Source organism: Aphelocoma coerulescens, chromosome 5, assembly GCF_041296385.1.
Source record: "Aphelocoma coerulescens isolate FSJ_1873_10779 chromosome 5, UR_Acoe_1.0, whole genome shotgun sequence".
Taxonomy (NCBI): domain Eukaryota; kingdom Metazoa; phylum Chordata; class Aves; order Passeriformes; family Corvidae; genus Aphelocoma; species Aphelocoma coerulescens.
This window is the reverse complement of record NC_091019.1, coordinates 24,271,658-24,343,746: the sequence shown is the minus strand read 5'-3', so window position 1 is coordinate 24,343,746 and position 72,089 is coordinate 24,271,658.

Sequence of the window (72,089 nt, the reverse complement as noted above, 5' to 3'; positions counted from 1 at the left end):
CCATCAGCTTTTTTTTCATCAGCTCTGCATTTTATAAAGAAGAGGTATATGAAAATCATAATATGATAATGAATACATCCAGTATATGTAGAAATTCAAATGCAGTTTCTGATTTATGGGATAAAACATTTTAAAACTCTGCTAATGGCCCAGGGGTAAAATGTACGGGGTGATCCTAATACTCTGGGACGACTACTTGCAATGTTTTGTCACTTAAGTCACAATCACAAAACTATTAGCCTCATTTATAAGAAATAGTGTAGTCTTTAATTCTAAAATTCAGAGGAATTTTATTTTCCCAAGAAGCACAGATTGAAGGGTTTATTTTATCTTGCAAAAGATGCTAAATATAATTTTTGGGGGAGAAAACAAAAGGGGAAAATAGAAGAGAAAAAAGAACTTCAAAAATACAGTTAGAACCTCAGTCTGAGAATATATAGCAATTGCCAATTGAAGGGCTTTCAGCTTTTCAGAGAATTCTCTGTAATGTTGCCTGCTCTCCAGGGTTTGGTTGTTTTCTATAATCTTGCCTTTTCCTATCTCTCACACACATCCCTTTCTTGCTTATGCCCTGGTTAATGTTTTCCTTCTTTCCCTCAGTACTTCATGTAACTTATTCTGTCCTAAGTAAAAACAAAGACATAAACAGCTATTTCTTGGCACCAGTTTTCCACTGCCCCTCTTACATATTCGTATGGGAATAAATAAATAAATAAATGCCTAGACCAGAGCAGCCGATTTTAGGATCCTGAGAGAAATGGGCATATAATACAGAACCGTTTCTGAAATGACAGAGATGTTTGCAAAGCCTAATGTCTTTTCACTCATTACCTTTTCCTTTAGTTGTTATAGAAAACTGACTAAATGCTGAAACAGGAGTTGAGATATTAAAAATTCAACCTCACTTGTAAGTGCTGAACTTTTAAATTCTCTTCCTGCTCTTTCAAAACTTTCCAGTTCCTGGAGGTTCATGTAGTTACCATATGTTAGACTGCCCCTCCAAATCCCTGATGTGATTTCATCTCTAGAACTTAGCTACGAATCTTGTTTATATTCATATTAATACTTCTTTTGTATTACAGTTTATGTTTTATAAATGCTAGGTATTTAAAAACAAATGCAGAAAGCCCTTGAGGGCTTCAGGAGGTGAAACAACAGAATAAATACAGTCTTTTCAGCAGCACCAGCAGTAACAAAGCACTGACTGTTGTTACCCAAAACCAATTCAAAGTGCATCTACATTTCTCTCGAAGCAAGAAATAAAATTGTGTCTGACATTAAGGTCTCTGTAGAAGAAATTTACATTGAAACAGCAGAAAATAACTCTTTAATATGAAACTTTGTGTAGAGCCTTGGTCATTTAACATAATGTAGGAGAGTTTTTAAAGAATATTTATTTACTGTTAAGTATTACAAAGCATAACATTCAGAAGACAGATTTAGTTAACATTTAAATTGGGCTGTAGGAGAGAGACTGTAGGATAGAACCCACACATTCCAGTTCCACACAACTCAGCAACAGATTATCTCCCATGACTGGAGCAAGCTGAGACATTATTAGTGAGATCCAATGCTGCAATGAAAAATCAGGTAACACAAAAATTAGACAACATATTTTTTCATTAATTATAATCCCCAAAAGTAAGAAAATGTCTTTAAAAATCTCCCTGCATACAGACACATGGCAAAGTTTGAATTAATTGTGAGCTACTTATAATTAATATTTACAATGACAACCTCCTCTTTTCCATCCTGCTCATAAAAACCTCAAGACACGATAATGAAGAAAAGAAATGAGATTTCTCACTGACTTGTTTTTCACTATATATAGTAATAATTATTTAATATCAAATATTTATAAATATTTGGCACCTTTTCAGGAAAATAATAACCATAGACATATATACATGTGTATTCATAGAAGTGCATACAGATCTATATATCTATATGCAGAATTTGCCAGCTGCCTCATCTGTCCTTTTAATCTTCTGATAAGGATAGGTTTTGTTCTTCAGATAAACCCAAAGGAAAACACATTTTTACATGTAGGCAAAATCAGAACAAATTTAAATAATTTTCACTTGATGAAAATTGTTCAGTTTACATTTCAAAATAAAATGGATGGTTTCTCTTTTCTGACAGGACCCGAGGGAATGGCCTGAAGTTGTGTCAGGGGAGGTTGAGGTTGATAGATGGTATTCAAAAGATGAACTTTGCTTCATTAACTCAAATATATATATTACTTTTCATGTCCCTCCCTATGCTAATGACTAACGTTACTCTAACTCCACTGAAATATGAAATTTAGAAACACCAGGAAAGTAAATAAAAATTATGAACACTCTTCAGTATCGAGGTGCTGATGGGGAGGCAATTTTGAAAGAACTAAATCTTAATCATTTTATGAATGTCATATCTAGAGAAGACACCACAATTTTGGCATAAAAACTTAGGATTCCAGAACAGCTACCTACTTTTTGAACATGTAGGATGAAATACTAATTATTGACTTTAGCTTGTTCAAGAAAAATTAGCTATAGGTGACAGTACAAAGAGTTTACTGAGACAGCAATCTCTACTTTTCCCACACAGGTTGGTTAATGGCATGAAACCCCCCAGAATTATGTATTGGACTATACTGTAAAAAAAAAAAAAAGGATTTAATCTTCCAGGCTACTGGGAGATAGCTAAAATAATGGACATCTGTGGATTCCAGCAGCAATTGAAAGAGATAAAATGGAGGTTGAGCAAGTGATTGTTCCAAAATGTAAGATAGGAACCTTCCTTGAAAAAAAGAGGGTTTTCTTGCCTTTGTCTGCAACTAGTAATGACTTTTTATTTTCTTCATAATTTCAATGGCCCAGCCACCCATGAATGGAAATATTTTTGGAACCATTGAACCTAAGGAAAATATGATAAGTCAGTTCTATCACATTTGCAATTCCACTGATTGCTATATTGAGCCTATCAAGCCTTTTAATTTTATGGTGTTTATTTCCACTAAGTTCCACTTGCACCACTTAGGTGCAAGACCTAAGAATATATAATGGTAAAAGAGCAAGTGGAGGGAACACTTGTTACTAAAACACAGAATAAAGTAAACAAAACATGCATTTCAGGAGAGTTTGGGGAAATATAGGATCTGTAGTTATCACAAATTTAAAGTAAGTTGGTTTTTTTCAACTTTTAATTTCTCTTTTGAACAAAAGAACTGTGCTCACAGACTGTAAGATTTACAGCTACTATTTTTTGCTACTACTGTTTTGTATCCTTTCCCTATATGTCATTTGCAGATTATGTTCTTGTCCTTTTCCTCGTAAAAAGAAGCAATACAGGAGATATAGGGATGAAACATGCTTTATAAATCATGTGTGAGATCATCATTACTCTGGAGAACTTGCTTACATTAATATCACACTTTAATACTGATGTTGAATATTTTCCTTCTCACCCTCTGCACCCACTTCAGCACTCCCACAGATGAGACGGTGGAAAGGGGCAAGCCTCTTTCTTTTGTTTATTATTTTATCATTTTGTTTATCCCTTTATCTTTTTTTTTATCAGCAGTTTCTCATCCTAACACAAAGTCATGATTATTTTATTTGGATTTTCAGTATAATGGGGAAATATTTTTGTTCTACAATGTATAAATGCATACATTTTAATAAAACTCCCTTTTTGAATCAACACCAAAGCAAAAAAGTCAAAAGAATCTTTGATCTTCTGAAGAAACTTTTCCTTCAAGAAAACAAGCACATTTTTTCAAAATATTTCTAGTTACCCCTTTACACTAGCCTAAAATGAGGGGAGTTACGCCCAAAATCTTTGCCCTTTGTCACCAAAATTATTCATCTGCTGCATAAGGAATTATGATTACTCAAATTTCTGGCTGCTCCTATGTACTGTGCTATTCAGATGGCTGATGGTATTTTAACTCATCAGCAGTGATCTGAGCAGAAGCCTCGCAAAAACACAAATACACCAATGATACTCACTGATTATTTGGTTCCACTGACACTTCTCTGAGTATAAAAAAAGAGGCGAAAAAAGATGTCTTGAGAATAAATGGCAGGTGGTGACATCTCAAAAAAAAAAAGATCTTTTGGTGAATGCAATGAAATGTAAACATTTATAGGACTTGGCCAAACAGACTATATCATAACCAAATTATCAGATTTCCAGAGAGAATAGAGATTTTTTTTTTCCTGTTTTAATTTAATAGTATGAATCATCACTGCAAAACATTCCAGGAATTTGCAGCATTTAATAAGGCAACACAGAGAACATAATTTAATATTCACCCTTATAATTTAAAGTGACTTCTAAAGAAAGAATCAGCAGCATGGGAAGACTGTATATGCACTGTATATGTACTGGCTCTGATTTCACATATTTAATAATATTACATATGTTGACAAAAGGAGAAATATTCCCAAACATACTGTAAGTCATTACCTTCAAAATTTAGTGCTAAATTTCACCTGTGATATAGTGGTCAATAAAAGCCTGAACTCTTATGAGGGAAATCAGTGGATAGTTCTACAAATTGCTTTCTTGGTGATAGTTCTGTCTCAAAGAATTCTGTTTTGCCTGCCCCAGATATTTATTTCTAGCCCTATGTTAGCTTTAAAGGTGAGCCAGCACAGGAGTTTGTAATTCCATGATATTGCACACCAGTGAAACACCAGAGTGTAAAACAAGGAAACAGACCTGTTTGGATGAAACACTCCTGTCATTACTCAAACACGAGCAGCAGATACACAGAAGGTGGAAGCAGGGACAGGCAACTTGGAATGAACATAGAGATGTTTTCAAAGTAGAAATAAGAAAAACAAAGACTCATTTGGAATCAAATCTGGCCAAGGCTGTGAAGGGTAGCCAGAAGGGCTTCTTCCTATACACCAGTATCAAAAGGAAAACTAAGGATAATTAATAAATGAAGAGGGACCTGGTGTCGGTGGGTGCAGGTAAGGAAGAGTTACTGAGCACCTTCTTTGCATTAGTTTCATTGGCAAGACCTGCCCCCATGACTCTCTGACCCAGGAGAGCAGAGTAAAGGAATGAGAAAGAGGGGACCAGGGCTTTGGGCTACAGTTTGTGTCTGGTCTAGCTATTCACCAGTGACTATCCTGTACTTTCTGCAAGACATCACTGGCATTAAGATTCTCTTTGGAGAGAACAGATTTTATTTGTTTCTCTCCAGCATCATGCATTTGTCCAACCACCTCTCCTAAAATTTGGTGCCAATGTAATCCTAGGCAGGCAGAAGACTAAATTTTGAAATTAGTTACTGAGAAAGTATCTTTTTTTAAGTTATGAGTTTTACAGAGGAACATGAATAGATCCTTTCTACATACTTTTTAACTGAGACTCTTCCTTATGTTTTTTTGCAAAACAGTGACAACATCTGTTCCTCAGGCTTCTTTTATTAAGTGGGTGGGTTTTCAAGGGATTTTTTTGGAACGCATACACTATATTCTAAATTTTAAAAGGAATTAATAGTTTCTGTAGGTCACTTGATCTCTCTGTATTTTTTCCCAACAATAAAACTAGTTGATACTCTTTATCTGCTTCACAAAAATGGGTTGTGTAAGATATAATTTCAGTCCACTGAAGCAGAAATCACAAATCTCTTATGTACTTTTTTGAATAGTCCAACATTTCTAATCCTGTGATGGCAGAACACAAATGAAGTTTTTTACAGATGAAGAAATGGCAAATTTACAAAAGATATTAATGTGGTCCTTTCCCGGCAGAAGACATGAATGAGAAAAACCATGCAATCTCTCTATGTCTTGTAGCCATTGAATCCTCAATAATATGTATTTAGGAAAATATAGGAAGTATATCTCACACATGTGTGCATAAGAAAGTTAATAAACCATTTGCATGGAAAATTCTTTAGATATTGCTGCTATGTAATTTGTACAGCTATAAAACATATGTAGTTGAATTAGTTTTGGAAATATTGTGTCTTGCAAGTTTCTGCCTTAGAATAGTCTCCAAAATCTCCCTTTCTTCTGAGTTGGGGGAGAGAAATGTTTATGATGTCATGAAAAGAAGTGATCTGCTTCAATAGAGTTAATAATAATTCTATTATAATTCCAGTACCTTTTATGCCACAAATCTTCAATGAAGTATTATTAGAAATTATATCAGATTCTACATAATCTGTGTTTCAATAGACTACATTATCACCATGGTCTGGGTTTATAATACTTAACTTTCCCAAGTAACAACAAATAGTATCTTAAACAACCCTGTTTGAGATTCCAGAGAAGACAGGTAAGAACCTGGTTCTTGCAGGAATTAGTTCAGCATCTATTGGTTTTAACAATAGAAAAAGAGAATGTTTACTTCACATAGATATGTTTCTTTCCCTTTCACAAAACACAGAAAAAGAGAGTAAAACAAAACCATGAAGCAGTGAGCAGAAATTATAGTTGATAGGAAAACTGATGTTTTGTTTGATACAGAAAGCCCTTTATTTTCTCAAACTGGAAGGGAGTATTTATTATAATGACCAAAAAATATCAAGAGTTTGCACAAAAGATTTTCTCTTTGTTACATAACCAGTCACACATGTAAATTTGGTGGGTATAATTTTTTGGCTAGTCTCTAATTCTACTAATATTTTTGTCACCTTTGTTCAAAATCAATGAGCACTATGGATGCATTAAAAAGTTAAATTGTCTATACAGAAACATTGAATCTCTTCAGATAAATAATATCAGCATATCACTGTTTTCAGGAGTATTTGGGTGACTGAGACATTTATTACCTACAAATACACTGCTCGTTTAAATCACAACAGCTTGTACTGCAGGTACCCACAGTCTTTCATTTCAGGCCACTTACACTACATGAATAGGCAAAATGGCTTAGTGTATTTTAAAGCAGCTAAAAATCCTCTTTTACATTTTACATGAATAAATATAAACTTTATAAGGCCTAAAGGGGCAAAAAACCTGCCAATCACTGGATAAATGTTTAAAGCTCATCTTATTGTTTTGCAGCTGTTGCCCTTCGCTGAAGGATATTTCCTGTGCTGCAGACACTGAATAACAGCATTTCATTTTAAGAATGTAATTAGAAACACATCTGTTGTTCTAGAACCTTTAGATTGAGCAAGTCCTCTGTAAACCAGACAGGAATATTCTTTAAAAAGCATTTTCAGCATACTCAATCGCTCTGCTTTGCACCACCCTGTTACATTAACAAAAAACCAAAACAAAACAATTAAATATCCAGATTTCTGTTTTGATCCCACAACATGTATGGCCTAGCAACCAGTGTTTGATTCATGTCACTGAGTTCTGGAAACAAACAAGCAAATTCTTTTTTAGATTGTTTATTACTCTAGGCCCTCAAAAAAACAAGAAACTTATTGTCTAGATGGTAGTTATAGAATCATGTCCTTCACCTTCTTGGAATTTCAAATTAATGGTAGAAAAACAATGTGCATCTTGAATTTTAACCCAGGAAGTCTCAAGTTTTGACAATCTCTTCACAGGCAAGTGCAAACTTTAGCCAAGACTGGAGTTTATTTCAGAGCTAGTCTCATCTTTTATTCTGTCACTGGATAGAAAAGTTTAACTCTATCAGTTAAACGACAATTATTAGCAAATAGAGCATGAGTATCAACAGCTTCCTAACATCTCAGCTGCTGTATTTGCCATGCAGCATATACCTAATTTAGTGGACACAACTCTGATTCAGTTTAATGACACAAACTAGCTTTCAAAGGCTTGACTGGCAGAAGAAGATGTATGACTGAAACTTGGGCACTGTTCTGTACAGAAGGTGGGCACCGCAAGACAAATTGCAAGGTAGAAAGAATGTAAGTGATCTGAGCCTTCCTAATCTAACATCTTCAGTTTAATGCACCACTACATGTACTAGTGTATCTTTGATTTCTCTTTGTGTTGGTGCCCTTTAAAAACCATAACATTGGTAATGAAAATGAACAAACATGGAAATCTGTCACAGACTGCGTGGCTTGTCGGAGCCGGAGCGCGAGGTGCCGCGACTTTCCTAAAAGCATCTCCTTAGCGAGTACACACACACACACACACGTGCATTCACACACAGCTCCAGGAATGGATCAACGACAAAGAGCCAGGAAGGGTCCTCCTATGGGCTTCCACAGACGAGGTTTATTGCAGCCACATGCGTGAAGGGTTCCAGGCACAAAGATAAAGAACAATGGAGGGCTCAGGTTTAAGTATGGGAGCGGATCGAGCATCAGGGACCAATGATCTGAGGGCACGGGGGTGGTACATAGGCGGGACTAGTATAGGAACTAATAGGGAAATGCTGGGGGAGTGGAGATGGGGCAAAGGCCAATGGGGGAATAGGGAGTGGAGAACCTTCTAGGGCAGGGACATATAAGGTACAAAGGGGTGGGGAGGCCAACAGCCAACCCGGGAAGCAGAACTGGGGTACATTAAGGTACCAAAGCAGAGCACCCTGGGGGGAAGCTTTTTCTGTTCACCCTAACCTGGGGAGGATCTTTTGGTACTAGAGACTGTCCCACCAGTGGACTCTTTGTCCCTTGATACCACAGGCCCACCGGCCACCACAGAAATCTATGTTATTTTCACTTTGTAGCCATTAATTATGTTAATTCCACAGACTCTTCAGGTACTCTCCAGGTAAACAATGATAAGAATCCAGTTTAAGAACTTAAACTTATCTTAAGAGATAAGAAACTAGAGATAAGAAGCAAGTTTATTTCTCAACACACTCATGAGCTTAGTGGTTCCTCTTTTCAACAATGTACTAGTTAAAACGATCTCACTAAAACCTTATTTTTTGTTTTAAATTCAATGCCTAAAAATCCACCATTACCAAAATTTGTCTTGGAAAGTAAGGGTCCTGCTACAGCTGATTAATGATCCCGATTTAGGAAAGGATATCTATGAAACAAGAAAAACTGTCTTAGAAAATTAACATGCTGTCTAGACATAACTAAAAAAAAAATAGCCTTTGGGTTGTGACAAATCCTTTGTTTCCACTGTTTAAGATGCCAGTTAGTCCACAAGTAGCTAAAAATTCTCTTGTTGACTAAAAGTACCAGTATAGTGCTTTAGGTATTAGGGGCTTACTCGCAGATATTGTCAGACAGTTTTTTAAACTCTGAAGTCCTCCAAATGTATGTGACCTAGGATCGATAGACACAGAATTATTTTTCATAGAGTTATATGTCAATGAAGGCTCTCTATACTTTCTTTATTATATTTGATTGAAACGTAGCTAAAAAAAAAAATCTAAATAAGTAACAAATAGCTTGCAAAGAGTTTAAAAATATTATTTTTCTGTTATTAAAAAAAATCAATCTTAATGTAATATCTGATCAAGATTTTTTTTTTTTTTTAAGTCAAACTACTTAGCCATGAGCACATAAGCTTTTTTCTACACTATTTTAACTAGTATTTCAGGTCCCACTGATATTTCTCCAAGATGATGCGTTTATATACTCCTCAAAATTTATAGATTAAACAAAGGTATTTTGAAATAGTTTGGTGAGAGATTTTTCTTAAGAAAATCCATAGAAATCTGCAGTCTATTCACTATTAATATCACTTCAGCGTGGAAGGGAATAGCCAGCCAACAGATGAAAACATGTATTAGTTGCAGTATAAATATTGCAATACATAACAAAGTGTTCATGATTTTTCATGTAGGTGCTGACATTCAAATACTTCAGATACTGCTTACTATTTTGTCCACCACCTTTTCAGGCTTTTCTCCTGACAGTTGCACTGTTGGCATTCTGTTTTCATACAATTTGGTGTTTCTAATATGTCTTTAACATGGGTCTACTTTTTTTCAGTGACTTCAAATACAGTACCATTATCCAATTTGATTCTTGGCCTGTGGGTTCCAAAGATGAAAGAAGCTAACTAAATGGTCCTTTTGTAAATATCAATGTCTCTTTTGTAAGATTTGGTCTCTTTAAGTGCTTAAATGAGAGAATGTGAGTAACCAGAGGACAATGATTCATGACTATAGGCTACAGTAACTCCTCTATGGTATTACAAAGACATCTGGCTATCCTGCAGATTGGGGTGTAAGAGATAACCCTGAACATTACAAAAGTACTTGGCTGAGCATCTATTCACTCCCCAAAACACTCTCATGAGCAATGTTACCTAAGTGCACAGCTCTTTAGACCACATAAGGTTTAGGTAAACAAATATGCACTTTTCCTTTCAAATCATACACACAGACTCTAAAATCTACAAGAAATATGCTTACTAATTCCTTATGGTTTATCTACTGAAAATTAAAGAAGAAAATAAGAAAGAGCAGTATTGAATAACTTCTTAATAACTCAAGTAATTTTGCCATTTGCTGAGCATGAAAGGAACATTTCTATAGAGTCAGTGTAAATAGATATTTTCTATTCTTCCAAGTGCAAACTTTACAACATTGTGTGCTAGATAAGGCATTAATCCACAATTTTATGCACATGTCACCAGCAGGGATGAGCTGATGTTCTAGGAATCCTAGGAATCCATCCCTGGAGATCAGACAATATACATGGCTCACTGTCCCTTCAGACATCTTACTATTTTTTGCCGGTGCTGTGTAATTTATCAGTGTTTACTATTGTTGCATTGTAGGGAAATTAAGGGTCCATCTGTGCTTTAAAACATGCATTAGGTCAAAGGGAAGATATTTGCTTCCTGTAGTCACTATCTTATGAGGTTATAGAACAAATGAAAAGATAAAAAAGGTTGTTTGTTTGGGTTTTTTTTAATTTGCTATCTAAACAACAGATTTGACGGTTAGGAACCTTCTGGCTTCAGCTACATGCATTTGGCAATCCAGCAAGGAAAAAAAAAAATATATATATATAGTTATATGCATTTATAGCACAGGTGAGACAGATTAGGAGCATGAGTCACCATCCAATTAATAGATATCAGCAACTTTTGTTTCCTCATCCTTCATTTCTTCATGAAATTTTAGCAAAGAGAAAGCAAGAATTGTTATTAGATGTTTTCACTAAAAATGCAAACTGACAATGTATGATCAGTTTCAGCTGTTTGTAGGGACTCTTCCTTTTTGAGTAAATGCAATGCTATTGAGTATCTCAGAGAAGCAATCAAAATTCAAGCAAGTACCACAAGATCTGGTAGCAATGTGCAGTTTTGAAGTGATCACTAGTCAAAATACAAATTTTCTTCTTTGGACTGATTTCCCTCTAAAAATGTGCATTTCTAAAGAACTTCTTAAAAAAATAAGAATGACCTGCTTGCTTCTACTGCTCCTAGACCAACTAAATTTCCATAGGAGACTTAGAAGAATGCCTTCCAGGACCTGCTACCCCAGGATGTGTGAATCTATCTGCCTCAATTAACTCTAATTGAAGGGAAATCTCAAATCTTCCTTCTTAGTCCAGTTTCCTGGGTAGTAAAGATTCTAAGGAACTCCAAACTCTTTGCATAAAAGTTTAAAATAAAAGTATAATGATAAAAAGCAAGGGCTTTTAACTATTTAGCCTACTGAGCATCATTACCCCTCAGAGACTTTTCTCTGAGACGAAGCTGCCAATCCTCCCCTTTAACTTCAAAGAGCTTTTCTCTCCCTTAGATATAAATAGATCACTGCAGACCAGAGAGATAGAAAACCATCTGCCTGTAAAGATTTACAGCAGAGAAAGCCTGAAACTCACCTTTCTGAAGGCCCCCTTTCCTCATTCCACCAAAAGGCCAGGTCTTTCTCCTTATGATAAGGCAGACTACTGTATTACACTTCTGTTTCTAGTAGGTTTTCAGTCAGCTGCAGCCTTACCCAAGTCACAAATCTCCCCTGCACAAACCCTGCAAGCCTCCTTTCTTGCTTAGCAGTGCTTTATTGTGAGCAGGTGGAGTAACCTGCTTGCAGTTGGTAATACCTCCATTTAACACATATAAGTGAATGCCATATTTTCTTATTCTGATGTAGTGCCAAGCTTCTAGATATTTATTCTTGAGGGTGATAGTATTTCTTATTGAGCAATAAAAATATGTACAGTATGCTTGCTTGTTGCTGCTCACGCTGTCAGTTATCTATCTTGATCACTTGGTGTCTTTGTTTCCATCTTTTTCACAAGGTTGTCAATTTTCTTCCTGTTCAGCAAATTTCTATATTAAACTTCCCAAGGGAGAAGTGATTGCAGTTCTTCACTGTCAAGACTGTGTGGGTAACTAGTGTGGGGGTTTTTACGTTTCATCTTTCATGGCAGGCTTATATATGTGCATATAACCACTAAATATTTTCTCTATCGTAAACTAAAAAACATCCTGACTTTGGAAAATGGCCTCATATGGAGCAGAAAGCTACTTATTTCCATCACTGCAGGATAGCAGTTGTTTTGTTTGTTCTTTGGCATAGGAAGTCTGAGTAGAATTTATTAGTGCTAGGACTGTATGCATCTTTCCAGAGTAGATCTCATTATAACTCTACTCTGGTAAGCAGCTTTACCATCATTTGAAATATAAACTTATTCTGATAATGTTGCTCAGTGTTGAATAATCCTAAATTCAGAACTTCATAGTAATTATGATTACGACAGATGTTTATAACTTGCAAAAACACTGAATTATGTTATTTTTTCTAAATTGTTCTATTCTAACAGTTAGATAACTGTTAATCAGTTCATGCATAATTTTTCTTGGATTTCAGAAAAGTCAATCCTAGAAATCTTAGCTCAGTATAGGTAACTAAATATTGAAAATAATCATACATTTCCTGTGAAGGCATCTTTTAAATATCTTTTGACAAGTTATAAACATTCATTTTTCAATGTAAGTAATGGAAGCTGAAGCAAATAGAGGATACAAATCTGCCTTGCTTATGCATACATGAAACCTAGAAAAAGTCCTACATACCTTGTCATACTTGGATGTCCTGTTGAGAGACAACTGTATCAACAACTTCTTTGAGTCCACTGCCCAGTTTTCATAAGAAAATTTGCAATCACTTGGGGTTCAGGTTTGTTATCAAAGGAAGTAAAAAACCCAGCCATGTTTCAGACTGACAGAACTGTTCTTGCTTTGTAATTTCAAAGTAAAATTTCTGTTCTTTCTACTTCTGCAGTGGGGGAATGCAAAGAGTGCATAACTATCATTTTTAAGCCAGGAAAATATTTTTGTATCACAAGTCTATGGACAGCCACAAGAAATCACATTAGAAATAAGAAGGTACTTTAGGAATTGAGGTTCCTAGAATGAAATCTTTGTCTTACTGAACTTGATGGCAAAATTCCTGCAGATTGTAACTGAACATGACTCCTCTGGGAGCCCTCACTATGTGGGCTTTCTGCACTAACCTAAGGCCATGTGTCCTACTTCATTCCAAAAATACATGCATTATTTTCTCAGCTGTAATTGTTTGGAAGGTGAAAATCCATATTGTCCCTTATATCAAACATTCTTGTCATAGTTTTAAGCCCAGCTGGAGATAAAACAGCGTGCACCTCCTTGCTCAACAACTCCCCAACCCAGTGGAATGGGGAGGAGAGTCAAAGTAAAACTTATCTGTTGCCATAAGAACAGTTTAATAATTAAAAATAAAGTAAAGTATAATAATAATGGTTAATAATAACAACAATAACAATAACAATAGCAATAACAATAACAATAACAATAACTATAACTATAACTAAACTACAACTATAACTATAACTAAACTATAACTATAAATATAACATTATTATTATTATTATTATTATTATTATTATTATTATTATTATTATTATTATTATTATTGAAAAAACAAGTGATGTATAATGCAATTGCTCACCACCCACTGACTGATGCCAGACCCCCCTTCCTGAATTCAGATCAGCCTTGATTTTGGGCGACTCTCCCCAGGTTATGCACAGGGCATGACACTGTGGTTTGGAATATCCCTTTGGTCAGTTTGTGGCACATTTCCTGGCTATACTCTCTCCCAGTTTCTTTTGTGGACCTCCTCACTTGGCAAAGCATGAGGCAAGGAGGGAAAATAAAGATAAGAAAGAAGAAGGGAAAAAATTGACTTAGGATAAACATGACATAGCAAAAAACCAAAACGTCAGTGTGTTATCAACATCATTCTCTTTCTAAATCCAAACCACAGCACTGTGACAGCTACTGAGAAGAAATTGACTCCACCCTAGCTGAAACCAGGGCAATTGTCTTGCAGCATTTCATTTGCAAAATCTGATCAGAAACACATCTGTCTTTCCCAGGTCCCTTTTTCTGTAAGTGATCATAAACCAAAGTATTCCACAGCCATTTACTCAATCCTATTCTCCTTGCAATATATATTCAGAGTCCAAAAAAGAAAATGTCTTAATAATTCCATAGCAAAATCTTTTTTCCTTTTCTTTTAAAACTATGCCAATCACATTCAAATTGTAAATATAAACTATTTGGAAAAAGAATCCTACTGAACGAGTCTATTTATGAAGAGAAAACCATCAAATTCAGTGATGTTTCACCATTAATTTCTATCAGCATATGGCTTAGCGAAGCCAAATCAAAGGTCACTAAAATCTCTGATTTTGGATGGAAAAATTCCAGATAGATACAATTTTCACAAGAACCTTCAAATAGGTAAGAAAAAAATGAGGAACAAACAAAATTAATATTTGTTTATTTTAAAAGGCCATGAGTAACAGCAAGCCCACAAACTTTCCTGGAAAAGCAGAAAACATTTGCAGATCTAAAAATGTTGACAGAAGACTCAAGTACAGTTTTAGATGTACAGTTTACACGAAGCAAATTCTCTCTTTCTTTTGTGGCAGCTTGGCTCCTGAGCAGCCTTGGAGAAAACTGTCTTCTTTTTTGAACTGGGGCTGCTACAGTATGTTCTTCCAGTAAGACTTCCTCTATTTCTGATATAAAAAAAATGTTTTTATTAGGACATTTTAAAATCTAAAATAGATATATCTAGGGATGTGCAGTTATTACTCAAGTATCCTATTCAGGAGATGGGCAAAAAATTCAAATGGGGCAGGTGAATGAAGGCACTGATAATGTTGGGCAAAAATAAACATAGTAGTCAACCAGTGATAAAGTGCTAATGGTCTGTCTTGATCTCAACTGGATTGACCCTTCATCCTGTCACTATATCGATTAATTGCCAGCAGTCAGTTTAGTCAGCACATATACATTTTAAATAAATTGTAGGGTAAGCATCATTCTTTTCTCTGTTTCTAATGAGCTTGATACAGAGAAGACTCATATCCTTGCTGCCACAGTTGTAGGTCAAAGCACATTTAATATAGATCAGCTATAAGGGCTGGAGGCTGTTTGGAGAGTATATGAATTCCTCACCAGTCACAAAGAACATTATTCTGTTTCCACATCCAGTTATTCACCACTCAGTGGAGAATGTTATTGAAAAAAACCTCCACGTACAGAAATTTTGCTGATGTAGAGATGTGTTTAGATTTTTAACTTCTTATTTCCTAAAAAGAATGTACTAATATTTGGGCACATACTTTAGAACCTTGCATTTTGAAAACTTTTTTTTTTTTTTTTTTTTTTTTTTAATTTTCAAAATATGAAGCAAAAAACCACACAGGCAGATCTATAGAGTATATTTTAAATTTTCAATTTATTTTCATTTGCTGTAAGAATGCTTTCATATATTTGAATGTTAAATGTTCTCAGAGGTTTTATGCTTCTGGCTGCCTTCTCATGTCAAAAGCTGTTTGCAACAGAGTTTCTTCAGCTTTCCTTTGCTGATTAATGACAAACCAATCTACCACCCACACATATATACAGATAGTCAGCATACTGTGTTTATAGGAAAAGAAACTTATCAGTAGTCTTCAACTGAAATATCCTGGGTTTTCTAAGGATCCAGTGTCTACTGTTTGAGTACTGTGTTACTATCTTGAAAGGTTGCAAGCAACTTGGTGAAACAAGGTAGGTGATCATATCAAAATAATTAATGAGATGCATTCTGTAATGTCTGTTTACATAATTTCATATATGACTGGTCAGATACAACTGGTAGAACAAATTTCCACTTGTCTGTCTTTAAACAAAATTGTTCATGAAATCCAGGTCTTAAGCAATCTTCACAGTTCATAGGACTTTGTCATGAATACACATTTGATGTACAAATGACAATGAAGTTATTACTGTCTTTCAAAATATGTATGAATATCTATTTTGATTTGCTGCACACTTATTACTGACAACTGAACAGTTAGATAAGCTAATTTGTTTCCCTTTTCACTTGATTTAAGTCACCTACAGGACCAGGCCTCACCAGAAGTTATAGCCATTGCTTCATCTAATAGGTATTATCAAATTGCACATTATGACTGAATTTTCAATTACCTTAAGAATAGAGAGGGCACTAACAGTGAACAGTGAGTAGAGGGGGGAAAAAGAAAAAAAAAAAAAAAAGAATAAATTTATTTAGAAGCTGAAGTATAAACTGAAATATTTTGATTAAGGAGGTTTTGTGTGGGCACTGTGAGACTTGTTCCTGAGTCTGCTCCTTGTACCTCAGCAAGAATTTTCAATTTTACTATTTTCTTGCTCCCTATGTTTTGTTCATCCAGTTTATAGGCCTTGGGTTGAATATTCTCAGATTTTACTTGCACTTTATCTTGCCAATGTTCATTGTTTTAATAATATTAATATTTGGGGTTTTTGGACAAAAACCCAGAAGTGTGAGCGCTCAACAGGATTCTGAAACGTGTACCCAGTTTTCTAAAACTAAAGCATTTTTGTGACTTCCTAGAGTGTCATTCAAGTCTGAATGGCTTTTTAACACTACCCCACATTTATACCAAATGTTTGAGATGCCAACAATTTCTTCTGCAAGCTAAAGGGGTATCTTCAGATACATGAGCTGGAGTTAAACAGCATTCCCATGAGCAGGATCAAATTTGAAATGTAAGTCATCAGTCTTTATCTGAAAGTTTGCTGCTTGGTATTTGGGAAATTCTGGTAAAGGATCAGTTCAGTGATCTAGGGCTTCACAGATTATAAAAGTGAACAACTACGAGTCATAAATCATCAAATTTTCAAAAGTCTTTCTTTCCTTCTCTTTTCAGACACCAAACACACAAAATGTAGGCCTGCAACATGAACTTTACACAGGTAGTAGACTTTGGTCTAGTAAATACTCTCATACCTTGAATTTGAAATCTATATCTCTATCTCTATGTGCTCCACAGGCATTTATCACTTTCTTCTTTTTATGCAGTCTATAACTTTTCTACTGATTTATTCTGTATATGCATTGTACTATTTCCGTCCCATCTTTTTTCTAAATTGAGTCTCATTTTTTACCAATTTCTTGGCACTGAGTCCTACTATCAATACAAAAATAATTTTCCTTCTCCTCCTGCCATCCTTACCTGTTTCAGTGCTGTTTCCAGTTATAGGACATTCCTCTCATTTCAGAGCCTATTTTCTTCATCTCCCACAGGACTGACCTTCATGAGAGCTCTTTATGGATCTAGAGGGTTTTAAAGTCTGCCTCTGCTTCTTTCCTTCCCCTACCTGTTGTTGCTATCTCTGAACTGTAGTGTTATTTGGGGTCTTTCACAATAAATACTGCATAGTAATTAGTATCCCACTCACAACACGTGTTTATAGGGGAACACTGAAGGAATGTACTTTTTTCTTTAAAATAAATTAATGAGCTCATTTATAAATCATTTTAACAAGAGAGATGAGGAGAGAGTGAAAAAATGGAGAACAAGAGCAAAAGTCAACTGTTTATACTTTTCAAATCTCAGGAGAGTAAAACAAGAAAAAATCACATCCATGTTTTTGAATAGGTTCTTAGTCTCCAGCAAAGAAGCAATGAGTGCACACATATACTATCTATCTTCTCTGTGTAATGAATAGATAACTATGAAGCCACTCACTGATTGCAGTAGCAGGCTTTTTATTGTGGCAGAACTGTAGGGACCCTGGGGCATTCTGTCACTGTCAAAACTCTTAAGCCCTTTAGTCTCCAAAGGCTTCTCTGAAAGCTCAGCCCTCTCTTGCAGAGACAAAAACTTGGGACCACTAGTATAAACAGCAGACCAAACTTTAGCAAGAGAAGAATATGTCAAGAGACAAGGCAAGGATGAAAAGTTTTTATAACATCATGTGAAATGTATCAAGACTCTCTGAGAGACATTGTTTTGTTTTATTATCATGCTTTGTGAAAACCAGAATTCCATTGTGCAATTCGAGCTTCCTACAGTCTCTGAAGAAAACTCATCCAAATATATAAATGAGAAAGAATTAAGCTGTGTCAGCTCTCTGTATATCAAGTATAAGAAACACGAGGGGGTTGTATTTTATTTAATTTTCCTTTAAGAATTTTTTCCGTCTAGTATATAATCCTTTTTCAGTGTTCTGATTTTGAATTATGAGTATTATGGTTCTGTGGATAAAATTCACACCTGATTAGATAAAACCAGCAAAATGTAGGAAGCTCAAAATTACTGCAGACAATGATCATCGTCTCCCCTACCCCCCAAAATAGATGTTCTTCATTGTGTAATTTTGAAACTGAAGCAAAAAGGTTTATGGGAATTAATTTAGAGATGCATGATCCAGTTGTGCAGGTGGAGTATACAGACTTGGAAACTGAAGGAAGTTTTATTTGCAGAAGGAAAAGTTTATTTCTCAAGACAGAGAATTCTGCTTTCTGAACTCGCAGTATTTTTAGTCTCAAATAATGAATGTTCATAATGTGCTTTGAGATCCTTCAATTAAAACAGTGTGTCGCTGTCTACAAAACCTGATACTTGAGTCAACCCCTCCACCACACTGATCAATATGTGAATGGTTAAACCTTTACCAGAACTTATTGCAGTTGCAGACCTTATAAAATCTTCACAGTTCTTCACAGTCTGGCATGTTATTCAGTCTCAGAAGAATGTTAGCAGCCAATATATTTCCCATGGCTTATGTATTAAATTTTGGCTTGAAGAAAATTCCCCATCCATTTAAGTTAAAAATTTTTAAAATATTCAGGCCATTCTTCATTTTCTTAAACTTCAACTTTCATTTTCATCCTTTGCTTAAAAATTTGCAAATATTAAGAATACCTTTTCTTTTTAATTCTTTCCCTTGGAAATCTATATAGGATAATTTTTGATACTGAGAATATGGCAAAGCAAGCCCATCCTCCCATGAAATACATGTTTCTATAAGATTCGACTGCCAAGAAATTGTTTCCTGCCAAGCCGGGTTCACCACCACTCCCAAGGGGTGGAATTCTCTCTGGTTTCCATTTCAGCTGAATTAGCCATATCTGCTAATTCTTTCTAAGCTTTCCAGAACCTACAGGAAAGCTAAGAGGGTTAAAAGGATGTCTGGAGGGCATTTGAAAATGAAATAATCTTTTTGCTTCTGGAGGATTTAAAACAGGAAACATATAAACAAGAAGAAATATTCAACTCCTTATAATCAAAATTCACTATTGCTTTACCTGCCTCATTTTCTGAGTTTTTATTTGGCACAAACTGTAAGTTAGCCATACTTCTTTATTTTTTTCTCAGCTTCATCTCCTATTCTTTTTTATGCAGTACACTGTGTCTTATCTGAAAATTTAGATTATGCATTAAAAGAGAATGAGCACCAAAAATTTTAAGGACACAGTGTTTCAGAACTATAGAATATTGTACATATTTATATCTTGTGGTTTTCCTTTTGACAGAAGCAAAGCTTTAGAGTGTGCATCTGGTAAACACATGGCATTGTGATAAAAACATCAAAAAGATGTAAAATAGGTTCTAAACAAAACTATTTTTGGTTGTATCAGTTGCCTGAAGTGAAAATCAGGAACAGGAAAATCATATCTGTGTGCAATTTTGGCTATAAGGATATAAAGATATTAGAGACTGTCCAAAGGAGGACAACAAAGATGGTGAAGGGTCTGGAGGAGGTGCCACAGGAATGGCTGAGGTCACTTGGTTTGTTCAGCCTTGAGGAGGAGACTGACAGGAGACCTAATTTCAGTCTACAACTTCCTCGTGAGGGGAAGAGGAGGAGCAGACACTGATCTCTTCTCTGTGGTGTGTTGAAATTGTTGGATATTGTGCATCTCCCTCATTTTCTACAGCATACTGGGAAAAGCTTTCTCTTTGTTAAAGGAAAAAGATATGATCCTTAATTGTGGTAGAACTACCATGTTTACACTCCACAATGTCTTTTCTTATATTTCTATACTATTCTATGCTCCATAATTCAAATCCAACATGTCTTATTGGTCAGGATGTACTGAACACTTATTCATGTTCTTTAGAACTTAGTGATTATCATTTTCTAATGCCTTGAGGGAAGTGTCTCCATTTTTCTTTCAAAAATACCATTTTTCAAGGTAAAATTTGCAGTGTCTGTTACTTCCATCTATGCAGCATGAGAGTCAAATATTTTGGTTTAGTATTCTTTGACAGACCTGTACTTGTATCAAAAATAGGTGTGTGTTTTCTTTGCAACTAAAAGAGCTCATTTATCATTATTTTTTTCCTTCTTTATTTGGTGTAAAAGTGATGTAAGAGGTAATTATCAACCATAAGAGATTTCTGTCCAATACCCTGGAAACTAGCTCTGTAGCACATATTATTCCAATGAATATGTATTTTAAAGTGCAAATTTTAACTGAGTAAAGTATTAAATCTTTGCTCCACTAGCAGGAATTCTCTCATAATTTCAAACATAATTTTTTATGTGTTGTCAATCCTATGTTTTTAATTATTTTATGCTCTTTCAAGAATTCTGGACAGCAATCACTTTCTACATGAAGAGTACATCATAAAAAGGTCATGCCTGGAGAGGTGTAGTTCAACATTTCTGCCCATGAAGCTTTGCACTTTTCAGGGAAGAATCAGCTGCACAAAAACTGGTGTGTTCCCGTTGTCAGAAACAAAGAAAAAGCCTAAAAATGTAGAATATGCAGAAATAGCAAGTTCTAGTTTGTACATATCATCAACATGAGAGAGGAAAAAATATAGTTAATTGCACAGATCTCAACTAGTTCTGCACTGATAAAAATCACATTTAGCATCAACTCTGTCAGTAATTGCTTATTTAAAAAAATAAAGGAAAAAGTTTTAATAAGGCTAGGCTGCAGACGAGAATAATGCAGAATAATAGCTTGCCTATCTGGTTATGAAACTAAACAAGTTTTAAGTAAAATTAGGAAACCTAAGTACTTTTTTAATATATATTATACTTCTCTCATCTGCTCACCTCCCTTACCCTCCCCTCTTTTCATTTCTTGAAGTGCCTGGCTAATAATCTGCTCTTTGACATTCAAGATAAAACAAAAGTTAAAAATTCTTAAACATGAATGACATTGCTATCAAAGAGTGCTGAGAAGATTTGTGGGTCAAAAAGGTGATCTTCCTTGGAGACATAATAAACTGTTACAGATATCTGGTTATTAAGGTTAGTAGTGGTGATATACTTTTTTAAATAAAATCAAGTAATAAAGGAAGCAAAGAAGATGATTCGCTGAATTGTAACTCCAGAGAAACTTTTGCACATTTGCACATTAATCACAAGGAAACTCTAATTTTGCTAAGGGCTTCACTGAAAAGTTACCATCCTTTGCAGTTTGTTAAATTTTCAGAACTTGGTGAGAAAGTCTCATCAGAATCCTTATAATGAACCTTATGTTACTGCATTTTCATTTACTGTCACTCAAAAGATTACTGTTGAACAAAGGTATAATCTCACAGTATTTCCAGTCTAACCGGAAATGGGATAGGTTTGAAACAGAACCCTGGTTTTGAGATTAGTCTGAATCTTTCAAACTCAGTTGTGTGCTCAAGCTAAAGCTTGTTCTCAGAAGGGAGACTTGGTCTCTGCCTGCTGTATTTCTAAGTCAATGAAATTTCTTTCAAGCCCCTCTCTGACAAATCAAGTCCACAAGTCTGTCAATGAAACTGTGCCAGCAGGCCCAGTGACAGACAAATATATCAGGTGATATTGAAACTCTGTTTATGCTGCTGCTGTAGGGCCTTTCCTGGTAGATCAGAAAAAATATATTTCACCATTTGTGCAATAGTTTCACTATTGTAGAGCAAATACTTCAGTATGCAAAATATGAGGAGTGAGAATAACATAGGTCTGTCTTAGAAATTGTTAAGCCCAATATCTTGTCACATTTTTGGAATTTATTCTTAAGCTGTATTTAGACAATTCCAAAAATTTTACCAGTTTAGTGACCATCTATGCCCTGAGCAAATGTGTGTTTCTGGTAAGTACCTTTCCCCAGCCACTTTCCAGATGGTAGCTGTACCAGAGGAAGTAATACAGAACTATACTATGTATACATATATCTGTACGTCTACACACCTCTCACAGCCTATGACTTTACAAGGACCAGTTTTTCAAAATTGAAGTAGCTTTGAAATCTGACAGGTATATGTCAAAATGGCCAAATTTGGGCTAAGTATCTTACCCTGGATTTCTGAATAAACTTTTTTCTTTAAGAGCAAGAAATGCTTGTTTGAACAAGCCAAAACTCTGAATCTGTTACAAAGGAATGCTGAGTTGAGAGCAGTCATTTGATTGTCCATTTTGTTTCATAAGGTGGCCAGTTGACAAAGGAGAAGGAAAGAACAAAAAGAGGACAAGAGAAGAAAGTTCCATTTAATTGCAGTTACTAATGAACTTAGAAAGTGTTCGGGTTTATTAAGAAGAATTTGATAACTGTGTCTTAATTTGCTTACGTCGAGATGCAGTTCCTTTATTCAATACTGTTATGCTATGTTCCCTCAGCTGAAAAGGTCATTAAGATAATTTCAGAGGATATAGGTAATTATTTCCTGTATTTTATGGCTTACTGATATTCTTGACACTGATTTGAAGGAACCTCTATGCATCTTGCCACACAGATGACTTTTTAAGGCTCTAGGAAAATCTACAGCACTACAGAGAATGCATTTAATAGACCTGGCAGCTGTTTCTTTGTATCTAACAACTGAGCTCTTAAAGTCTGATGAAACTTTTGTTGAAGAAGACACATAGTGCAGCAATTCTGCTGTCAGCAATATTGTGTACTGTACATGATCTAAAGAAAAAATGTATTTTTTAATGCAAGTCAATCTAAGTATAATCTACGTTTTCACATCAAGTTAAACTTAGTGTTTAAATACCTTTATGAATATAAACTAATTATATAATACATATGAATATAGTATATTCATGCATCATATATATGAATATAAACTAAATCTCATGATTTACACAAATTAGGATTCAAATCCTGCCTATTCCTGTACATATGATTTTTGTTCTGTCTTAGCTATTACATTACAAAGGCCTTATGCCTCAGCGTATGATGATGAATAGTCCCACCTTTAACACTGAGCCAGGACCCAAGGCTATTAAACAAAACATCATGAATAGAAGAGTCACGAAATCTTTCAAAGGCAGCCACTATTCCTGACCACTTTACAAGACCTAGATTCCAAACATAGAGCAGGTATTTGAAAGGAGTAGGAGTTGTCTCAGGAGTCACCTTACTTTTAAATATTTGATTTCATATCTCAATTTAAGTTAATCAGCTGAATCATGGACCTGGCATGTATTTGAATTCAAGTAGTTGCAAAGCAAAGAATTTTATTTTTTATAATACTTATAATTTTTTTGAAGAATTCAATTACTTCAGGAATTTGTATAGGCCAGAACCATAAGTGATTTCAAAATGGGATTATCAAATTCACAGAAAAAAACATCCTCTATGGTTCTCCACTGACTATTAAAGACATCAATCCATTTACAGGTCAAAATTATGACTCTAACTAGGGTTAGTAGATCAGAGGAAGGATCACATTAAATACATCCTGTTCAAAGGAAGTGTTCCTAATCCACCAATGACTCCAGTTAGAGACACATTATAAGACAAGGTAACCAATTGATCTAAAAATAATTACACAATATTTTAATTTTTAATTTTTTAACTTTCTCTATGCAATTTTATTTCTAAGAATACTATTTTCTTCCTGTAGGTCTTTTCACCCACAAATAGCATAAGTACAAATTTCGGTCAATAATATTTGGAAAGTGACTCCCTTCCTTCAGAGAAAGATTAACAGATAATTAGAAATTATCAGATATTCAGAAACAAAGAGGTTAATAAGAGGTTAATAGGAGTATTAAGTAATATAATATTCAGCTATGTTGTTATAAAGAATAGATATCTGCTTATTAAGGTAAAGATCAGAGTATAGTCCATTCCAGTATCTTCAAAAAGAGATTGAAAATTGTTTTTAAACAAAAAAAACTGTTTCTAAGTGAGGAATCAAAAAATGAGAAGCTTAAATTTCTTGTTAAAGTCAGAAACAGTAGTCAATTTCATAAAATTAATATATTCATAACTGAACACATATTTGTTTCTAATTTCAAAAGTTGCTCTCAATTTTGGGTAATAAATATTTTTTCTCCTTCTTATATAAATTATCATGCTGTTATAAAATATTATATTGCCTGTAGGTGCCTGCTCTTGGTTTTGTTCTTTGGTCTTAAACAAAACAACTTTATAAAACATATCTTTGGAGTTATTTTAGTGGTGAGGTTGACTCAAAAATATATAGGTGAGTGGCATTTTCAGGTAGGTGATGTAAGTACTACAGAATTTTATATCAAAGGCTAGGACCCCAACAAACAGATTATTGCTCTTTGGGTCAGGGTTTTCCTAGAAGTGCCAGACTTCACCATCTTAACCTCACAGAGTTAAATGATATTGCATGCACATAAAATTAAAAATCAATATTTTTACATCAAAAGCAATTAACATGATGAATCTGAAACTTTGCTCTCAGGGTACTGTCCTCCCAGGAAAATGTTTTTTTATAATACTATTCTGATTCTCCATAATTAATTCATCCTGGTAAATTATAATAAAAGCTGTTATGCTTCATTTATAAGGTGTCTACATGATTATAAATTGTAACTCTTTTTCATTTGAAAGGTTTTCAAATTTATCTTAGCTCCTTAGAAAGAAGTGGTAGGACAGCAGGTTTTAGGTTGGATGGGAGAGTACAAATAGAAAGAGAAAATCCTTGGGTAGGAAATCTGGAATACAAAGAGCCCGAAAATGAAGAAAGGAAAATGAGACCTGGAAGTACAACATGAGTACTAGAAGAGAGAATGCAAAACCAAAGAAAAACGTAGGAATAAAACACAGTGACACTCAAGAACAATGATTCTTCTATTTTAACATGAGCCAGCACATCACCAACGTACTGCTGAACACAGTCCCTTTATACTTTGAAGGTATTTCTTACAGAGTATGGAAATGCTTTTAAGGCATCAAAAATGGGATCAGCACTGCTTCAAAATCCTACTGGTCCTATCCATCTAGGCATATGCAATAAAAAAGCCAAAGACTAGCTGGATTTATGAAGAGCTTGAACCACAAGAAAAGGAAAGATAAGGCTGTTATAGTAAAAATTGGAAAATTGGAAGCTGACTTGTAGTGACAGCTCAGCCTTGAAGCTTTAACATTTTAACAATCTACATTACAAAAAATCCTCATTAGCCTTTAATGTTGCTTGCTTAAAGTTGGAATAGGATCATAACTAGGACATGCCTGCACTGCACAAAGATCCTTGAGCAAGTGCTGACCAAGGCTGGTACGGCCATACATGGGGGCAGCCCTTGCATTGATAGCATGAGTCCCAAGCCAGGGAGCCACTTATTTTCCTTACCATAAGCATGAGACCTTGGCACAGCAAGGCACTCTAACCACAGAAGTAGAAGTACAATTCTCCTGTGTTGTAGCCCTTGTAGTTCTTGATTTGGGACTGATGACAGAATTCCTCAACAGCCATATATTGTGGTTGAGAAAGATGCAGACAGGAATTTGAAACAGGTGGATATTCAGGGTAGATATGTACAAGAACCAACTCTCTCACTTGTACAGAGCACTGCACAGTTTGGATTTTTTGAGGATTTTTTTGATACATGGCTTCCTGGGATTGTTTGCATGGAAAATGGAACATTTATCATTATTTAAAGCAGGATGATCATTGGTATGTATGCATAGCTTCTTGCACTTTTAGTGGAAAGTAGCAGCTCTTAAAACAAATGATTGGAAGTTTTGTGGGCAGTATCTAATTATGCTTTAAAAGTCTAGGAAGTGTCAAATGATGTATTTTTTTGATTTAGCTTGTATCATATCTATTAGCTTTCTGAGGAAAAAAATTGTGTTCTGCCACTTGTAAAAGAAGGGATGTACATGTAGCTTCTAGCAATGTAATACAGTAAACTAAGAATTTAAGAACTCTATGCATTTCCCTACTTTTGGGACAAGCTGAAATATCCCTCCTACACAAATTATCACAGGCATACAGATGTGGTTTTTATTAGTTTTCTACAGAACAACTTTGTTCAATGTAGTCATTGGATAAAATGCATTTGTCATTCCTGCAACCATGTGTTGGTGACATAACAACACATCACTGAGCACAGTGGGCCCAATTGTAAATCATTGCTGCATGAATAACTAGTAAAAAGGGTGTATAGAAAATCTCATCTGCACCATCTGTAGCTTTTTTCCTCCTGTGTATATTTCATTAATAAAATTATATAAGTTTATGCAGAATTTTACTAATTTGACCATATAATTGCCACTAGCTTTTACCAAATGAAAATTGGTTTTAAATACAAAATTGAACGAATTTGCATAACAAATTCAACACCATTGTCAATGAAGGAGGAGATTTGATAGCTCTGCCATGAACAAACTGTGGAATTTGTCATATTTATCTGTAATTTGCACTAAAGACTTCCTTTTATCATTTGCTACTGCCAGAATATACTATAATTCCTTTAGAACCACCTAAAAAGAGCAAGTGTCATTCTTCTGAATCAGCAGTTCCTGTTTAAAAGATACAGAGAAGCACCAGGAAGCAAGAGATCAGACAGCTCAAAAATGTGCACACTATTTTAGGTTATGTTGGACACAGAATTTAGCATATGCATAAATGCACAAATGGCTGCTCAAAATACTGTACTACCTGTTTAGCCATCTGAAACTAATACAGTATAAACATGTATTAAAAGGAAATAGCTTCTAGTGTACTCAGCTATCTGTCTGGAGATTTGCACAAAGGAAAGCATCTTTCATTGAGGAAATTTGGAAATGGATTTGCAAGTGGAATTTTTAATATTAATTTCCCAGCAATCAAATTAATTTGGTACTGCTAAAACATGCTGGATTGGCAAAAACAGGAATCAAAATCCTTCACCAAGTGGATGTAGATATTTTACATGTTCCATTTTGCTGCCTTTTTTAGAGATGAAGATCATTTTACACATCATGAAACCATTAATTTTAGCTTTACTTTGTTGGAAGGGCAAAATAAACACCAAATAATACCTTTCAGCCCTCTTTAGCTTTTGATGAGTCTTTCCAGTTGCAAACACTGGTATGTATAATAATGTTCAAACAAAATATTTAAATGTAACTGTAATTATCTTTTGGATAATCTTTGCACTGCCTTAGTCCAACTCCCAGTTAAGTCTCAGGGACCCACGTAACAAACTTTTTCACTGTTACCTAGTCTTAGGCTTGTTCAACATAAGCTTTATCTTCAAGAAGCTTTGATGCTTCTGCAAAAGGGATAGTTTTAGTTTTTTCTAACAGTGCCTGTAAAGATGCCAGTTAGTAGCAACTGGCATATTTTTCTCTGGTACAAAATCATATGGGAAGCTGACTGAGTCTGACCACTTTGCTCTCCAGTTTGTGAAATACCCTCTATGGCAACATCAGATTTTAAAGGAGTGGGCTGTCTTTGATGCCTAAAGAAAAAGGACCCAATTTCCTGCCAAGTACTACCCAGCCATGAATTAATCTAAAATCTGTCCTTTTACAACCTACTGCTATTAACTGTTATCTTATTAAGTAATGAGACCATTTGGGATGCAAGCCATATGAGAATAAAAATTTTCCTCCAATGTTAGCTGAATATTAAATCAATTTAGAAAGTGTGTTTATCTTTTGCAGTGTTTTGCTTTTTGAGCAATTTGGCTGTGGCTAGTCATTATTTGACACATGTCCAGCTCTTTGTAGTGCTGGTTTTGGAATTTACCTGTCTTAAAGACAAAGCTGCTCTCTTCGTTCTGCACATTTCCCAGGCTTTTCGGCTTTGCTAGAAAACGTATGTTAAATAAAACACATGTGCCATGACCCTCAGTACAGTATTTACTTCAATCTAATTAGTGGTAATATGCAACTGCTAGAATCAGATAATTGGATCTAAATTTGGTAAAGTCCCCAGATAGTCTTTACATACTGCCATTGTTTCTGTAATGGGCTGAGGCAGCACTGGGCCTCCTCAGCTCAGATGTGCAGAGATATTTTGTGTTTCTCAGCTCTCACTGTCAGAGATGATTAGGTGCCAATACAGCTGGAAAGAAGACAAACAGATTTGGTTTTCAGATGAAAGTTAGAAACTACTGTGCACTGATATTCACTACTGACTAAAAGACTGGCGTGGATTACCTTATTAAGTACTCATTTGGCTCTCAGTCAAGTAACCTGATAGATTTTTTTACTGTTGGTAAGGAACTAATTTTTGTTTACATTTTTTGTAATGACTCATCTTATGCCCAGGTCTTTTAAGAACTAGTGGAGGAGAAAAGAAGAATAGTAAAAATTTACAATCTCAAATCAATTAATACTCCAAAGAAATTTAGGCCTGTGTTTGCTCAGCCAGAGTGGTTGAACCAACAACAGATGCTCATCAATGTCGGAAATCTCAGGACAGATTTAATTAACTTTTTTTTTTAATCCTAATTGCTTCTAGAGCATCTACTGTGTTATCTCAGCAATTTTTTTTTCTTTTCAAGCAGCCCAAAATGTAATATCAATAGCAGCTTTATCCTTACAGTGAGACTAATTTTTTGGTTTTAATAAAAGCAAAGAAGCTTTTTTTTTTTAATGATGAATTCCTCCTAAACTTTAATAGATACAGAAAATGAGTAAAAAAAAAATAAAAGAGAAAAATATGGTGAGAAAAATAGGGTGTGACTTTTTCCATATTATTGGGCTGGCTTCTTCTGGATGGTTTCCAATCAGAATTGTACATGATTTTTGAAGCATATAACTGTCTAAAGCAGCAATTGGTCAAGGTGGTTTAACCCCACCCCACAATGAAGGTCCACACAGCCACCTGCTCACTCCCTGCCATGGGGATGGGGGAAAGAACCAGAAGGGAATCAGAAGAATAAAAGTGAGAAAACTCATGAGTTGAGATAAAGACAGTTTAATATGTAAAGGAAAAAATGCACACAAGCAAAGTAAAATATGGAATTAATTCACCACTTCCCATTGGCAGGCAGGCATTCAGTCATCCCCTGGAATGTGTAATGTCTGCTTGGGAAGACAGACAACAAAGCTTCTAAGGTCCTTCTTTCCATCGTGTTCCTTCAGCTTTACATGCTGAGCATTATGAGCCATATGGCATGGAACGGACCTTTGGTCAGCTGGGGTCAGCTGTCCTGGCTCTGTCCCCTCCCAGCTTCTTGTCATCCCCTCCTGGTGTCCTCACTGACAGGACAGGTGAAAAGATTTTGATTCCGTGTAAGACTTGGTCATCAATAATGAAAACATCCCTGTGTTATCAACACCGTTTCTAACGCAAATCCAAACGCAGCCACACAATAGCTGCCATGGATGCAGCTGTCCCTGGAATGAAACACAGCAGACTACAACCATATCATTCTGCCATGAACTGGAAGCTGCCATGATGGGAGTATTTGGAGACTGAAACACCAAGCAAATTTTAAAACTTTAGACATGCATTTATTTATATTTATATTTACCAGGTACTCTATCAACAACTGAAAATCATGCATAAATCCAACGTATTAATAGAGCCTTGGAAAAATTACGTGGTTTTTGCTTCCAACAGACTCTGATACCCACAGTCTTTGATGTTCTCATCCTGTGACTGAGATATTTCATTCAACTCATCTTCAAAGGGGATAGTTAAAACCAAAGTTCTCTACTCTTTCTTCCCCAAGTCCCACTCTGTATCGTTGGTGTTTATATGAAACTTCCATGAACTGAGACCAGTCTGGTCCCCTTTCTCATGCCTTCTGCAGGTTTTGTCTTCCAAGTGATTGTCTGTTTCATCTTCTTCAAATAGGGGTTTTCTGTTTAGAGACTAAATGCTGCTCATATTATTTCTTCAAGAAACTCCAGACTGTGAAATGTTACCTTAATATTTTTTTTAAGCCAATATGATAAAATATTTCACCTGGCATCTCAATCAGTTTTGTGGCATTTTGAGCTCCAAGATAGGCAAGGTAAGTTTGCAAATTGGTCTTCATGCTGTGTGGGTTTTAGATAGGTCAAAATCCAGCTAGGATTCCCAAAAATAAGATTATGTACAACATTTAAAATGCTGTTATGTTTATTTCTCAAGTGTATACCACCTGAGTTTTACAAATTTTTAATAGTTTTATATTTCCAAAATCCAACTCAGGGAATGTAGGAATATTTAGAAAGTCAATACTGAGCTTCTTCCCTTTTCCCTTCCCTTCCCTTCCCCTGTGCTCTCATCCTCTTAAGCTTCCATTCTAACTTCTCCTCTCCTCAACCTTCCATTTTCCTCCCCTCACCTTTGCAGTCTTCTCTCCTTCCTCTTCTCTCTTCTTCTGCCTTCTGTTTTTTGCCTCTCTTCTCTTTCTTCTCCCTCTGTAGCTATTACATTGATGCTGCAAATTTTCCTAAACATTTGGAATCTTTAAGAAACTGACAACGCCCTCTTCTTGAAGGAAGCACCTGTCTGAGATAAAATTACATCTAAAGAACTTAATTAAGACTCTTAGAAGAAAAAGCAGAACACAGGATAATTATAGCTTCAGTAACAGAATTCATTCAAAACAAACTCTCACACAGTTGTAGCAGAATTCAAAGATTAAGCATCTGGTAGTAACTCACAGATAAGTTATGTAGGAAAGACAAGTAGTGAATGCTATATCCCAAAAATAAGATAATCTTCTGGTTTGGAGGTAGTAGGAAATGAGTCTCTTATTCACAAAGATCCTGGTGTGAATTATCTGCCATGCATTTTAGGAACTATTTTAGATTTTTTTTTTCCCCAGATGGAGCTAACTGTTTCTATACACAAATGAAATAATTTCATATATATACTAAGTAAACAAATAGATCATCCTCCAATTTATGACTTTCTTTTCAAGAACCAGATGATTAAAAGATACCAAGAGTATTATAACAGATGCTTCCAAGAGTCCCTGCAATATTTCTGAATTTTATAATTGACAATTGATTTTAAATGTTGTTTTAGCTCACATTTCTGTGTAGAATTACTCAGTGTTATTTACAGGTTCTTTACAAGCTTAAGTACAACAACACAGAAAATCAAATAATGCTCAGCATTATTGTAGATTTTATTATTGTAGATTTTACTGAAAAGGTCTCATGCTTCATACTCAGCAAGTTTTGCAGAGTCTATTGTTAATATAATGTTTGCTAAACAATTTTAGTTCTTGAACTATATAATTACCACTAAAGACTAATATATTACTGTTATTAACCTATGAATCTGTGTGATTGTGCTTAGGAGCATTTGCTTATATTCAGTGTGCTAACCAAGCAAAAGGCTCAGAATAACAATGACACTGAAATGAAAGGAAATAAGAGAGTGTGACAGCTCTTTCCAAAACTTGTGATCTCTGGCCATTTAGAAACCGGTTATTGGAGATAAAATCATCATAATATGAACACCAATATAATATGAATTTTTATTAGATGGAAAAGGAAGTATTTTGAAAGGGAAAAAAAAAAAACATTCTTACTAACGAAAGTCCACTCTTCTACTCATCAAAATTCTTTGTTTTGGGGGTTACCACATACACACAAATGGCGTATGAAAGCAAGATAAAAATCAGAGGATGCAGCTAAGAAGTTACAAGGCTGATATCATTTTATTAGGTCTCATATGAGGCAAGAGATTTCTTCTTTCCTCTTTAGTCAGGAAAAGAGAATAGGAAAGAATCTATTCAGGATGCAGCTAAGAAGTTACAACGCTGATATCATTTTATTAGGTCTCATATGAAGCAAGAGATTTCTTCTTTCCTCTTTAGTCAGGAAAAGAGATTAGGAAAAAAATCTATTCACCTATTGAAAAAGGAGCCATCTCTTCACTAAAACATTTCTGATAGTATTATTTTTATTTCATATAAGAAATTCAGGGCCCAGTTCAGGGACAGAGAGAAAATTACTCCCACCCTTAGGGTATGAGGAGCTGATTTAGCTGCGATGGAAGACAGGGCAACTTTATGAAACACTTTTTTTGCACTGCAGTTTGAAGCACAGCCATGCTGTAATATTTCTAAACCAACATACTCCCATCAACATTCCTTCAGTCAGGTTACCACAGTGAGTGGGATCATTGCCTATGCAGTCAGTTCTGAATTCCTCGAAAGGCTTTATGCCCTCTGGATGGGAAGATAATCTGTACTTGGATAATGTGATATTAACACTGCTGCAGTTACAGGAAGAGCTGCAGAAAATACTTTAATATCCACAATACCTTGCTTGTTTTTCTTTGGGCAGCTTGTGGTAGACACCACCTTATACACCCCACTGTCATGGGTCTCCAGCTCCTCTTTGTGGATGACAACAGTGGCTGCAGCAGAAACAGTTTGAGGACTTCCAGCATTTTGCCTCAGCACCCCTTCTGCTTGTTCCTCTGAGTAACACTGCTAGCAATCCAGAGGTTGTGTTCAGTGTTGCATTTAATCAGACATTTGCATTTTACCTTCCCATGCACTTTATACAGCTCCAGAGGTCCCAAATACTAAAGTTTCCTTCTGAAATTATTTGAATTCCGTGTGTGCAGTTGGGAACAAAAGTAACCCTCTGAGATAATTTTGTTGTTAATGATTCTGCCTTTAAGCAAATCCAGAAGGAGAATACGTATACACTCTCTGAGATATCTGCGTACTCATACCAAAAAAATCAGTAGAAAATCACTACACTAAATATTGTGTAAATTTTCACACCACCACAGTTGCATATCCAAGCCTTTTTGAGAATATTTATCTATCAAATGCATTTGCAATCATGAAAGGTGTTTTGTATATTCATTAACAAAAAAAGTAACAAACATCTCAAATGTATTCAGAGCGTAATTTCCAGTCACACTTACTCAGGGTTCTTTTTTTTTAATTTTTGTCAAAAAATTAAAAATTTTGTCAGAAAGTACAAGTTCATGCTTATTTCTTTATTTTTCATGTATTGTACTCTATTTATACAGTTAGTCAGAGTCTAGATTTCATCTCATACAAACACAGTACTGCTAATGTCATTTGTTTCTGTCATGTAATTTCATATTCTGTTAAGAAACAGAATTTGAAATTAGCATATGTGCAAAAGCATTCAGAAATGAAAGTTTTTTTCCCAGCTGGAAAGGTCAAGTACTTGCAAATCTTTGTCAGAACTGAAGTGACACAAATGCACAGTGGCAGCAATCCAGAAAGGCGGTGCATTCATGGCCAAGGTAGTTCTTGAGCCTCAATCTTGTGAAAAGCTGTAGCAGCTTGTAAAAATCATAGAATAAAAAGTTATCTGTAGTCAACACTGTAACACATGATTGAGGAATCCAGATCAATAAAGTAATAAAGTAATGTAGGTAAAGCTTTATTTGGAGGATATACTGAGGTATCAGAATATAAACAGGCAAAAGGTAAGGTGGCAAAAAGATTCTGGAAAACCTGAAAAAGGGTAATTCTACTCTGACAATGGATACATAGTTAACTACTGTTATCATCCCTACCTTATTATCCATAGTATGAATATGTATCAAGGACAAACATTCTTCATTATGTTTTTTCTTTGAGGTATTTTGAAATTTCTACTGCAGATGTTCAAAATGGATGAAAAATCAACACTATAGGTCTTTAATCTCAAAATAGTTTTATCTTCTGCAAGTAATGCAGAGGAACCACATAGAATCCCAGAATATGCTGAGTTGGAAGGGACCCACAAGGATCATCAAGTCCAACTCCTGGCCCTGCACAGGACACCCCAGGAGTCACACCATGTGCCTGAGAGCACTGTCCAAACACTTCAACTCTGCCAGGCTGGTGCTGTGACCACTTCCCTGGGGAGCCTGTTCCAGTGCCCAGCCACCCTCACTGTAAAGAATCTTTTTCTAATACCCAACCTAAACCTGCTCTAACACAACTTCAGGCCATTCCCCTGGGTCCTGCCACTGGTCACCCCACAGTAGAGAACAATACCTGCCCCTCCTCTTCCCCTCACAAGGAAGTTGTAACTGCAATGAGGTCTCCCGTCAGTCTCCCTCAGGCTGAACAGAACAAGTGACCCCAGCTGCTCCTTGTACAGCTTCCCCTCAAGGCCCTACACCATCTTCATTGCCCCTGTTATGGATGGTCTCTAATAGTTGAATATCTTTCTTACATTACAGTGCCCAAAACTGCACACACTACTCAAAGTGAAGAGGCATCAGTGCAGAGCAAAGCAGGACGACCACATCCCTTTCCCAGCTGGCGACGAAGGGATGACACGAAGTGATTTTTCCAAGATTAAAATTAAAGGAAGGAATGTTAGATCAGGAACCAGGAAATTGTTTATTTTTATGTTTAAATCAGTAGATTTAATGACAAAAAACTTCTCCTCTTGAAATTTGCATTGTTGATATGGCACATAACTATGGTCAGAAGTTTTATATAACAGTTTATATTTCCTATTCATAAATTAATAGAGCTCTTTTAAAATTATGTTTCTTAAATGGCAAAGCATAGCAATAAGTTTCAGTATCTTGTTTCATCTGGTTACCAACTGACTGGGAACTAAATGTTCCTCTTTTTGTTCAAACTTAAACTGCAAGAATTTTACATGTTACAATTTATGCTTTTCTCTGAAATATCTGTCATTGGCCAGTGTCAGAAATCAGCCAGATAAAATAACTGGTTTCCTCTACCTATGAATAGCTAAGTGTTTTCACTGTCAAATTTTGAGATGCTGAAACACAGCAGAGACTATATTTCTGAAACCAGTATCTTACATTTTCTTCACATTACACACAGCATAAAAAGGGATCTTAGCCTATGTCTTGAGAAGCAGTGATCCTCAATATCTTTCCACTGCCATACTGAATATTTATTTAATGTGATGAATTTGTGATGCTCATACAAACAGCACAAATATTAGGAAATACACTAACTCATCTTGTTTTCATTGAAAACCAGATACTACATGGAGAAGCATTGAGGAAGGAGACAAGTCCCTTTTTGCATTTGTAGGCAATTTCAGTTTTGCAAGCATGGGAACTCTTAGAGTTTCTCGTTTCTTTATTTCTTCTGAATAAACAGATTTCTCTTCTTCAGATGTCATTTTGTTCTTAGCTGCTGCCACACATAGACTTAAAACATTTTAGAACTTAGTAACTGTCCATTCAGATGGCAGCTGATCCTGCAGACAGATGCCTGAACCAGATGTCTGAACTCTCAAGCACTGCTTTAATTTGCTTTTATATCACTGTGCTGCTGAAGTTCACCCAGTCAAAGAATAGTTTGAGTTGGGAGAGACCTTAAAGATTGTCTGGTTCTAGTCCCCTATCAGAGACAGGGATGCCACCCACTAGATCAGGTCACTCAAAGCTCCATCCAACATGTCACTGAACACTTCCAGGATTGGGATATCTACAACTTCTCTGGGAAACCTGTTCCAGTGCTTCACCTGCCCTCACTGTAAATAATTTCTTCCTAACATCTAAAGTAAACCTTCTCTCCTTCAGTTTAAAGCCATTCTCCCTTACCCCTACATGCCCTTGTAAAAAGTCCCTCTCTGGCTTATTTGTAGGCCCCCCTTAAGGCCTGAAAGGCCCCAGTGAGGTTTCCCCAAAGCCTCCTCTTCTCCAGGTTGAATGACTGCACCCAGCTCTCTCAGCTTGTCCTCACAGGAGAGCTGCTCCAGCCCTGTGATCATCTTCCTGGCCTCTGCACTCACTCCAGCAGGTCCACGTCCTTCCTGTGCTGGGAACCCCAGAGCTGGACACAGCACTCCAGGTGGGGTCTCATGAGAGGTGGTAGAGGGAGAGAATCACCTCCCTTGAGCTGCTGGCCACACTTCTTTTGATGCAGACCAGGACGTGGTTGGGGCCACCTCATTTTCAAAATGGAATTTTATGGTTTTGTCATGTCAGTATTCAGGCCTTTAGGACAGTTATCCTCATATGGGACAGTTCTGCAATTAAAACACTCATTTAGGAAATGAAAGACTTCAAAATGCCTCAGCTATTGCAAGTTCCAAGGTACACACAGACCAGCTCCCAGCTCCAGATTTTCTTTTTGAATTATACTGTCAACATTTGTAAGATTTAATGCAATGCAATAATCATGAGGAAACAATTTCCATAAATATTGATTATTATCCTTCTTATTTTATCTGGGTAAAATTAGAGTCAAAATAGAAATAATTTGAGTGCTTTTCTTTAAATACAGAGTTTAAGGTCCCAGTTGCAGGAACCTACACTCCTGCCATTTCAGTAAGTATTAGGCATGTCACTCACCTTGTTAGAGGTACCAAGATTTTAGTACACAAATCTGCCTTTTCTTAGCATAACATAATGCCCTTGAGAACTGAAATATAACCTTTTACTTTACACATTCTTGAATATTTAGGTTGCTATTTTAATTCTTCTGTGACTGATAGAATATTAGTAATGCTTAATGTTCAAGTTATGTGATCCACCAGCTGCAAACAGGTAATTTTGTTTAAATATGAAACTGATTGAAGTTAATTGAACTGTAGAAGTAACAATAATATAATGTATTTGTTCAACAGTAGCTCCATTTATATTTTATTTTTGTTGTAAATTCACTTAATCTTTTTTCAATCATTTGCTCTCCAAAATAATTGCCAGTAAAGACCTCTGCTTGCAATAAACTGCATGAAGAAAGACTTTACCCATAAACTAAAAACTGTTAAATACTGCTACATTTTCAGTTATCTGACTACTTCAAATGGAAGTAAATTTATAGAGGAGATATTATATCAGATTTTTAAGTTAGAGACAGTATGACATAAGAAATTGTTTAAAATGCTAAATCAGCAATAGCTCCACCTCTCTTTTTGGTTAAGCAGAGTAAGAATTCATTCAGACTTGTTCGTATTACTCTGGAACAAAATGTCTTTCACTTTTATATAGCTATTTTTTACAAGTTTTTCTTATTCACTGCTCATTTTTTGTCAGTAATTCCCATAAAATCTGAAGACTTTTTTTCTCAATATGCAGATGTATTTTTATAGTAAAAAAAAAGAGAGAAAAGGAAATCTATAAAAAAAGTATAATTCTTGCCTATTCCAATCTCTTCCTAGGTAGTAACAAGTAGATGTTTATATTCATTTATAGTAAATTGATATAATTGTTTTCTTGTCAGTTGTGTTGTGCTTTGATTTGCCAGGTGTGTACAGTTTCTTAAACTTTAAAGGCAGAAATATTATCTTTGGATATATTTGCAGAATATGTGGAATATTATTATTGCTGAGGATGCATTTAGCATTCCTGAAAAACGCATGTAAAAATGTTTTGGCATACTAGAAAAACCTTGCAATCATTTCATACTTTATCTAAGGGAAAAAGACAGTGAAGAGCAACCTACCTGAGAATAAAAGCTTTGAAAAATGAAACCTGTTTTTTCTCCATTTTTCATGTTCAAAGTTATTTAGTTCACCTTCAATTAGAACACACACTGCATGCCCATGAGCAGGCCTGGATTCAACACAGGATTTATAATGAAGCAGTCTTTCCTGCCAGATATCTTGGAAATCTTAGACCATCTGGTTTCACAACATAGCTGTAGCTGATTATCTGCTTAAGAATTAATTAGGAACACATGTTAAACTGTTGTGATAGCAAAATTGTTGACATTTGTCTTATATGTCTTTTGAAAAGCAACTATATTCCAAATCATCTTCCAAAACAGGATGAAGTAATGAAATAAAAGACAGACTCCACTAGGATTAAAATGCATGTTCCTTGGCCAAGAATGATACCTAAAAACATTACATTGTAGTTTTAAGTGACTGAGTATAAAAATATGATATAGATGAAGCTCCTTCCCATATCAGTTTATGTCTCTCCATTATATGAACGATAATATAACAAAGTGTAACTTTAAATAGGGAACAAAAACCAAACAGCACAATGTAAAGTAAGAAACACAGTGAGATTCAGGTGCTTAAGGATAACTGAAACATATATTCATTTTCTCAGCAGTTCGTTGCCTTCTCACTTTTTCAAGAAGAATAAATGCTTGTGGCATTTATAGTTAAATAATTGCCTGTAGAAAAACATCAAACATGGAATTTTCTATAAATGGCACCTTGACTCAAAAATTACTTGTTCTTTCACTGCAACTTTTTAAAACAAAGACTATTGGTAGCTTGTGTGAGTACAAACAATATATTATTGTGACAAAATAAGTTATTGCACATCACATGGGTGACTGCCACAGATCACTTGTTTGCTCTGAGTCACTAAGAAATGAAATGCCTAAGCAGCTTCAGCTATCATTAGACAGTTGGGGATTTTTTGTGAATATTTGTAAGAACACAGCTCAATTAGAATGAAATACCTTTTGAAACTGTAAGAAACAGCAAATGTTTAAACTACCCAACCTCCAACATTTTTTGTCAAACTGTGAATAGAATCAGTTATATGAAAACATTTTTTTAAAGTAAGGCATTTAAAAAAAAAAACCAACAAAGAATCTTTCCTGTCTCTGATACTAACCTTGCTCAACACAAAAAAGGCAACATAAAACCCTAGAGTTTAAAAATTCAAAGGAGTTTTCACTTCTCTTTATTATTTGATAAAAGCATTCTTTTTCTAATAGTGTTTTGAAATCTGGTGTTTTGCAATTCAATTTCTTTAGTCCACAAGTAAATTGTCATTATAATTTCCTTCTGTAGGAGTTAAACACTTTAAATTTGTGATTATATAAATGACCACAAGTCCTACTAGGGACTTTTAGGCCCTAGTTTGTGCAACTGCTTGCTAATGTGTTCTTAAGTCTCTTAAGTCTCTTAATGTATTCTTAAGTGTACAATATTAAGCCAGAAGGCAGCATGATACCTTCTCTTTGCAAAGCTGGATAATTTCTGCAAAATGGTGACTCTTGTAGAGCTTTTGGTTTTGTACACTGTGCTGAAGGTCTAATTCTTTTTCCCTGAGCAACCTGGGAAAACGGAATGGCTATTTTCCTGTTTACATAAGTCTATCTCCTACCCTCTTCTCACTTCCTTGGGCACAGTATTAGTGCTTGACACCACAAAAATATCATTTAAGCCCAGAGATAAACATCAAAAGTTAAAACTCATGTCAAAAACTTTAACTACTTTTGGAAGGAGTGAGAAGAAAAATGCTGGCATTTTTTAGGAGCTTTATGTAGAGGATAACACAAAACACAGCACAACAGAAAATCGAGTGCTTTTGCAGAATTTATAGTTCATCCTAAGTTGTGGTTCCAACTTGAGTAGCATTTACAACACTGAAGATTAAACCCAATATGTAAAGATATTTTCAACTGCTATAGTTATTAGTTAAGGGCTGGAGAATGCAAAGGCAAGATCACGATAACATACATATATGTGTGTGTATATATATATATACACACGTTTACAATTCCTTATTGACTCAATAGGGATTTATACATTTTAAAAAGTATAAATCATTATACATTAATCTATATTATCTGAGTAGTTATATGAAATATAGCAGTCTCAGATATATCAGTCTAAATATACTTTATTTCCCTACTCAAACAAGTTTTAAGCAACGTAAAACATTGTATCAAATCCTTCCCAATGCTTAATCTGTGTCTAACAGTGGGAAGTTGTCACACTTTCTTAACTATGTTACTGTGGATAAAGCTACACAATTTTCCAAGTATTGCCTTCAGCTGTGGTACGTAGCAAGACTTAAATAGCCAAAATCTACATTCATTATGTTTCTCAGGTAAGGAATAAATTCCAATCTGATCAAATATAATACAGGCTTAAAAATATGAAAATTACTAAATATGATGTGGACGGATGGAGATAGAACTATCTGCCAAAGATATACAGGAGCACCTGAATTAATAGACTTGTCATCAGAAAAAGAAAAAAAAAATTAACTTAAGCAAGTCTGATGCCTTATAGGCTGGCAAAGTAGTTGATATAAAAAGGATTTGCTGTTTTAAATGGATCTATGAATGACCATTAGTACTAACTGCCTTTTTGCTGGAATTTTTACTGTCTTTTTACTGACATACTGACTTTTTCTTTTTCTTGTTCTCTCTCCAGAAAGAAAAGTAATACTGTCATGTAGTATATGTCAAGAATTCAATTTAAAAGAATTTCTCTAGATGATTTGTCATAATAAGGCATTCACGTTTTCACTGAAAAAGCTGGAGAGAGAACAAGAAAAAACATGTGAAGTCACATTTTATTCTTTGTAGTATAAGTCCATCATCATAAATTGATATCTCTCTTTCACCAATGCCCATCAAGTGAGGGCATTTCAATCCAAAGTGCAGATGAAGGCACTTCTTTCCTTTCAACTGTTATTACTCAGCTTATCATCATGATTATTGTTTGAAAGATACTATCATTATAAAGATTAATTAGTAGTCAGAACAATAGTACCACATATCTTACATTAACAATGTATCAGGTTCCAAGAACGAAGCTTTCAAATGCAGCAAATCACAATGCTTGATAGGTCAGACAAGAATATGAAAATGTATTTTTTTGTTACTACAAAGCCTTTGTGCTGATATCTAAAATGGCAATGAGTCATCTTCTGTCTCTGCATAAGGGCATCCTTTTATGTTTGTAAAAACTCTTTAAGTGATAATTAGGTAAGGACCCATCAAAAATCAAATTAGGAACAATTAACACTCATTGTTACTGCTAAGGAGAAATAAAAGAAGGAAACATATTTGGCATCATGTAGACTCTTACTGAGGTGTTTTACTTGAAATGAGGGCTCATCACAGTGCTTTACAGTGAAAGTATTCAAAAATCCTGAGTTATAGCTTTTCTTTTTTATAAATTAATCATTATCCAAACAGAGACAAGAAGTTCTTATCAAGCATAGCTGAAGATATGCCATTGTTTATTAGAAACAGATATTTCCTAAGCAAGCTAAAACTCTTGGAAATACTGAGCAATGGAGTCACAATTGCAATCAAAGATAAGCTAGGAGTCTGAGCATATCTTTCCTGTTCTTTTTTAATACCAACACAAAAGAATTCAGCTGAACAGTGACAGTACGTTGCATTTCTGCTGGTTTTTTCTTAAAGCTCTTTGCAAACTAATGTATTACCCATCAAAATATTTGTTATATAAACTCAACAGATACATACACAAATAAAATTACTTCTGCATATCCTCTGTATCAATTTGTTCACATTTCCTTATGCTTCTCAGGTACCTGGTATGATAAGAAAATTGATTTTGAGAAGACAATAGACAGTCATGAGGAGCAAGAACACTTATTTTCTTATAAAAATTATTTTACAAGCTAGAAGCTAAATGGGATCCTTCACAATTTCAGATATCTTCTTGTGCGGACCTAGCAATGAGAGATGGCAAGGGAACTCGGTGATAAAATAAAATGTTGACAATGGATTTTATATCATAGAGGGTTCTGTAGCAAGAAGAAACTCAGAAGACAGCAGCAAAGAGCCAGATAATACTATGATTGATAGAAACAATTAACAATTTAATAAATGGCCTTGTCACAGTCTTATGCCAATGATCCCTGATATTTCTGTTTCTGATTTTATTTTCCAGATATCATCCATTTCCTTTTCTGCTTACTGGGCTGATACTCACTTAAATTAAGTAACTTTAAAAATAATTAGCACTATTGATGCCTTAGGTTTTAACTTTTATATTTTTCAAATCCTGCACTGCCTAGTGTGTAACTGAAGTTTCTTGTGGCCTGTTAACTACTGCTCTCTCATGCTAGTTAGACATAACAAACCCTCTCTAGGTTTCCACCTCAAGGGCACCAGGCCCCAAAACATGTAAACTAAAAGCCTCTGAGAGATGGGAAAACTTGGGGTAATTACATCATTAGCTGAAGTTATAATTGGAGAATTAACACTGATATGCAAATGGACTAAACTTATAAAAGGGTGATGAACCTGTGACCCAGGGTCCATCTTGGGTGCAGCCCTTTGACTGCCCAGGGTGTACCTTTGAAGGCCCTTCAAATAAATACATACTTTTATTCTCTTATTCTTGTCTAACCTCTGTTTTTAGGTCGCCACCTCAGGCACCACTATTGAGAAGCTACAGAATATTTAACTCTGAAATCTGTATTGTGTTGGTAACTGTTCTATTTTATCAAAGGATGCATTTACACCTCCTGCATATTTTACAGAGCCATATATCCTGTAAAGTACACATTTATGACTTAAGAGCTTTCCTCTGTAGGGCTACGGCCAGTCTGAATTTTTCTAAAGCATTTCTTCAAGTTTCTTTGTCTTCTAAACTTAATAAGACCATCCAAATAAATTAATATCTATAGAACTTTCAAGTCTTTAATTTCCCTAACAAACTAGTGAAGGCTGAAGATGTTTTAAACCTACCTGCCATTAACCAGTGATACAATTCCAAGCATAGATGACAGCTATCAACATTTTATAATTGTTTCCCAGGAGTTCTAGCCATACTCACTTCAAAGTTCCAGAACTGCAATTCATTCATTCCCTAAGCAAGCTAACAAGGAGACCAAGGAGTCTTCTACATGTAACATGACATCCTCTATCTGTATATATTCATTTAAGATCAAGTATTTATACAGAACTTGATCAAAAGGTTAGAATTGCTCATTCCTGACCAGCTCAAACAAAACGTTCAATCACAATATGAAATACAGAAATTTAAAGAAGTTACTGAGTTCATCAAAAACAAATCTAATACTTTCTTCCAACCTCCACCATCACAAATTTAATATTGAATGAAGCTGAGCCTGAAGGCAACTGTAACTTCTCTCTCACTGTAAAGGCTGGTTTTGACAGTGGCAGCTGACTGTCATTGCATCAAGAGCCTCAGAGACTTTGCAAATGAGATACATTTCCCTGCTAAAAGCACCTGTGAAGACAACCGTAAATTAGTCATTCTTCAAGAGGATGGGGGGAAACTGAGCAATTAAGGGTAGTCTTGCTCTTTCAGTGATGAGAAAATAAATAAGAATCATATTCGGTTTATTGCTAAAAATAGTTAACCTCCTTAACTTGCTGGATTATTAACTGGATAGATGCAATTGCTCAGATGCAATTACTGTCCAGTCACAGTTTTAAGCTCATAATATTGCTATTTTCTGTTGTGAAGACAAGAAATCAGAAAAATATGAGAGAAGGAGCAGCAAACTGCAGAAATGGGTCAAGATGCTTCACTTTAGATCATCACATGCATTTGTAAATAATTAGACTTTTAGTACTCTTCCTCTTTATGTTATTATTTCTGTACAATCCAAAATATAGATTCCAATGCTTAGCTTAAAAGGAAATCGAGTACATCCTGTTATTGTGTTGTAGCTTCCAGAAGATATTAATTCTACTTTTGCTAAGTGAATTTCTACTCAGTCTGAGTGTACTCTGACATTATGGGTTCATATAAAAGCCTAAAGAGCAGGTGACCAGCTTTTCTGAGATTAGAAAAAAAAGACTTGTTTGTGTTTGAGACAAACCCAACTACCAAGGGAACCTCCTATCTTAGGTTTTTAATAATTATTTCTTGACACCAGCATGGGATTTCAATAAAGCTGTGTTATAAATATCCAGTTTTAGCATTTCTCAGAGGGAATTAATTTCTGGCTTCAGTCAGGGAGTTTGCATGGAAGAAATATGTCTGAATGTATTCAGATAGTTGTCAATCAGATAAGATTTGACAAAGTGTAAGGTTCAAATTACATCATATATTTGTCTATATTAAATCATCAGTATTTTAGAGCTAGAAATACTTGTGTGTCAGCTGTCAAGGTCTATTCTGAAGTTTAGACAAGAAGTAACTGAGGAGCAGAAGCATATCTCCAGTGGAACTGTTTTATTTCACAGCCTAAATTCAAAACATGTTTGCAGTGAGCCTGTAGGGGAAGGGACACATGCATACCTTCAGTATAAAATATGGTTACATTTTCTTCTCTCCCTTGCAATTGTTACATTAGTTTACAATGAGGACACCTCAAAAGACTACAGATTAGGGTAGTTTCACATTCAGAATGATCTCTATAAGCTAAAATTTTTGTTGTCAGACACAACTCTGTCAGTATATATTCATGTTTCACTAAATGAATTTAATTTACTTGAAAAACAAACAAAAAAAAACCCCAAAAAACAACAACAACAACAACAGCAACAAAAACCCAACCAATCCATCAAAAAGAAAAAAAAAGCGCTTGAAGATGTTAAAATTCCATAATTTTTATCAAAATTGCCTTTGGCAAGGAATATTAGCACATTCCTTTCTTGGGGAACGCGATGTATGCTGTGAAGACCCTTACAAGGACAATGAACCCTGGAGCCATTTTTTTGTGGCCTGCACCTTTCTTGGTGAAGGCAGACCTTTTCCTTACATTTCACACAGTGGTTTGGCCAAAGATATCCATATGCTTGTCACCGAGCTCCTAGAAAATCTTCATATATTGTGTGTGTAAGCATATGAAGAAAAGAGTGTCTGCATAATCAAAATACAAACCACCATTGAACCATCGTGTCCATATTTGTGCCCTGTTCTCATTCTTCCAACTCATCCTCTTTACTTCTAGTTTATATCTCCAAGACAAGATGCACCATTAGTTGACATAGTTATAAAATCTAAGAGGAATCAACAGGCTGAAAGATTACATTTCGCTGCCTTTTCAAGCAACCAGTTCATACAATCTGATTTTAAGCATATTAAGACTTAGGAGGGAAAAACAAAACAAATACTCCTGATTCTTAGTGGATTTTTATGTCCCAGCTACTTGGACAAATCAGCTACACCAGGTAACCTACCAACCAAATTTTATTTTCTAAACCACTATGCATTTTAAAATTTAAAAGGAAGATGAAATATTCTTTTTCATTGTGCTGGGCTACCATGACTGGATGCCAGGTACCACCAAGCTACTCTGTCATTCTCCTTCTGAAACTGGGCAGGGGAGAGAAACCATGAGAAAAGGTTTGAGGGCCAAGATAAGGACAGGGTGAGATCACTCATTGACTGGGCAAAACAGACTCAGCTCAGAGAATTTAATTTATTGCAAAAATATCAGAAAGGGTAATAGGAAGTAAAAACAAATCTTGAACCACTTTCCCTCCATCTCTCTGTTCTTCCCAGGCTCAATGTCCCTGACACACGGACACAGCCACATCACCATGCCTTTCCCCACAGGCTGCAGGGCAATCTCTGCTCTGGCATCTGTGACACCTCCTCCACCCCCTTCTGTGTGGAGGAGGAGTCAAGATGCCAGAGCAGAGATTGCCCTGCTCTTGGTGTTTGCAGAGCTGTTTCCTTCACATGTTCTCACTCCTCTCTCCTGGCTGCTGTTGTGTAGCATTTTTTCCCCTTCTTAAATACTTATCCCCTTCTAATACCACCATCACTGCTGGGCTCAGCCTTGTCCAGTGACCAGTTCCTCTCGGTCCTGGCCGGTCTTGCCTCTATTGAACACAGGGGATGCTTCTGAAATTTTCTCATGGAAAACACCCCTGTAGCCCTCACTGCTGCCAAAATTTTGCCACACAAGATTTTTTTAAATAGACCATTTTGTAAATAGACCATAAAATTGCTATCATAACTTCAGAAGACAGTCATTTACTGGACACAGATACTTGCTAGCCTCAGAGAAAAATCTAATGGGAATGAAGGATCTGTGGGACTTTAGTCCTCTTCAGGGAAAGACAGTTAAGTATAATCAATTCAATAAATGCTGTTCTCATATGGATGTAAATTGAGTGAAATTTGTCAATTAAACAGACAAACTGTGCCTTGAAGAACCTAAACAAAGAGAAACTAAATCAGGTCTACTGAAATATCCTCATCAGGCTCCCTAAATAGATGACTAGGATAATTAATTTCATTTTATCTACAGACTTTGTTAAGAATTATCCTTTATTACATTCTGCACTAGCGATAAAGCTGTCTGTGCTACCAATCTAACAAATTCATTTCTTTCAAGCCTTTCATTTTCTCTGGTCAGAGCTAAAAATAATGTGGGAGATCATCCTCTGCACTTTTCATTCTAACTGCCCAATCTGAAAGAACATTAATCTGCTGTTAATATTGACCTGCTCTAGACACAAATTCCAAAAAATATCCTTAACTGAGGCAATGGACAGTGACTTTTTTGGAAATTCCTAAGTCCTTGTGACCGTCATCCCATAGCACAATGATTGTCTGTTAGAAGCTGAAATAAAATTCAGACTGCCACCACAATACCCCTATAAATCAGACTCTTGAGTTTCAGAGCAGGACAGGTTGCAGAGAGGTCCTCAGTGAACTGACACATCTATACTGCGCAGTATTATAAAATGTTATAGAACAATGGTTCTGCGCAGCCTGCCTGGAACAAGAGTGCTCATGAATATTTGTTTCCATTTTCAAATGCCACTTTTGAGAGATCTATTATATACTGTAGCAATCACCTAGACTGAGTGATTCTTTCTTTGAAGGTAAGTGTGCTGACTTACACAGCTGGCAAGAAGTTTGAGGCCTGCTCAGGAAAAAGCAAAAAAATCCTTTGATGCTCTGATGTTATGAGAAATAGTCAACATGCAGTGTAAAGCTAATACTTTCTCGCATCCCACTCTCCCCTCAATGGTTTTTTTTCAACACTAAACGCCTGAGTTCCAAATGCAATCAATTATTTTTGCTATATCAGCCACTGAGTACACTCAGATGTTATCAGTAAAGAAACCTGCAAGTGAAAAAGAGGCAGACTTCTAAAGAAACAGAGAAGGTGTCAAGGTAAGAGCAAGGATAGATAATGTCCTTGGACATATGTGGTCACCTATAAACCTATACAAAATGTGAAGCTTTGGAAATTCTTTACACTGCAAAAAAACCACCAGGTGTTAATGAAAGGATATTCTGGGGAGGCCTGGAGAGAAATAGAGTCTGAATTCTGGAAATTAAAGTTTTAAAAAGGTTAAGAAATTCTAATTAAAGCTTTCTAAACTTGTGGAAACTTTGACATTTCCCAATATCACTATTGATCACTTTGACATTGAAGCAATCCTGAATTGAACGCAACAATTAACATTGCTTTAATCACTATTATAAACCTCCTGAGAGCAGTCACTGCAATAAAATTGGCATATTAAATATATGAAAAAATAATTGCAGGTGCAACTAAACATGACTAATGATCAGACAACAGCTTCCACATGAAAAGAATATTAAATAGTTTTGCACAGATGTCAGAGCAAAGATTGTTAACACATTGGCTTGTTTGTTTGAGTAGAGCACAGGGCAGGAGGATGGAGAATTTCCATAAACAAAGTACTGTTTGTGTCCTGTTTTATAAAGTCTTCCACATGTTTAAAACATAGGTGTTTGCAAACTTTGCTGGATCACAAAATATATGGAATGACAGAGCCTGATAGGGATCATCTGAGACTCTGTGTGGCAGTTTTCTTATTAACTTTAATATACTGCACAATTTCCTTCATGGAAATGAAGATCTGGTAGACTTGTGTTGGAGATTATTTTGTAGATAATGGCATCTAATCTCTTCAGGACTGCAGACAGTGTTGTAAGCTTGCTATTTTGAGTCTTGGACTTAAATGTTATAGAATCACAGAATGGCCTGGGTTGGAAGACTCCCAAACCCTGCCATGGCCAGGAGCATCTTTTACTAGAGTAGGTTGCTCAGGGCCCCATCTAACCTGTCCTCGAACACTTGCCAGGATGGGGCAGCCGTAACTTATCTGGGAAACCTGTTCCAGGGCCTCACCGCCCTCACAGTAAAGTTTTTCCTAATATCTAATCTAAAGCTGACCTCTTTCAGTTAAAAGCCATTCCCACTTGTCCTGTTCTACATGCTCCTGCAAATAATCTCTTTCCATCTGTCCTGTAGGCTCCTTTTAGGTACTGGAAGGCCACAATAAGGTTACCCTGAAGCCTTCTCTTCTCCATGTTGAACAAACCAAATTCTTTTAGCCTTTGAATATGTGTCTGATCATCTTGTGGCAATTTTTTTTTTCAGTATAAAATGATGTGAAGCAAAGAAAAAAGTTAAACATTTCTGACAACTGTAAATGAAAAATCATAAGAAGTTGTAAAATTTAATATTTTTTTCCTCTTCAGAATAATTTATAAAATGAAAGATGGAAATTGTTTTCCTAATCTTCTCAAAAATACTTCAAACAAAAACAACAATATCTACATAAATAATTATTGTCTTTTGTTCTTACTTTTTGTAGTTCATGAGCAATTAGATATGTGATATATATATATTTTTTAATAATTTTGTACAGCTATTTTTATAGAATGCTCAGTGTGTGCCAATATACAGACCAATACTAATGTATTGCACTGAGCTTTCTTTCAGGCAGGACTGCAAAATATTTATGAAGTTCCTTAGGCAGATATGACTTTTAATTAATATCAGCATGTGGAAAACCTATCATGGTACATGATAAATGCTTTATGTGTCTGTCATTAATGATATATAAGTAAGTTTTAGAATGGAAGATAATTGTATATATATGTATTGTTATGTGTGAATACAAAAGAAAATTCTTGTTAAGCTAAGGAAGCCAACATGTCAGCACTATTTTGAAGTTCTCCATTTTAATGTCTCAATGAGGAGCAACTCACCTAGAACATCTAATTCCTGAATGTAAAACTGAAATTCATGCTTTTATTTCATCTTACCCCTTCAGGTCCCCTAACCAATGCCATTCTGATTTCATTTTGGAACACAAAAGCAGATTTGAATAATTTATATTTAAAATTTTGACTAAACACATTCAGTTTTAGCACTATCTTTAGACTACTAATATGTACAAGGGTAAAATTAGATACAGCACATATTTTCATGCTGACAAACTCTTACATTCCACAAACCTTAAAAATTGTATGATATTGACAATGAAGACTTGGGGTATGGTTGTTTTCTTCCTTTCACCATCCCTCTCTTTTGTCCCCCTACACCACTTCTGCAAGTATGAAGTGCCTTAATACAACTTAATATTAAAAAAAAATGTTGTCAAGATCAAGGGGGCAAAACTGGGATTTTTAAAGCAATATAGAGACAAGTAGAATTTACATTATTTTTTTATTTCTTATTATGGTCTTATATTCCTTACCTTATGGATCTATTCATAATCCCATAAAATTTTCAATAATATTATTTTTTAAAGATGCCTTTGGCAGTGAACCTGAACTAGTTTTTAGTCAATTTGTAGGATGGAAGTGGGATATGAGAGGTTACAAAGCAAATATTTCCATAGCAGAGACATAGACTACAAGTTCTATATTTTTATGTACTCTTGCAAGTGAAAATAAGCTTAGAGAGAGAACACAGATCTAAAATACAGACTAAAATTCTAATTTAGCTTCATATTTACACTGTACATTACCAAATTGAGATTTTATTTACTTAAATGTGCTTTCAATTAATGTAATGTGGGATTGACAATCTGTATACTAATGACTTCTTCAGAAACACTGCAACAGCAACTACATGTCGTGTTTCACCACCTCTTTATATATCAGTCACATATTTTGAGCTATCAGTCCTTGTCATTGAAAAGCTGTCTACTTTGTAAAAGGAAGAAATGTTGCATTTAAAGGACAGGGATAAAGCAAGGGCTTAAGTAAAAAGGAAACATATACCCATATACACGTATATATATATGTATACAAATGGAAGTGGTAAAATTTAAAGTTAAGAAAAAAGAAGGATGGTTTTAAATCCTTGGCTGTGGGACAACTTGCTTAGTCAAAAAACTAGAAAGATTTAGCATCTAAAAGCTTATTCAACCAGTGTGAAGCCCAAGGGGGTTTTTTTGTTGTTTGGTGACTGGTTTGTTCAAGGTGTTGTCAAATTCCTCTGGAAAGGTGAATTGTTAGGTCAGATTGGTACTTCTGAAATGAGGGGTTCTGCTTCTTCTTTCGAGGGTAGCTGCACATCTTGATGAGGGAAGTTTTGGAGATACAGAACTCTCATAAGTAAGAATAAATAACTCATATAAAGGAGCTGGAAGTCTGAAGCTCATAGTGAGACAGGTTTTGGAGAAAACCAATAGACTGGATGCAGAAGGGATGTAAAGGAAATTCCCAAAGTATTGGGCTAAAGTTCTTGATGCTCAGGAAGTCAGAGCTGGCTGAAACCAAGTTTAAAAACAAGGATTTATTCTGAAAGAATACGGGAGGTAATTGGTAAGTTACTTATAAACTGGTTCTTTCTTTCTCTCTCTTTGCCTCTAGTCAGATTATTTAAAATCAAAAAAGTTAATTATTAGAATATGCTTTATAGTAAAAGTTCTGTTTGATTTGTGGTCCTATTTTTCTACATAGTTCTGTCTACAATTACTTCCATTACTACAAATCTTGGCAAACTCTGACAGAACTGTACCTACATAGGTGTAGAGGTTTTTCCTTCTCTACAGATAAGTGTTTTGATCCCTTTCTTTTCTTCTTTAGCCGTGACTTTTGTTAACATGCCAGCTAGCAAACACTTAAAGCTAAGGTGATTAATTTTTTTTTTTTTCTTTTTACTAATGTGATCATCTATGTGACAAATTTATATGAAATTTATATAGTCTTTAATGAATGTCCATAAAATCATATTCCATAGCTTTATTGTAATTATGGCTTTTCAACTTGATGGATTTGAATCACTGATTATATCAAAGAGATTTGTGTCTTAGTTTCTAATGTCTCTCATAAAGTAGCACTGATATTTGTAATGAAACAAAAATATATAACCCTTTCCTAATAATGTTATGAAAAAGGAAGTGTAAACAGGCTCTTATAAAATATGCATAAATTGAAACAATTTCTCTAAAGGAATTAAATAAGCCAAGGAAGGATGCATGCTTCGGACCAACTTGCTTGCTTTGACAGAAGCAACCATAAAAGGCCAAACAAAGTATCTGATGTAACTTTTCTATCAATAATATTTTTTCTTTTTCTCTTTTTCTTTTTTTCTTTTCATTTTTGCACCAAGACTTTCTGGTCAAAAGCGTCATCCAGTCATAAGCGTGATGAAAACAAGGTAAAGAATTACACATATAATTGCCACCAAGAGAGAAGATGTTCATTTACAACCCATAACAATTATGTAGATAGACTGTAGGCATAATAAACAGCCACAGGAGGGAGGGAGAGACAAACAATTACTCTAATGGAGAGGGAGATGTTGTGATTAACATTAAATGCTACCCACAGTGAGATATCTGCAGTAAGAGTGACATACATGACAACTATGTGAGACATGCCTCCTGGGGAGTCAAGGCAGTGGGAATGAGAAATAGGGTATTCTACATCACTAGGAGTAGTTCCCTATATTTATGAAGTTGTAAGAGTATATCCTCTTTCCACCAAAGCCAGAGCAATTTCTTTTTGTTGAACCTTCCTTTTCAGTGTCATTTACAGTTAGGAAATAAAAGTATCTGACACTGCAAATAATAGTTGGAAAGGGAAAGAAAGAGGAATGGAGAAAGGAAGGAGAAAAAAAATCTGGCGCTAGAACTCCTAGACAGGCAAATTTGTTTTGGTTGCTCATTACAGATCATACTGAAAAGTAGAAGTTCATCATTTTGTCATTAATCGATAGACACAGACATATTTTTCACAGAAGAGTTTTTAATAATTGGTATATTATTAGCATTTCAGGTAGAACGCAGTTGCTCTTAGAGTAAGGATAAGTAATGAGCATGCAATTAGGAAGGAAAACCTGATCTGTTTGCAAGTGCTTGTAATTGTAGGCATTTCACATCAAATTCCTGGACATTAAGACACTAAATAAATGCAAGATTAAGGCAATGTACTTATTTAAACAGGAAATATATTCAGCAAGGATGCATATATTTCAGCTTTATTTATGTATTTTAATAAAATTATGCACAAGTTCACAAATGTGGAAAGTAATCCATCATGGAAGACAAAGCCCTGTCTTCCTCGACATAATAATTCACTGTAAGAAGTTTATGAAGTTTTTAAAATATGTATGCTTGAAGTACTCTTCAGGTAAATCTGTTGTTGTTTAAAGCAAGAAAAGTCTTCATAGTAATACAGTTTACTCAACCCAGCGTTGCAGCTGATCTCCCTCACATCTAATCACTTATTCATTTGAGTTAAATGTGAGCTAGCCATAACATTCAAAGGTAACTTGGAAATTAAGACAAAGATTTTGGAACTAGATTTTCATTGTCCTGCAAATGACACCCACATCTAAGATTAGAAGTCCAAATATGGGAACATGTAACACAGTTGACAGTATTAACATAAACAGTTTAATCATTATCATTTGATCAAAATTTGTGTTGATGATAGATTCCTATTTCAAGTGCTGATTTATCAAAAGCTTTGCTAGTTGTATTTGTGTGTCTCTGGATAGAAATAAAAGTCTTGTCTTCAAACAAAATAAAGTCTAAAGACTGATAAAAAATTTGGAAAAATAAGGGGCTTTAAAAGTGTAAGGAAATAGAGATATTGTTTGTTCTATTGTAATCTTCAACTATTGAACTTGAATTGATTAAGATGACTTCTCTGGCCTCACTGAATTGCTGATGTTGAGAAAAAGAGAAAATTTCAAAAGCAAATCAGAAATTGATGTTAACTTAGACTGAGTAATTTAACCTTTCTTTCACTTCTGTGAGAACCCAAAAAGTCCTAGATGATGAACTTGGATGGTATCACTGTCCTCCTCTAAACCTGCAGGGTGCTTTTATCCTGTGTTTACTGTGATTACATACAGGTATGAAAAGAGCTTATGCTACACATCCAAGTATTTTCCTTTGTGTACGATGTAAAAAGACTGTCATGACATAGGAGGTGAAAAGAAAGGAAAAAATCATTTTCCTTTGTTCCCCTTCATAGACGCTATGTCTAATGGGTTTGCACCTTCCTTGGTTTCTTCTGTACATTGCAGCGGTGAGGAAATCTCAAGACGCTATTCTAAACCAATTTTACTGTCTTTAAAAATCTTCTGGGTTTTGGATACTACTGTTCCTTTTTAGGGTATTATTGCCAGATAGCCTGCTCTTCTACATCCATGATGATTTAATTGAGTGAAGCAAGCAATTTTTTAATCTCAGGCAAAGTGCACATCTCAAGTTTTCCACAAAATGCTAAGAAAAGGCCAGTATATCTAACACTGCCAAGCCACAGGAAATGATAAGTTTAAAAATTGAACAGTGAGCATGTTATTGCCAATTTTCTATTATTTTCATCTTCAGGCATTTCCATATGATCTGATTTTGAAACAAAACAAAATAAGATAAAATAAAAAGAAATCTGTCAGCATTTGTTAATTAGGAGTTGATTTATCAAATGTGCTGCAACTCATTTTGCAGATTTTCCTCTGTTGAAACAGATCTTGCATTTAATTAGTGGATGATAGTGCTGATAACAAGGACATTTTAATCACTGAGTGCTGATGATAGATGGTTTGCCTGTTTAATTGAATTGTTACTTAACAGCATATTGTCTTGGAGAATGCTGTGATTTGGATTCAAAGATGGAAGGCACGTTGTTGGGTAATGTGAAAATCATGTTTATTTGTTGGGACTGTTGTTAGCTTGCAGCAGAGAAACTACTGACCTTATTTCCCAATTTCAACTGGAAAACTGATCATTTTAACCTCATTTTTTCTCCCATTGCTTATCTGGAATTTTATATGTAAAAATATGGAAAACAGAGCATACATGGATGCTGTGCATGTTACCTAATAAAAATACTCAAATCCACAACCACATAATTGATTCTGCAGATTAATTCATTGTGGAATGTTTCAAAAATGAAAATATTACATATGAAATAAATTCTTTTATTCTAATTCTTTAATACAATTTCTATTAACAGTTGGTTGTGTTCTTTAATAGGATGTTTCCTAGCACATTCAGATTTTAGCTCTGTTTCATTACTATTTTGCCTAATTTGAAGAGAGGGTCTACATATGAGCAGGTAAATTTGTGACATTAAAAGTAAGAGCTGCATTAAAAAGAAATAAATAATTGCAAGTGCAATTAAGGATCTGTATTAAATAACGTAGGAAATACAGAGAAAATACAACAAAAAAAAACCCTCAAAGGAATGTGGCTTAGCTAAAGAGCAAGGCAAAGTAAAAAAAAATGTGGGGAAGAAATCCTTTACTGAATATCTAAATTAAACAAACAAAGAAGCAAATAACTTGTTCGAAATTCAGAAAAGTTAAAAGCAAACACATAAAAGTCAGGCCAAAACCTGTTTGGGGAACAAATAAGATGAAGCATAAAATATAATAAAAAATGTCTTTCTGAAATATGATAAAGCAAGAGTTAAAGCAAGAAGCCTTCCAGAGAGTTTGTGTGAAGCCAGCAGACAATCCAGATATAAAATAAATGTACTACTGTGGAAGAAAAATGCAAATGAGTTGCTTATATGTTTATTTATGGTTCAAGAGCTTCAAAGAGATTCACCAGTCTTCATGAAGGACTCATTAGCTGATCCCTTCTAAATAAAGAATCAGTAGGTACAGCTACAGAGCAGACAGACAAATGTAGGAACAGTAGTAAATAAATGGGTGCCAGGACTAGGCAGAGTATTTTACCCATGCTGTAAAGGAACTGACTATAAAATAGATGATACACTACTATGTAAAATGAAACAATTGTTTTTCTAAGGTTCTGTAAGTCTGAATAAGTGTAACTGAAAAGGCTGATATTTCTATCAGGAAGTTAATGGGCTATATAATATGGAACAGAGTTGGGGTGCTCATAAATGAACAGCATACTAGGCAAGAGTTGTCAGGATTTTAAAAGCTGTCTCATAAGTCTTCTTCAGTCCCTTCCAAGAACTATAGCAAATGTATGAACAAGTGAAACCAGTTAAAAATATCACTGTTTGAAGTATAAGTTGACTTTTGATATGGCTCTCATTACCAAAGAGAAAAAGAAGACATATTGAATAATGATGATCCCGCAGTGCTCCCATAGTGAAGGTCACCCATGAACTTCCAACAGATCTATATTGTGAAAGGCACACATCCACAATGTGAAAAATGCTGTGAATAGCAGAGACAGAATTTACCTATGATTTTGAATTATTTGGGAGGGTGGAGGCAGAACCTGAAGAACTGAAGTATCTCCTTACACTACTCAGTGGTTAATTAATAAAATATCAATGTGAAAATTGACTCTAGTTAAATACAAAGTGCCCCTCTCTCCGCTCCATCAATTTTAAGTTTACACACATCGTAATGGGCTCAAAGCCCATTCTCACCACTCAGGAATGAGACATTTCAGTTATGATAAGTAGTTCTATGAAAATACCCAATTGTGAGCAGCCAGAACAAACTGAATCCTAGAAACTATTGGGAAAGAAACAGGAAATAAAAGAAGATCATTATTACGCAGCTGTATAAATAGATTGAGTCCATGAAACACATATACAGTAAATTTCCCTTCCTGTATCTCAAGAAAGGTGCAGTAAAGCTACAAAGGATTTAAAGAAAATGCCAAGTTTAAGCAAAAGTATTTGGCATGTTCTGTAGGGAGAATGATTGAATAGATTAGGTTGAAAAATTCAGGAATGAGTGAGAAGACCATGAAAAGCTATTTAACAGTAGAAGCTCTGGAGACCTGAACAGGGATAATGAACCATCATTCCTTTCACCACGTGAAGCATCTTCTCACTTGCCTCTTCCTTAAAAATATTTTTGTACTGATTTTATACCATATAAACTGTGTAAACACATTTACTACATCAGCCTTCATGCCACCAAGTTTAAGCTTGTATGATTTTCAGAGGCATGTTAGAGAAACCTGTTCATGACAGGTTATAGATTCCTTTTTCTACTAACAATTTCAGAATCGTTATTTCATGATGACTGTCAATGCAGTTTAAAATATTTCTTTTTTCCCTGATAATGAGAAAAAAAAAAAAAGAGGGAAAAATATTTATTTGTCCTCTTTCTTGAAGATCAAGAAATTGAATAGCCTTGAATATGTTGGAGAAATAACATAATTATATTAACTCATGGAGATTCTCCCTGATTATTCTGTGATATACTCAAAGATGTCATAAAAGGCAGCTCACACCCCAAAAGGACAAAGTACTTTCATTTGTCTAAACTCTCCTGACATAAAAAAAGTAATAGGCAGAGTAAAAATATTTATGAACATGTAGTCCTAAAATACAGCTATACTGACTCAAAAAAGATAATATTTTAGTACAAAGACTTGTACCCCCAGAACTGCAATTTATAAGGCACATGTTACTGCTAAATATAAAAGAATTTAAAGTACTGTGTAAGCAAGTTTAAGCCCAAGCAGTGTTCATTATTCGAAGACTACACCATTGGTCACATATTCTTGTATTATCAGCTTTGACTGGTTTATTCCAGTTTTGGGAATTTTGGTTTTTTTTAAGCCAAGTAACAGTAACACTAAGCAATAGTACCTAGGTTTGCAACAATGGACATTAAAAATTAATAATAATATTAAAAACCAGATTCCAGATTCATTAAAAAAAACTTCAGAATTTAAAATTTGTGAGCGTTCTTCATATGGGCTACTCTTGCAATTAGGTTTGCTAAACTTTTTAGTATGTGAAGTACATATTAAAGGCAGGAACCAAGCAGAAATCTTCTGACTGGGGACTGAAGACAAAAAGGGCATTATTGCTTTAAGGGACAGCAGGATATTTCTCCTCTTTTCCCCATCCTTTCCCTATCTACATTAGCTGACAGTCCATTTCAGCAACCACTGATACCTTAGATCCAGTCTATTAAATAGTAAGTCTGCCCATACTGCTAGTTTTATCTGTCTATCGGGGCTAAATCTACACTAGTCCCTACTGTAGAATTGGAAATGGATTTTGGAAAGGGCCAGGAGAATTCAGCCTATTGATTTACAGGCCAGGCCTCACTGAAGTTGCTCTGCTACTAACCAGGGCTGATCACTTTTCAAATGCACAAGGGTGAGCAGACATTACTGTTCTTCTTCCGTATGAGGATTTTGGGGGCTTCTTGATATCTTAAAAAGATTGACTTTCTTAAAACAGCTGCTTTGATTTTTTGTTCTGTGGTCTACAAGAAACAGGGGTTCTAGTTACACAATTTAGTATTTATTTATTTCTCATCCATTTCTTCATTAGTTAAGACTTTGGTGCAATTGTAAAGAAAGAGAGTAGATGCATTTAGTATTTGCTATAATGCCTTACAGCAAAATATAAGATGAGGACTTCAAAAACATGCACTTAATGGTTTTGCTAACCATTAAAAACTTTTAGCAAAGATTTTCTTGAATCAGAATCTTAGATCCAAATACTGTTAGGAAACCAGAAGTCATATCTGCAATCCTTACTTGTGCTCATCTCTACAAGGACAAGAAAAGCAATTGGAAGTAAAACTACCTGTTCTGAATTCATAGATGCTTTGGTGTTTCAATACACATTTTGCTGTGTTAATGTATTAACAGTAAAATACACAAGTGCATTTGCAGAGACACCTCAGAAAAAGCTGTAGCACATTGGCTTATATATTACCTTAATATTGTATATTAAAATAGAATCTTAAAAGGAGTTACTACAAATAGGAAGATTTGACACTGATGGAGGAAAAAAACCCGCTAATACTTAGCTATATATGGAAGCAGAAATCCCAAACACATCTCATGGAAGAACAATCTCAAATCTGAAATTAGTATTTTATGAGAACAATTATTCCTCTCTAAATTAGTGATACTTCTACTGCTGAGTTTAATCTCGGGTGGCAGGTTTACATATGTATGGGCTTTCCATTTTCAATGTGAAAAAAAGTTTCTGTTTCTAATTAATTTAGGGAATGTCTTGTTTGACATGTTATACTGAGTTGTATGTATTTAGTATAGTATGAAGAGAGGAGGAGAAAGAAAGAGATGAACCTTGTAAGTAGTTTAAGCATTTTAATTTCAAAGTGTTGTCATTCAAGGTTTGTATAAAAGTGGAAATGATTGCCTGGTTGGACTTCTTTTGTGGATCATTTATGGTTTTATATAAGATTTAACGTGATGGTACTACAACCTCCAAGTGTTACTGTCCTATTAGTACAGATATAATAATAATATGATAAAAAATTAGTTGGTGAATTCTCTAGGTCCTAAATATTACTTGTAAACAAACTCATACTTTTATCAATATTCTCTATGGAGAAAAGGTTCAAGCAGCAAATAAAAGCTCAAATTGAAATTTCAAATATCCAAAATCATACTAAGACACCCATAAACTGTTCCATTCCTGTTTCAATTTGGGGAAAGCAACATAAATTGATCTTCCTGTAATTCTGATTTAGCATATCAAAAAGCAGAATCAACTCCAATGGCTTTTGAGGCTGATGAAGGCTAAAATGTCTGAGATATTCAGTAGAACAGCTAAAGCTTCCAAACTGTTTAATGACAGGAAAAAAGACAAAGCTTTTCAAGATCTACCTCTTCTAAATGTGCCCTACTTCGTCCATTTCTAGGGTGAGTTAAGGTAAGAATGTTGAAGGCTTCTTTTTTGAGACCATTTTGAAAAGTTCATAATTTCATTCTATTTTGTTTTAAATGCATTTCAGAACCCATACAGGTAAGGAAAGCTGGAAAGGAATAACAGCCAGCTGTGTTCAGGCCATTAAAAACCAATCTGGGCATATCTATGAAAAAGGACATCCGGTTGGTCTAGAAATTAGTAAATTGAAGCAAAATTATAAGTAATTAGCTGACACACTTTCAAAAACCCTGTGAAAATTATTTTAAAACATCTAACAGCTGTTGGCTAATAAAGAGAAATAGTCTAGTTGCAGCAGAACATTTTAAGTGCCACTGCCAAAAATGTTAGAATGCTATGAAGGGTAGCTGTTATGTGACAGAAGCAAGATCAGGAAGGATGAAGAACAGGGGCCATCAAAATGTGGGAAGCAGATGTGTGAATTAAACATGTCACATCCTGAGCCTGAGTTTCTCTAAAGCCATTGGACACCGTGACTGGTTCAGCTCAGCTGAGCACTCTTCCCTTTCTTAGCACCTGGTCAGGTGCCCCACACTATTGGACATACATATGACTGTCCCCTACTTTATTCCTTCTTGAAAAAAGAAATTACTGTTCTTTATGGCATTGGTGAAACAGTCCCTGAGCTGAAACTCTGTAGAGGACACCAATATTCCATGTCTTGGTAAAGACTGGTTGCTTTTTATTCTTTTGTGTGAATTCCTGAGAAGCGTTCTATGGCCAATGTTGCATGTTAGCTGAAGGCAGCATATTATGATTGCAATGTAATGGTTACCACTGCTGTTTTAATTTAGAATTTGTATTTGTTTCGTCCTTCCCTTGCATGTGCTAACAGCATGTTTATATCAGGAGTGTGAGTTCCAATGATGAACAGCTAATTACATAAAACTTGACATCCCTGTCCAAATCCCAAATTAAAACAATTCGTCTCACCATAGGGTTATGCTATTTTACATGTAGATCTTTAACTTAATTGTTATTACAATTTTTTGCTGTTTTATCAATCTGAGGTTTAAGCAATGAGCTATGATGGTCCATTATAAATCCTGAGCATAAATGTTGCACAGCTCCTTTCTCATTATTTGATGCAGAAAAGACTTTTCCTTTTCCTCCACGAAAATCAGAAACTTTCCTGTACAGCAAAGTTAATGGTGAAAGCAGATACAAACAATATGTAGAGAGACAAGACTATTTCTGTAATGTGTTACTAACAAATTTGAGAAGTGTCTTACGAAGCAGAAAGCAACACCAGTTTTCAAAAAGGTCCTTCAATAACATCCTAGTTGAAACTGTTGGCATTTAATCTGTAATGTTTGACATTCAATCAAAAAAGGAGCAGTTTACACATCTAAGGATCACTGAAATGGGTACCCCTGAAATTATTTTAAAATTCCTATTCAGTGAAATACTATTTGTGATATTACTGATGACATTTCTTTCAAATATAGTAGGGGTTTTTTTCTCAAAAAATTCTGCAAAAATTGATTCTGTGTTCAAATTCACTGCTATGCAGGAACCAATTCCAAATCCAAACATCCCTCCATTTAAAGAATATTGGATTTAAATACTTATCCTAAAATCATAGAATTTTTAAGGTTGGAAAAGACCTTTAAGATCATGGAGTCCAATCATTAACCAGCATTTCCATGTTGATAACTAAACCATGCCCCCAAGTGCCATTTTCACGTGATTTTTTAATACTTCCAGAGATGGTGACTCAGTCACTTCCTTGAGCAGCCTGTTCCAATGCTTCACCACTCTTTCAGTGAAGAATTTTTTTACTAATATCTAATCTAAAACTCCCTGGTGAAACTTGATGTCCCTTTCTCTGGTCCTGCCACTCATTGCCAGAGAGAAGAGACCAACCCCCACCTTGCTACAACCTCCTTTCACGTACTTGTAGAGAGTGATAAGATCTGTTAGAGAGTGGTTTAATTGGACTTTGAATCTTTGATACCATGTTTCTCTTCAATCAAATAGTGTGTAAAGCTTAGTTAATGTAATCTCTTACTAGTATTTTAGCTGAAATAAATTGATAAGCATTGTGAAAAAGTGCTCTTTTAGTCCATATCTGTTATTAAGGGAGAACTGAGATTGCACAACCTCCCAAAACAAACTTTTGCATTTAGGAGTAAAGAGTTGTGAGATTGTACTTGGACATTTTGCAGAAAAAGAAACAAGGTTAAAGATGACTTCTGGTCTTCTGTCCATCCCTGTGTGGCTGAGCAAAGATCCAGTGCAAACTGGTCAGATATTGTCAATGAAGAAAGAATGAAAAAATTTGTTTGAAGGCAGAGTTCCTTATGAAATTTTCAGAAAAAAAAATTCCTCAGATGTCTTCTATTACAGTTCCTTTTTAATGCCTGGAGTTGGGGAAATTCCATAATTACTCTATTAATGACAAAATGCTTACTGTATTCCAACAAAATCCTGGTCAGAATGCCAAAGAAAATAAGCTTGTGCTGTAACTGCAAGTACTGCTATTAAATAGATGTGGAATTTGGAAGAAACTTGCTCCTGAAACACATGATCACAGTTTTTTTCCAACAGATGACACTGTATTTCTCTCTGGAGAAAACATCCTAATGTGTGTTCAGACTCACTCTGACGTACGGAGAAAATGGGACATCTATCTTCTTGCTGCAGCAAGATTTAAAAAATATCCATCTCCTGCAATAGCTCTTCCAGTGACTGCAGTTAGGTGTATTGAGTTACTTATGTATTACCCTTCACTTTGATTGATTGGCAATAGGGTTATATACATTCAATGACTGACAATAAGAAAAGCAAGACTTCAGTTTATGAGATGTTTTGTAATATTTTTTGAGCCCTTACGCAGACACCTGTGAAAATGACTTAAAGAACCTGAGTGGTTAATTGAGTACTACATCTTCACCTACAAATCCAGGTAAGTAAATGATTAAAGCAGGAAGCCCCTACTAAGGGAAGGAAAACCGAAAAAATTTAAAAATTGAAAATTGTAATTTCAATTTACAAAGCCTGAGCTATCCATAGGTACTTCTTTGGTATAGCCAGGGTACTTCTTTGGCTAGGCAAAGGTGTCCCCCTCAACCTGTTAACAGTGCTGCAGAATTTTATTCTTGCTCTCTTCAAACTTTACTTTCCTCATGCTTCAGTGACTGCACAGAAAGGTCCAAGTGCAGGCAGGAAAATTGAGAATTTGACCACTGGTAAAAGAGAGCAATAAGACTATGTAATGGTCAATATAAGAGAGCAATAAGACTATGTAATAGCTCCCATTCTTATATTTTCTACATATCTACAGATATTCTGGATGCAGAATCTGTGTCAGAGCTGGTGTTCTAAATGCTTGCTAGTTGTTCCTTTCACTTAGACTATGTAAATCTTGTAGGGTTGAAAGAAAGTGTAACCATACAACTACATGTTTTCCCATTCAGTGCATGTGTAGCAGATTGAGCTCTCTTTTTCTTCCCAGACAAATTCCCTGAGCATTCAATGAGCATTCATTTCTGTAAAACTTATTAACTGACATTTAGAAAATAAGTTTCCATTTTTCCTTTGAGACAGAACATATAACAAAAAACCCCCGCAAACATTCATAAACCATGTGGAGTACTTCCCGTGAAACTGAAAATTATACAATTATACTGAGTACTGAAATTCTAGTTCAAAGTGTGGATTATCGGCAGAATCTAAGTTACATCTTAGAAATTTGAAATTCATGAGCATGAATCCAGATAGTCTGCCATAAAGGAAGAAAGAATTTTTTTTTCTTTTCTTTCCTTTTCCCCTAGTAGTAATATTAAGTGAAAGCATTTATGGGGTATCTACAGTTAAATATATACACCTATATATGAGTTCTTCAACAAATTTATAAGTGACTTGGATGGAGGACAAAGTGCCAGATTCTACACCTGGGACAGGGCAACCCTGTAAGTATGGACAGACTGGGGAGTAAGAGGCTGAGAGCAGTGCTGTGGAAAGGGACCTGGGGGTCCTGCTCACTGGCGAGTTGAATCTGAGTCAGCAGTGCCCTGGCAGCCAGGAGGGCCACCCGTGCCCCGGGGTACATCAGGCACAGCATGGCCAGCCGGGCAAGGGAGGGGATTGTCCCGCTCTGCTCTGCCCTGGGGCGGCCCCACCTCGAGTGCTGGGGCAGTTTTGGGAGCCACAATATAAAAATGATATAAAGGCATTAGAGAGTGTCCAAAAGAGAGCTACAAAGATGGTGAAGGGTTTAGAGAGGAAGCCAGGCAAGACGCAGCTGAGGTCACTTGGCTGGTTCAACCTGAAGGAGAGGAGATGGAGGGGAGACCTCATTGTGGTCTACAGCTTCCTCACAAGGGGCACTGATCTCTTCTCCCTGGTGACCAGTGACAGGAGCGAAAGGAATGACATGAAGCTGTGTTAGGGGCAGTTTAGGCTGGATACTTGGAAGAGGTTTTTCACCCAGAGGGTGGTTGGGCATTGGAACAGGCTCCCCAGGGAAGTGGTCACAGCACCAAGCCTGACAGAATGCAATAAGTGTTTGGACAATATTGTCAGACACATGCTGTGATTCTTGAGGTGTGCTGTGCAGGACCAGGAGTTGGACTTGATGATTTTTGGGGGTCCTTTTCAACAACTAATAATTCTGTGAACAACTAATGTGTTACACAAGTTTAAATCTTACATAACATAAAACTGTGAATATTATTTTTACATAAATTTAACTTCTTTTTTTTTTTTTTCTGAAGTCCTTACATCTATTATCTTTGAATGGAGAAACGACATCATCCTTTTTATTGCTTAAAAATCTTTCTGTTGAAATATAGTCGTGATTAGACAAGGCCAGTTCCTGATTTAAGGTACACATATCTTTCCTGAAAACAGTTGTACTTGCTTATAAGTAGTAATGTAGAGCTGTTAAATAGCAATATATTTCCTGAATGCCAGCACTTTTAGTTGACTGCACATTCCAGCTTTGACATTTGCTGTTTTATTAGTCTAGTGCTGATGAATGGAAGGAAAAGGTCTCGTCACAAGAGGGTTTATATGAAGCAGTTTATATGAATGAAGGAAGAGGCAGGATTTGTTAGACCTTCAGTTGACATAATTTTTATTTTTTCTGGTGAGTTGTGAAGGCAATCTGCAGGTCACATAGCCCTCTATACCCCAGAATGAACTAAATTTACTTGCACTGCTCAGGATGGTTTTTTATTTAACATAATCTTCAAAATTTCCAAGGCTGGAAATTTCCTAACCATCTTATTAGTACTTATTGATATTACATTTATGCCATTCCTGTAAAAAGGATATGCTTTCTCCTCTTATCATCCCCTGCAGCCTGTGGCAGACAGCTCCCTTTCCCCAGCTCTCCTTCACACTGAAAAGAACTCTTTAAAAGTTATCTCAACTGAATTAACACGAGTTTCCAAGGGTTTTTTATATTGCTTATTGTGTGACCAGTTAACACAGCTAATAATAATAAGCTGCATTTACTGGTAAAGAGCAGTTTCTGATTATGATTAGTTAATTTTCATGCAGACTTCTTCAGACTATGGTAGTACTCAGAAAGTATAATTAAAAGTAGTTGGAAATGAGGGATCAATTTTTTGCAATGATCATTATTTTATTTGTCCATTTGTGAAACTACAGAACTAAATACAACCTTTTCCAAGGAAAAATGCTTTAGATTTTTTTTTAATTGTGTATTATTACTTACTACTAATAGATGTTTTTAAAACATCCAGTAACTGACCTCTGCAGAATTTTGTCTCTTACATTATTTAACTTTCGAGTAAATTTTTTTAACTGCAATGAAAACTGTTATCCTAAAGTCAGAAGGAGTACAATTAAAATCACTGAGCATATATTCAATCCCTATTCTGGCTTGTATGTTAGACACATTCTTCAGAGGAGTTTTAAAACCCTGATCACAGCTAATTACCTTCAAAGAAAATAATTGACATTAAGTATAAAATGTCAGTGAGATTTTCATAAAATATAATATACTTCATCATATATGCACCAAAATACAAGATATTAATGTAATTCATTGAATCATTCAGCTGCCAGAAATTTGGAAATACACATTTGACATTTTCTTTCTGTTTGTTTATGTGTGCAAGGTTAAATATTTTTAGTTTTCTGGTTCTCAGAATCAATTTCTTGTGTATCTTTTACTCAGAAAACTTGCCATTTTGTAAAAACACAGTGCAGAACTATTCAGGTGAGAGTCACTGGTCTTGATCAAGACTTTGTGTATTTCCAAAGGTATGTCCAAGTTCTGTATTTCTGTTGACAGTCCTGTAACTGCCTTCAGGCTCTCAGGAAAAAGCTGTAGCATATAGCTGTAGTTCCAGGCTCTGAGGAGCAGGTTGAATAGAGACTGCTGAATGTCTTACTGCTCAACAGACTGGATAAAATAAGGCTTTATAAAAAAAACCAAGTTTTAAGAGAAGTTATGCCCTGAAGCTGGAAGTAGATCTGCTGAAAGGGTTTCCAAGAAACTCAGTTTGTACACAATGCATTGTCAGGTAACAATAACTGCCTTTGCTGTCAGGAACCTCATTCCCCAAGCCGCAAACATCAAAATGTCTAGATGTATCTGGTGTGCCCACAATGGGATTTCTTTGGCTGAAATGTCTGATACCATTTTAGATGAAGTTGTTTCTGGCTTGAAAGAGTTGAACAGATACTCCTTACAATGGAATTGCAAGGGAAAAATATGGATACAGAGTTTAGTCTTCTGAAAATGGAAGATGAAATTTCATCGCAATATCATGCTTCAGACTCTGACACAACGTGACATTATCAGACCTCTCTCTTACTTCCTTGCATTACTCAGTTTAGTGTCAAACATATAAGTATTGTTGAATGTGGATAAACAGATTAAGTACACCAGAAAACAACTTAAAATTTGTTTCATCAACCTTTGATGAAATAAACTCAATGAACACCTGAAAGAAGAAGTATTAAAAAAGATAGAATTTTGGAACTATGAAGATTAAAAAAAATATGAGATCTCATAATATATTTAATTTAGGTGCTATTCAGAAACTGAGAATCTTTTATCAAAAGATAAAACCTTTCAAGGCAGATTAAGCCTAAACAGGGAGAAATTCCTGAGACCGGAAAAAATTATTTATATATTTTTTTTTAAATTATTTATTGATTTAAATTCTACTGCAGGTAAAAGCCTCTTGAAATTTTTTCATCTATCAGCAGCTAGTTTTTGCATAAGTATTAAAAGAACATTCTGATTTTTTTTAGGTAGGGAATACAGATAACTTTGTCAACTGAAATAGTGGAATCGAACAAGCAATACAATGAATACATTCTGCAAAGGCAAACAGTGCTGGAAAATAAAGAAATGAGAACTAATTTTAAATAGTGTTATTTATAACTATGTAGACTTTTTGGCCTCAAGTGGGATCTTAATAACAGTAAGGTGCTCCTTGCATATTCTGTAACAAATGTTCACGACTTAGAGCCAATGTTAACATTGAAAGAATTCATAGGTGAACATGAGTGTGCTTGTGAGTGTAGAGAGCAAGAGAAGGTGTGTTTTCTTTAGTGAATACTGACACTGACCTGCTGGACAACAGCACTTGTTGGTGTTAGTGCTGCTGATGTTTACACTGGTGCTGACAAAGGCCCTGCTTTGTCGGTGGTGGCCTGTGTGGCTAGGTGTGATAAATGTTGTGTGATTGTGCGTGATGTATCCTTCTGGAACACTCATTCAACTTTGCTGCTGACTGAACCTGCAAACTTGAACGGCAGCTGCATCAATCAGGCTGGACAGAGAGACCTCCTAGACTTCAGCGTGCCACAGGCCTGGCTGCTGCAGTCAAAAAGAAGGAATGGCTGCTGGCACATGCTGGACTCAACAAATCACGTAACATAATTAACAGGGATAGATTGTGCGGAAAAGATGAACATTGAGTTTTAAAGCTGTGAGGACAGTTGCAAGAATTAGTACCAGATGTGATTAAAATCAGTCTGACTGATATTTAACACTGACTACTCTGATGACTACTGCCATCCTTTTTGTAATTTTTGTCTTTTGCTGCTTGATGTGAGGCAGAACTGGCTTGTCCATCTCTTAAGTCAGTGCTTGCCATGAAGTAATGACCCTTTCCTTGAAAATACCCTTGACATTTTCCATCCCCAATGTTATTTATTGGCTTTCTCACCTTGAATTCCTTTGCAAGAAATTCTTCCAAAGACTCGATGTGATTATATGGGGCACAACCCGTTTTATTTCCTTCTAAGCTGTTGTATTTTGACCTTTCTTGTACATAAGTCTGCATTTAGAGATGAAGAGGAAAATGTAAGTGTCAATGAGAGAAGTAGGAGCTGCCTGCATTCTTTACTGATTCGTCTCAGGACAGCCATAGCACTGGAACACAATAATCAGTGTGCAGATGTTGACACCTTTTACATCTTCAGACAGCACACCACACACCAGTTTCACAGGGGTGGTTGTGAGAACTGATCAGTTACTGTGTACAAATAGGCCAGGGACATCCATAAGGCCTAGATTAGTTCAAATGCTATTTCAGACAATTAACGTCAAGGAACCAAGAGCTAAAATTAGAAATTATAATACACAGAAGCACCTTTTAAACAAAGAAATAGCAACAGTTCAAACACAAACATCTACACATCTCACCCAAATAGGACCAGTACATACTACCTAGAGGCCCTACCCAAAGCTGTGTAGGTGAATTTGTGTCTACACAGTTCCTCAGAGAAGCGAGATCTACCAGAACCATTTCTCTGACATCATGAGGGATTTTGGCACCACTCTCACTGCCACCTACCTTTACCATGTCAGATTTATGTCACTAGCCCCTTTCATTTACTGTTGCTGGGTTCATCCTCATTTTGAGTTCTAATCTCCAGGAAGAGCTGTTATTTCTTCATTTTACTCTCATGTCATTACTAGACTTTATGATGCTTGGTAGACTTAGAAAAATCCAACACACAATAAAAACTATATGTAATTTATGATTTCATACAAAAAAATTAATGTTAAAGAGAGCAGAAATGCAGGGTCATTAAGGAAAAGATGGAATAAACATCACCTGTATTTGGTGTTCGACATGACAGCTTTGTTACTATCTACATAACATTTTTTCAAAGGAATTCATGGTGTTTGTTAAATGAACTCTGAAAGAAAATTTAAAAATGGGTAGTTGTTCAATGTAAATTAAGCCGGAAGGTACACTTGTTTCTGTAGAAAACTTGTTCTGGATACAAAATGTATGGTTATTTAAATGGAATTTTTGTGGTCTTCATTACTGCTGTTGCAATGCTTTACATCACTGGCTAATTTATCTTCAAAAACCTCATTTTAAAGATAGGTTGTATATTCAGAGTGCAAGTTGCATGATCTACACTGTTTTTGTACATGTTTCCTGATTAAATGAATGGTGTTCGGTTTAGCCTGTAAATCCCGTTTTAAGACTTGGACACTTGCAGGCAGCAGCAGGCACCTGACCTTGACACCCTCTCTGTAAACAGCAAGGTGGCTGGCAGATAATCTGTGAGGGTCCTCGATTTGAAAATTAACTTCCTTATCAATTAATTGGTCTGGGATTCAGTTTTTTAGAAATCTAGACATGTTATAAAGCCTATCTGTTTTTTTGTCTTCCATTTTTCTATTAAGGAAACTGAGGAAATAACTAGGTGAATTCCATACTTTTAATTAGGAAGTTATAGGCACTGTGAACAGATAGCAATAGTTTCCTTATGAATACTGAAAAAACCCCCATAAACTAATTTTAATAAAATTATGCTAACAACCTTATGTAAATATTTATTCCAAAATTAACTATCTTTGTTTTGGCTATATATTTTTTTTTTCTTTTGCATTATCTTGAAGTATATTTCACAAATGGATTTATGTGTCGGAATATTTACTGAAAAAGGCTTTTGCAATCTATCATTATAGGACAACCACTTTACAACCAATGTTTTATAATATGAAACTACAATCATATTTGATACCTCATATTTCTCATAAATAACAGTGCTCCCAGGCACACAGTGTGATTCTCGGGGATTGTTCTGACAGTGTTCTCAGGCACATGCTGGGACCCTTGGGAATGTCCTTCGCACGGCTAAGACTTGTACTCGATGATCCTTGTGGGTCCCTTCTAATTCAGGATATTCTGTGATTCTGTAATAAGTTAGTTTGGGAAATATAGCAGGCCTGACTTTTGTTTGCAACCTCAAATAAGCCTGTCACTGAATTCCAGGCAGAGATGATCTTAAGCATAACAGTAGTGCTGCTGCTGCCAATTAACACCAGAACAAGGAGTTTTGAGTACTTCAAGTGGCCCACAGCAAAAATAAACAATTTCAAGAGAAGGAATGGAATGAATGCTACCTTTCCTCTTCACCTGCAGTAACCAGGTTGGTGTTTGCTCTATATTCATTCTTCAGCTCATCTTGACTCAATAGAGACAAGTCTCACTAGCTTTGGAATAATTTAAGTGTATAATTCTTTATAGAGATGATCAAGGGTTCTGAACTTATGACTCCAGAATGTTTTTATTGTCTTATAGACTTCCTGTAGAAGGAATTTTATAATTTTAATGTTTTTAATGGAAAAATATTAATAAGATTTGCAGTAGAGTTTGACTATGAAATTTTACTCATTGTGATGAGTTACTCAGGGATCTTTGACTATGTTCCTGTGGAGTCTGCCTGCTAAGCTGAGTGCTCTATAAATTTTGCACTACCACGTTAGCATGCTGTGTTCTACCACTTTCAACTGTGCCTGTACCATTCATTGTCAAAACAACTCCAGGTTGAATACTGGGAGGTCTTTACATCCAGAATACAGAACAAAATCAGTTGTCTTCTTATTAGTTTTCCTGTTAGCTTAAAAATCTTCCTGCAAGAATGATTTCTATTCTTCCTACTCACAAATTGATGAGCACGGTTTCCTTAAACATAATCCAGAAATAGTCAGTGTGATGTGACATTAGCGAGATAATGGAAATAAATTTATTCTTTGTGTTTCAGGCATGGATTTGTGGTTGTTCTGTCTGGCTGCCTGTGTTGACATACACACATGGAATTGCTTTTAGGGTGTAGGACTGAATCTTTTACTGAACTTGTGTTGGCTAAAAAAGGAAAAGCTTTAAGAAATAATTAAAATTAACTAAAACAGGGAACACAGTGTGTTTAAAATAATTTGAAAATGAGTTTTTTACACAAAGGCTTACTTCATTTGTTGCCTGAATTTGTTGAATGCTAGCATTTTTTGGAACGAGTTACACAACAAAATGATGAGAGCACTTCAAAATAGGTTTCCTATTTCTTTCTCTGCAGCTAATCTCAAAAACACCGACTATTGACACCAACTCTAGAGTCCATATACATAAAACCCATATGGTTTAATCAGTCTCTGAGATGTGTCTATCTCCTCAGACACCTGCATCATCATTTACAGTATACAGTCTATGAACTGAGCAATCTCAAACTGTAGTCATCACTGGCATGTGAAATTTTCAGATAAGAGTCTGATGATTTAATACTTCCTATATTCCTCCATCTTTGGATTGCCAGGACTTGGTTCAATCCATATTTGAAGCTTTGAATTTTTTTCGTATTCAGAAAATGCTTTTAAGGATCTTGCAGTTCACATATAAATCTGTGTAGGTCACACAGACTCTGAACTTAGTCCCATTAGGAATACAGGATAAGCTTTCAAGACCTGTCCTTAACATTCTGTGCCATTCTATGTGGCTGTAAAATGATGACCAGAGGTAAAATTTTAAGATATACTACTCACAGTATGTTCAAGAGAAGCAGTCTTAGAAGTGAGACATGGACATAGCAATACTTTTTTTTTTTTTAAGATTTCTATCAAGATTTGAATCCATTTTCATTTAACAGTTCTGCCTACATACAATTATGACAATGCTGGTTTTGACAGCTGTACTAGGTAAAGTTCTTCTTCATTGCCCTCTCATCCCAGCCCCCTCTATTTCACTCCAGATTCCTTTGTCTGTAGGTAAACAGGTTATCAATTCCATCAGCAATTATGTTCTATTTTTAATATTGATTTAAGTATTAGTATGTTGAATATATTATTTTTACTTCCTCGACCTCTGAGCTGGTTGTTTCATTTCATTTGCAAAATAGTTCAAAGCCTCTGGTCATGCTCTTTTTTTTCCCCCCCTTTCCTAAAAAATGATATGTAGAGAACCTGGAATATCAATCTCAACATAGCTGTAGTTTCAACTGAAACGTCTCAAGATAATGAGTTAAAATCAAATGCCCATCTAAGAAAACATCTCCCAAAAGACAAAGTAAAATTTGCATAAAAGTTTACTGTGTGTTTCTTTATTCCTCATTAGGGAAAACCCTTAACACATCAAGCACAAAATGTTATCTCAGTGTCTTTCCAGAATAATCACTGATTTTAAGTGTGGAAAATACAGCCTTTCCACTTTATATACAGGTCCCAAGTTAAATAAGCTCCTACTTAGAGATAAAAAATACGATAAAAATTCGCCAACAAACACATTAATGCACAATTACCATTGAGTGTATTTCCTCATGTTTTCCTTTATTTCTTCTATAACATCCAAAATGGTCCTCTCCGAGCCTCTGACGTAGGGTGATGCAGACTCTCATGAGCAGTGCCATTTCTGTTCTATTACAGCTTTTCTATAATGTTCAGTATCTTCTCTAGCTCTCTGGCAGTTTTCTTATGAATGTATTCAGTTTACAAGACCAAGCACATAATTCTCTTTAAAGTTGTCCTTCCTGCTGCACTATTACAAGATGATTTTTTCTTCAAGTTTGTGATATTTATGACACCTTTTGATTTATGCTATAGATTGAAGAACTCTGTTATCTTTTACTGCCTATGAGTTTTTTCAAAATCGTGATGTCTAGTACCATGCATCTGTTTGCAACTACATTTGAAACATTTCTGACTGAGAGTTTACTCATCTTCTGCTGAGTGCTGGTTCATGGCTCCTACGAAGAATTTCTCTGAGGTAATGGACCTATTGCAATTTGTTGGTGCTTGAAAAAGTTCTGTTAGCAATTGGCAAATGAATATTGCATGAGCCACTGCTTTGCATAACACAACAAACAGTAAACCCCTTCTTTCTGTGCATCATTTTAATTTACAGATCATTATATTTTGAAAGGTGATGGAGGAGGAAGAGAAAGAGTTCAAAGCAAAACTTTCTAAGGTGTCAGAGATGGAGGAAAATTCCTGTTTGTTTTCAGCAGTGTGGAATTTTTGCTATCATCCTAAATAAATTTAACGACTCTGAACTTTGTAAGAGACTGCCTAGTTTACTCATGGAATGCAACAAAACAAGTCCTGTCTAAAAGAAATGGACATCCAAGAGCATTCAAGAGGAAGCTGTACAGTCATCTCAGTCAGATCTATAGTTCATTAA